Source organism: Prosopis cineraria, unplaced genomic scaffold, assembly GCF_029017545.1.
Source record: "Prosopis cineraria cultivar Desert tree isolate PC_DT_omini unplaced genomic scaffold, ASM2901754v1 PC1, whole genome shotgun sequence".
Taxonomy (NCBI): domain Eukaryota; kingdom Viridiplantae; phylum Streptophyta; class Magnoliopsida; order Fabales; family Fabaceae; genus Prosopis; species Prosopis cineraria.
This window is the reverse complement of record NW_026555332.1, coordinates 40,935,638-41,007,726: the sequence shown is the minus strand read 5'-3', so window position 1 is coordinate 41,007,726 and position 72,089 is coordinate 40,935,638. Positions and strand designations below refer to the sequence as shown.

Here is a 72,089-nt window from a genome sequence, read left to right as displayed (position 1 = left end):
TACTTGAAGAAAAGCCTGATACTGGAATTGGCCAAAAATTCATGAGGTCCAAGACAGTTCAATAGCCTCCTAAAACAGTGAGCTGCAATACTGCCCTGTGGCAGTCTGACCTCTGAACTCTGCCTCAGGAAAAACTAACCTAATACCAATTATTGCAGGATATTGATTTATGATGATACGGAATTCCAAATCCGGCGCAGCAAATGGGCAGCTACACAGAAATTAGCAGGTAAATTATCCCACAAAATGCGTGAAACATGACGTACTTCGGTTCGTCCTCTTTCAAGCTCGACACAGTCAATTGCAAATACATACAAGAATCAGAAGCAACAGCTTAGCGAAATTCCAATTAATTTCAGGATCCAGATTGTTGTCCGAACACAGTTTGAGTTACGTTGCTGATCCAATGCGTGATGCACCGTCGCACACAAACATGATAATATCGAATAACAGTTCAAGTGCAAAAGTACTATATTATTGATTCTAAAAAAGGTGAGAGCAGGCGTCGAACAATGAGTGCCCAATCTTGATAAACACGGAAATGGGCGAAAAGATGAAAAAAGGAGGAAAATAGAAGAAAAGGGCAAAGAGAAAAACAGAGAGTAGAGGTGCAAAGGAGGCACAGTGTTGTGGAGAAGTGTAATTGGAAATAAAAGCAGAAGGGGCTGCACACAAGAGTGCTTTTGCCAGTAGGCGAACACAGTGGGGGGCTTTGTGTTGTGTGGGTTAGGCTGGAGGTTTGAAAACCAGGAGAGACCACTGATCTCCGAGTGGAGACGTATCAGTGCATGTGTGGTGAGGTCAGACTCACAGCTTTTGTGGGCGGCAGCTGGACGATGATCCCTTCGCATACACGCGTTCAACACTCACGCGCCCACTTCTTTCCATGTATTATTACTTGTATTTATTAAATATTTAAACCAACAAATTAAAAATTAATAGCAACATCTATGCATCAATATACTATGAATATATGAAAATTCTAACAAGCCAAACTTTTTATTAATTCTAAATAGAGCATACCATTTTTAAATACATGCAACACATAAAACTCAATAACTACATAAATTTAAAATGAGAATTACATTATGTGTAAGATATTATTAATAGTGCAACGCCATATCTTGCCTAATTAGTATAAAACTACAATTTCTCCTCAAAATAGAAAATACCATTGTTGTTTGCCATAAAGTAAAGATTTTTTGCCTACTTGCAAAGAAAGGATTAATTGATACCATAGTGAGTCGGAAGGGGATGATAAAAGAAAATGCTTTATAATGATATTACATGAATTCAGGCCGTAAAAAAGATGTCACATGAATAGATAATTATTAATTAATAGTTCATAATTTATACATATCAGTAATTAACCTTAACACATCATTCAAATAATTACCAGCTATAAAGATTTGAAATTTTTTTACGAATAATTACTATTTTGCCACATGAAATACATTTATTTAGTCCTATTTATAAGGTAGATAGAGAATAAAATAATTAATTCTATTTATACAACACTTGTCAATTATTAATGCTTTTCTTTATATTTTTATCCTTATTAAATACTTTGAATAAAAATACTAATAATAGTAATAAGATTTAAGAACATTTATTAGAGTTTAAAATGAAAACTTGTTAAATTTTAAAACAAAATTAATAAATTTTATAACTTTCTCTGATTCTGATGAAATATGTTAAAAGTGATGTATAAATAAAATTAGAGAGAGTATAAGGGTTTATAAATTTTGAATGAAACAGCTCATTTTTAAACTTAAAATTAAAATTTGCAAAATTACATTATTTAAAAATACAACTCCATTCCTTATTTAATTGGTGCTATAAAACTATAATTTCTCCCCCGAAGTACAATTTCTTGCTATAAAGCGAAGATCAATGCTGATATGCCATAATAAGGTGGAAGATAATAGTAAAAAAAAATTGCCTGATATTACGCAAATAGATTAAGAAATGATTAATATTAACTAGTTACTTGCACATAATTTAAAATACTGTACGTTAGCTTTCTTTTAATATATTTTCACTGCTCTGTGTCGGCTTTAAATTCACCTTCACCTATCATGCTATTTATTAGTAACTATCAGCAATTTTTTGAGACCAGTTATTTATTTTATTTTTTGCCAACAGACTTCCCTTTTTTTGGGTATTTCAGGGCCGATTGACTTTTAAACCGGCTAATCCATGTAGTAACATGGAACAGGGAACAATTTTGTTGGTGACCTGGCGTTATTAAATGCCAACTAAACTGGTTGGGACCGAAAATTGGTGTGATATTAGCCATAACTGAAGTTCAAAGTTATCCCTGCCATGCTAGCTAGCTATCAGCCTATCAAAGCCAAAAGTCAGTTAAGTTAAAGTTTCAGGCTGATGCCAGCCAGCTTGTAAAAAATTTAGGATAGGCCATAATAAAATAGTTTTTTTTTTTAATAATGTCTGTGCCAATTCAAACCAATCTAAATAAATTTAAAAAAATTTGAGTTAAGTTTCAATTTAAATAAAAAATTACATTTTTAAAAAATATATAGAATATATTAAATACTAACTAATTCTTTATATTTTAATTTATTTTATACTAAAATACCATCTATTTAAATATATTATCACAAATATTTTTTAAAAAAAATAAAAAAAATTTATATTATCATATTTTTATTATTTTTAATTTATAAAATATCTTAAAATGATATTTAAAATGTACTTTAATATTGAATTTTTAATTTTAAGATCCACATATTTTTTAAAAAAAGATTGAGTCTTCTGTATCATTTCAATATCGCAAAAAATATATTTTGTATTTTCCTATAAAATAAAAATAAATAATTTTAAATTAAAAAATAAGTTAAATTAATTTAAAAAGTAAAAATGATAATTTGAATATTTAGACTGATTCAAATAAGTTCAAAATTCAAAAAGATTTGAGTAAAGCTTGATTATTCAAGCTTTTTTATGAGTTTAAAATAACTTAAATAAGTCAATCCAAATTGAATCTAACCCAAAAATGCCTACCGTGTCCTAATTAGGGCTGTAAATTGCTAAAGGATGGGTTACGTCACTATGTTGATTGGCACAGTTGATAATATAATAAATGCGAAAGGGACTCATTTAATCTGGTTTAATGTTGAATCAAGAGAGACCAAAATAACAAAAAATTGCATTGATAAAAATAGAGCTTTTAGATTTTTCATGAACACGCGCACAAGGAAATCTTCTGTAATCTTGAAAGTATGATCCATTCCATTCCTTTTTTGGTGGCGATACATTCAGTTATTTAACTCACTCGTTGAGCGGAGACTGGTTAGCAGTATGATGTTCTTTTTTCTTTTGTCATGACGTCGTCAATTGTTCTACGCAACAATTAGTTTTATGTTGCTAGAAAGACAGGCAAATGTTAAAAAAAAAACGAACATTTGCAAGTAAAGGAGACAGTCTTTGGATGCTCTCATTCATTTGTCTAATTATTTTTTTCTATACAGTAATGGATCACTAATATAGATAATTTGATATGACATGTTATTCAATAAGTATTTAATATGCTAAATTCTTTGTGGTCTTAATTTTACCTTTAAAATAATTAAAATATAGTAAATATGTCACTCACCTTAAATACTCCAATGTTAACCATTAAGTTTGTCACTAATGATATCATGTAGATCATAGATGCCACATAGGGGGACACTTAGATAGTGTAAATTTTTTTTAAAAAAAATATAGAGTTATGAAGTGATTTTCTATAAGAAAAAAATTACTGCTTTGGCCCCTCAATCTTTTAACTTTCACTTTTATCATATTTTTATTATGTATTTCTTACTTTCTAATCTTTATGCAAGTATGCATTCTTTACTCTGTAGTCCTTTCACTTATTCATGTATAGCCTTTTCACTTATAAGGTAAAGAGATGAGTGCTTTTTTATCTTATTTATAAGCTAGAATATTAAATTTTTATCACAAATTTTTTTATTTTATCATCTATTAAATGTTAGAGAGATAAAGTATGTGCATTTAATATGGCCAAAATTGAAAACTTATCAAAATTTTAAACAAAATTAATAAATTTTAAGGTTTTTTTTCCAATAAAACATGTTAAAATAATTTATAAATAAAATCAAAAAGTATTTTTATGAGTAATAGTAGATAAAAATATAAATATATTGTTAATTTCTATTAAATTTTATAGCATGAGTTTTTTATATACTTTGCAAAGCTTTTTTATTGATTTTTTAAGTCTTCAATGGTAGAGTAAATCCCCTCCGAAGAAATAGACCATGACCAAGCCGTGTCAAAGTCTACGATCTTCTTGGTGGTGTTGGTAAAAGTTGAAGCTAAAGAAGGCAACTAAGATTGTAGGTAGTATGGAGGTAAATCATGAGTTGCTTGGGTCGTGCTAAAGGATGCTACTCTTAAGAATTATTCCGACACACTAGTATGGCAGATCAACAATTCTCTAAAATTAAATAAGCATGTCCTACAAGAACGCAAGGGCACAGAATAGCAAACTCAAATGAAAAAGAAATACACAGTGGAGGAGGAAAGAGAGCCTCAAAAGCTCAAGAGGCAGGCACACCATTCTGTCTGTACCCATGGCTACACATAGGTCGAAGGTAAAGACATGAATGTTGGGTTCATAATAATTAAACACCATTAAGCCCCGATTACATGATCATAAAACAGCATAAACACATGCACACATTACTCTTAGAGCTGTTTGGAAACAAACACATAATGGATTTGATTAATGTAAATCCATTTAAGAATCTATTTAAAGGCCAAAAGATGTTTAAGGTTGAATCCAAATTTTAAATAGCTAAACATCAAGGTTTTTCAATAAGATCATGTAAATAAATATTTTTTTTTTGAAAAAATACTCCGATAAAAGAAATCCAGTGCCTCTTGAACTTGCACGTAAGAGGACAAATCGATTGTTTTCAATTGCGATTACCCTGAATTGGCCTATTTCATGCATGTAAGCCCACTTCTCCTTCAAGAAGCACATTTCACTAGCCGACTTATTCTTTAGTATTTATACACTAGGAGCACTCTTTATTTAGGCAATGTGGGACTTCTTTTGATACACACAAATATAATTATTACAACAATCCCCCACATATGTTAAAAGAATCTACTATCATCTGAGTTACTCACACGAAGGATAATTATGTTGAATTTAATGTCTTTCAACTTAAACCAAACATAGATTAATAAAACTTAGCATGCAAAAAAGTCAATGTAACTTTGTTATTGAACTAACAGATCTTGAGCGTGTACTAGAGGTCTTATTAATCAAATTATACCCCCACAGTCTTTATTACTAACGATAGTTTTGCACATTATCAATCATGCACGTGCTTGATTTTAACAAATGCTCCAGAAATTTCATTACAATCTCATAGGAGTGGCCCCACTTCACATTTATATATGTGTTTTTATCAAGTATATCTACAATAAATATACAATCCATAAGGATTATAAAAACATTAAGAGCCTCCACTTAGCCTCCGTTCAATGCATTATAGTACTTTCTCAAGCTATAAGAAAGATAAAAATTAAATGCTAACAGAACTAATAAGTGATTTGTTCTTACTCATTGAACCTTTTTGATGGGATCTCCAATCACAAAGGTTAGGTTGCAATCACCGTTAATTTCAAACAAGCTTAAGTCCCATTCTCCTCGATGTTTCAATAATAAATTTCTTCCCTAGGGGCTTAGTAAATAGATCCGCTAGATTTAACTTTAATCTTACACAATCAACTGAGATGACTCTATCTTTGAGCAGTTATCTTATAATATTATCTCTCAATTGAGTATCTCTACTTTTGTCATTAAAGGTCTTATTTTTTGCCATTGCTATCGTAGAATGGCTATCATGATGTAAAGACACTAACGGTGTGGGCTTTTCACCTATTGGAATACTTGTTAAGAAATTTTTCAACCACTAATGTAACTTTTCAATTTAAATTTTTAATAGTTAATTTAGGTTAATAAAAATTTTAAAAAATATTTAGAGGTAAGCAAATTAGTAGAAGATGATTATTAAATCTAATTTAGGATATAATTCTAAAATAAAAAATATATATATAATTAACTAATTAAAAAATTAATTAAATTATTATTATTATTATTAAAAAAATAAGAAAAGGTATGAGAAAGAGAAAGGAAAGAAAGAAGAAAAAGAGACCAGCTTTCGGCGCGTCCGCATGCAATGATCATACATATAAAATAATAATAATAAAAAAAAAGAGGAGGAGGAATGGAGCTTTCGGCGTAAGTGCGATGTACATAGATATATAAAAAGAAGGAAAGGAAAATGTTTTTATGTCCTCTTCCCTTTCATTTTCCTTCTCTTCTCACTTCTCTTCTGCGCACCAACAAAGTAAGCGACTGTGAGCAAGTTCATCGACGCAGCGTGTTTAAGTTTTAAAGGTGAGACTTTCTAATAAGATAATTAAGGTGAGATTTCAAACTTTTCAAGATTAAATAAGTGTTTTAAAAATTTTTCTTTCATCTAGCTCCTTTAGTTTCTGATTTTGTGATGGTTAAAAATTTAAAATTTGAAAGAAGGATGAATTTATGTTGAATAAATATAGTTTTTGAGGTTGTTAGTAGTATAATAAATGTTCTAGAATATAAATTTGTTGATGATCTTTGAATTTGTGGGTTTTATGGATCAAATTCTAAACTAGATCTGAAAATATATGTTGATTTATTGAGGTTTAGATGATTATTTAAGATGAGAAATGAATTATTATGGCTATAGGATTATGATTCTAAGCTAGAGACTCAATTTTTAATTTTTTGATATTTTAGGTGCGAATTTATGAAATAAAAAAAATTTTGATAATAGAAATTAGTTTAGAAGTTGATTTTTAAATTATTAATGTTTATTGATAATTAAAAGAGGAGTTAAAAATTTTACTTAATAATATTGACTCTAGATTTGTATTAAGATTGAGATTAGGAATTATGTTATATTTTTAATTCTATTATTAGAATTATTTTATTAGTTTCAAAAATTGAAACTAATATTTATAAATAATATGTTATTTGTAGATGTATTATTGGTGAAGATTGTGGTGGGAGAGAAATTGTAAGGAATAATTTATTAATAAAGCCACAAGGTAACCATGCTTTTAATTTGTGATTAGTGTTACTTCATGTTAATTGAGTGATTATTGAGAAAATTATGAATTTTGTAATATTGTATAATTGTGCAATATTATTAGGAATTTGTTTGATTATTGTGGGAGGTATTGGGAGACTTGCTATTGTTGTTGTATTTATATGTCACGTGGTACGCCCCTATTGGAGCTCAATAGGTGGCTTGTAAGGGCTCAGACTAATCTATCTTTGACCAGGTAATTTAGCACCGAGTGAGGGCTACGACTCAAGGTTAATGGAGGGATATAAGGATGGTTGTTTGTGTGTATTGTAATATTTCTTATATTTGTTGGAATTATATTATTTTTAATTCTCACTTAATAAGCACACACTTAACTGTTTGTACACACTATCATAAATTGGTATTGGTTACTGGAACTTTTGAGTCTCATTATGTGATTAACAATTTTCAGGAGAAGAGTCACGAGTGACACGTGGAGGAGTTCCAGAGGCTTAGTGGCATAGATCCACTGTCTCTTTTGGGTATTTAATTTATGATTTATAATGTGTTATATTGCCAATATTAAGGCTTTTTATTTATTGACAATTATATGAATATATAAATGTAATCATGCCTTTCAAACTATTTCTATTTTTGGTATACTTTGAATGACTATAATTTTAATATTTGGTTTACTTTGGATTGGTTAAATGGCATGATTATGAGGCCAAATAACTAGCTTGTTGAAAATTGACTAAATTGTTTATTTTACTTGTTGGGAGTATAAGGATGGATAAACGTGATTTAGTTTACTTGTTAGGAGTATAAGGATGGATAAATGTGATTTAGCCTAGTGGCATGTGAGAGGTAAAAATTTATCTGAAATGTTATATTATGTGAGTTGAAGCCAATTATAAAATATTTTATATTAAAATTATTGATATAAAAATATGTTGGGTGGCTGTAACCCAACTATAGTTGAGTTAAATTATTTAAAAAAAATTTGGTGTGCTACGACTAAGCCTCTGTTCCAGCTAGCTCCATGACAATAAACTCAAAATCCCTTGAGGATTTATATTGATTGTCTATTTTGTAGACTTTCAGGTTATTGCACTACTGCCAAAAGTAAATATATAATCATTAGTGAATTTTATCTCTTCTAAATCTGAGATTCAGTTAGCATTACTGTATCCTTCTAATACAGTGAGAAATCTACTATACAATATACCATAATTCATAGTACCTCTCAAATATCTTAAGATTCTCACCTGAGCTTCTTGATATTTACTGCCTGAATAGTGGGTATATATGCTCAATCTACCTATAGCATAAGCTGTACCAGGCTTGATAAAATTCATCAAATGCAACAGACTCTCAATAACCATTGCATACTCAGATTAAGTAACTGGGTCATCCTTGTGCTTTTTTAATTGTACACTCAAATCATAAGGAGTACTCAGAGGAGCATCTTCAAGATGTCCAAACTTTTTAAGAATTTTCTCAATATAATGTTCTTAGAAAAGAAAAATCTTATTTTCATTCCTTGTGATCTTTACACCTAAGATTACCTTAGCTTTACCCATATCTTTTATATCAAAATTTGAAAAAATAAAATTTTTTATTTTATTAACAACACACATACTAGAGCCAATGATTAGCATGTCATCCACATATAAGTATATAATCACACAATCATTATTTGCAAGTTTCATATAAACACATTTTTCTACTTCAACAGTCAAAAAACCACCATTTGTCAAAATTTGTTCAAGTTTTTCATGCCACTGTTTAGGTGCTTGTTTTAAGCCATACAAGGATTTGACAAGTTTATAAACTTTATTTTCTTACCCAAGAATCACACATCCCTCAAGCTATACCATATATATTTTTTCTTCCAAATTACCATTCTTATAGAAGAAATTCTAGTCACAGGAGAAAAGTATCAAAAAAAATCAATATTTTTCTTTTAAATAAAACCCTTGGCCACAAGTCTTACTTTATATTTATCGATTAAATTATTTAAAAAATATTATTTTTTAAAATCTATTTACACCCAAAAGCCTTAGCTCCTTGGGACAAATATGCTAAAACTAAAGTTTTATATTTTCCTTAAGGAATCAATTTCATTTTCAATTGTTTCTTTTCAAAATTTAGCATCAAGAGAAAAAACAGCTTCATAAAAATTTAAAGATTCATCTTGCACCAAATAAGTATAAAAATTATCTCTAAAACTTATTTCTTTTCTTCACCTTTTACTTCTCCTTAAAATCAAGTTCTCATTTAAATTTTGTTTAAACTCAAAAATTCTCAACAAGTTTAGAAACAGGCTCAATTTTTAAGAAAAAAATATGTTTAAAAAATTTAGCATCCTTAGTCTTAGCAATTCTATTTTAGTCTAAAAAATAGCTTTCAAAACTAAAAAGCGAGAAGCTGCACTTTGTTTAGCACATTCAATAAATATACATTCAGTTAGAACCAATTTTTTTCTTTTTAGAATCAGGCAATAAAACTTTTGCAAGACACTCTCACACTTTTAAATATTTTAAATTTGGGATCAATCCTTTCCATAATTCATAAGGTGTTTTATTTATTTTCTTATGAGGTATCCTATTTTGTTAAATACATGCAGACAAAATAGCTTCACCTTATAAGTTATCAAGCGTAGAAGAACTCACAAGCAAAGTATCTCATCATTTCTTTTATTGTTCTATTTTTCCTTTTTGTAACACTATTAAACTCAGGAGAATAAGGTGCTTTCTCATGAATAATACCTTCTTTTTTACAAAAATCATTCAACAAAATATATTACCCACCTCTATCAAATCTAACTCTTTTAATCTTTTTGTTTAACTGATTCTAAACTTTTGCTTTGTATAAAAGAAATTTTTCAAAAGTCTCATCTTTATTTGTTAATAAGTATACCTTAGTATATCTTGAAAAATCATCGATAAAAGTGATATAATATCTTTTATCACCTCTAGTCATGATTTGTTTTAAATCATCTAAATCAGTGTGAATTAAAGATAATAATTTAGATTCTCTTTGACTAGAAAAATGAGATTTCTTACTTTATTTGGTTTTTGCACACATTTCACATTTTTTCAAAATCATTGTTTTTAATTTCAAAAAGTGGTCTAAGTTATTGCATCCTATTTATATGACCTTTATAAGTATGACTTAGTCTAGCATGTCATAAATTAAAGGAATTAATCATACAAACAGGCATGTACTCAGAAGATGCAGTCTTATTTATTTCATTAACATTCAAAATAAAAAGTCCCTGATTACAATACCCTTTTCCCATAAATACATTATTCTTTATCATTACAATATTGTCAGATTCAAATGACACTTTAACCCCAGCTTTCGTTAACAGAGCAATTGAAATTAAGTTTGCTCTACTTCAACTCAGGGACATGCAAAACATTATTCAAAACCAGAGTCTTTCCTGATGTGAGCTTTAAGACCACTTTCTCTTTTCCTTGAACTTTGGTTGTTTAGGAATCAACAAGGTAAACACAGTATTCCCCTTCCTTTACAAGATCATGGGAGGTAAACATCTCTCAGTTAGCACATATGTATTTGGTAGCCCCAGAGTTTTCTACCTATTTCTTCACATCAGAAATCAAAAGAGCGTGAGATACGACTGCAGCAATGATGTCATCATCACTGTTAGCATCTCATTGTACCAAATTTACATTTGGCTTCTAAGGCTTATCACAGTTTGCTCTCTTCCTACACATTGTGATGCATAGTGTCTTGGTTTATCACAGACAAAACAGTCTCCTTTTTTCTTGAAAGAGGGTTAGAAGTACTGGGTTTGTAATCAGATTTCCTATTCCTTTTGTTATCTTCAGTTTTAGAGTCATACCTCTTGTTGTGAGGCTTTGTCTCCACCAAATTGGCTTTGGATGTCAGTTTTTCTCTAGTTCGAGCTACACGCATTGCCTTACTGTTGTTATACTTTTGTTAATCATCATGATGAGTGATATTAGGTCAATCAAGGACATTTGCTTTTGTTTTGTTTCAGCTACTATTTGTAATCATTTCACAATTCTGGCAGTATCTCAATCAAGACTCTAGCAATAAACTCATTTGGAAGGTTAATATTTTCAGCACGAGCTCCTCTAGCAGCTTGTAATATTTATTGATTTGCTTCTTCACATCCTTGTTCTCGATCATCTCCTATCTATAGTAGTTTCCCACAATGAACTTTTATTTGCCAACATCCTCAACAATATACTTTATCACCAGGGACTCCTATATCTTACAAGTTCCTTATAAGCACAATAGACATTGAATAGACCATTAGATAAAGTGCCAATGATAGTATGTCACAATACCTTATTTGCATGAGTCCATGCAACTCTTTGGGATTGGTCAGCGTTAACAATAGGCTCAGGTTGACCAAGAGCAGTAGCCATACCATGCATATCAGAAAATGGTAAAGACTCGTTCCCTGCCAATGCTTGAAATTCTTGCCATCAAAGACCTCTATCTTTAATATATTTGGGAATAGCCTCGCAAGGATGGCAATAGTAGCAAGGACAAAGTGATCTCCACTAAAACCACATGCACATCCTCGAGGATGACATTCTCACCTCACATCATCGTTGGATGCCATTTAGTTCGAGTAGTTTCTTAAGATTGTTGGTGGTATGGAGGTAATCGTGAGCTGCTTGAGTCATGCCGAAAGACATTGTTTTTAAGAACTATTCCAGTACACTGGTACAGTAGATTGGTAGTTCCTTAAGATAAATAAGCACATCCTATAAGAACATAAGGGCACAGAATACAAACACCAGCAAACTCAGATGAAAAAGAAGTACACAGTGGAGGAGGAAAGAAAGCCTCAAAGACTCAAGAGACAAGCACACCATTTTGTCTATACCCATGGCTATATATAGGCCGAAGGGTAAAGACAAACATTAGGCTCATAATCACCGAATTAAACACCATTAAGCCTCAATCACACGATCATAAAATAGCTTAAATGCATGCACACATTGCTCCTGAGCCATTTGGAATAAACACATAAGGATTTGATTAATGTAAATTCATTTAAGAATCTGTTCAAAGGCCAAAAACATTTAAGGTTGAAATCAAATTTCAAACAACTAAATGTCAAGGTTTTTCGATAAGCTCATGTAAATAAATAATTATTATTTTTTTTGCAAAATAATCTGTAAAGAAACCCCATGCCTCTTGAACTCGCTCGCAGGGGAGCAAATTAACTGTTATCAACTGCAATTACCCTGAGTTGACCTGTTTCGTATGGGCGAGCCCACTTCCCTTCCAAACTCATTTTACTAGCTCATTTCATTTTTTTAATATTTTTACACTAGGAGTGCTCTTTATTTAAGCGATGTGAGACTTCTTTTGACACACACACACACAATTACTACAACAAGATTTTTGCTAGTGGCTGCATCGTTAATACCAGAAGGATTTGCTCAGTACATCAAAAATTTGCTCAAGAATATATGATTTGCTTATATTGGATTTTGTTGATTGAGTTCATAAGTAATACGTTTCAATTTTATTGAATATAGATTATTTGATTTTCTAGCTTATGTTCGATTTTGTTGATTTGCTCATGGGTATAAATTTGTTGCAATTGTTTCGTGGGGAGATGGAGTGTTGAGTAAAGAGAGGGAAAAGAAAAATATATCATCAAGAATAAGAGAAAAACTAACTGACACATATGCGAGCATGTGAGCCGCACTATATTCATCTAATGAACATTAGTGGCCTTATAAATGTAAGGGTAAGGCCTTTTGACAAGTTCAAGAGAAATAAGACTCTACTTAATAATTTAAAGTAAATTTTTTAAAACGTTAAATATAATTTATCCATATGGAAACAGCACATCCAGCCACCTCTCTACCAAGTTTGACTTTCATTTTAAGACTTTTTTAGGAGGTTGTACATGTTAGTATTACTCTCATTCAAGTACAGTTAACTGCATTGTAATTTAGATGGGATCTAATTTTTAACAAGTACACTTAACTGCATAGTAATTGGATGGGATCTAATTTGTTAATGCCGGCATGATGGCACCTTCTACCAAATTTGACTTAATTATATACAGTGATGGAGCTAGAAAAATTGAGTAGTGGGGCAAAACTTTTACTCAATACAAATATTAATTTTTCTAAAAAATAATTTTAAATATTTATTAAATTAAATTAGAGGAAAAAAAATTCTTAAATAATTATTAGAGAATGAGGCATAAAGCATAAATTAAATGGTGTATTACATGAAACTGTCTACTCCCTCTATTAAAAAATGCAATGTATTTTAATTAAATCTCACCCTCAATAAAATAGTTAATTGTCTTCAAATGAACTCAATCTTTTTATATTTATCTCTATTTAATAGGGTATTTTATCTTAAAATAATAATAAAGTGATTCATTCAATATAGAGCATTTTGTTTAAAAAAATAATGGTTAAACATTGAAAAATTAAAAACGCCTTATATTTTTTAATATCTAATCTCTTAAAAAATACCTTATAATTTTTAGTAGAGGGGTAATATAATAAAATTTAACTCCTTTTGTGTGGCAGAGGAATTTTTTGTGAAATTTTTTTTATTTAAGCAAATAAAAATTATTTTTAAAATTACTATTCCTTCATTCTCAAACTCTATCATTATTTGAAATTATAACATCTAGGTTAGATTTGAGTCAAATAAATTGTTAGAAAGACAAGTGAAACTTTCAAGGAGATAAATGATTTGTTTTTCCTTCAATAGGGGGCAACTGAAAATTATTCTAAGGGCTGAGAAAGTTATTAGGTCATTTTATATAATTTTTTTTCTATTCCTGCGGAGGAATTTGCCCTCTCTAGCTACCAAGTGGATCCATCCAATACACCCATAGAGATGCACCTCACCCAAACAACGAAAAAGAAGAAAAATTATAATTAAATCCCACATAAAAATTAAAAAATGGGTCTATTTATAAGGTAGATTTCGAGCTTTGCAAATGCATATGTCGTAGCAAATAATATAATAAGTGTAAAATATTATTTTCTTGAGAATTTATTTAAAAATAATAATCAAACAAAAGACTAAGTGAATTCAATCAAGTTGAGTCAAAACATAATTAGGTGGAGATGATTTCGCAAGCTAAATTAACACTAAATAAAAATAAATTGATTTACAAATGTCAAGCACAAATTGGGATCAATTATTATTAATGCCCCTTGTATCTCATAATGCCAAAATTACCTCATCTCCTAAATTCTTTAATGAAAATAAATGCTAACTTAAGGGTTCTAAAAATATTTAAACAAGCTCTCTCAAGTCATAAACAAGTATTTAATTAAATTAATTTTTTAATCTTTTATTACAATCAATAAAACTCAATTTTAAATAACAACCTTAATATAGCTATGCAAAACTCGCAAGTATATATATATATATATATATATCTTATTAGCAAAAATATCAATTCAACATATAAATATTAAGTTCTTGCATTATTTTATTTAAGTTCTACACTCAACCTAACCCTCTCAAGTATCAATCAAGTGAACCCAACATTTAAATGATGATCAAACATTTAAAATCATTAAAAAAAGAGTAAAATAAACACATATATATCATTAATCATAAGAAACTTAGTGGTAATCCATATAAGAGTTCAAAATAATTCTAAAACAAAAAATTTTTAGCTACTCACAAATATCAAAAAGCTACAAATACACAAATATTCACAATCATGTTGGATTAAAAAGGAGAGAGATGGAGAAGAAGTAAAGGAACAAAAGAAATAAAGTTTCAAATATCTTCAAAGTTTTAACTCCTGAACCCAACTCATTCAAATCCTAGCATAACAAAGCTCCTAAAATGTCTTCAACTGTGTAAAGTGTGTTTTGGATTAAGCTCACAGCATATATGTATCCTACCCAAGTATTTTAGATAAATAAAATGGAGTGTTTTGCTTACAGCAGCAAAAGTCATAACTCTAGGAAGACTTTTGACAATTTCACACTGTTTTTACAGCTAATGAAAACTATCTTTTTTGTACTTAATTTCTTCATTCAAGCATCAACAAAAACTCAAAAATGTGTATAATTAAATTTTAAACCAAGAAATACGAAATTAGCCCAAACGTATCAAATCAAAGCCAAGTATGCAAATTCAAAGCAAACTACATATTTTTTTGATTTGAGCAATCAATTCTGCCAACCCACAGCGGGTTGGTGGGTCAGTAGGCCAACCAGCAAGTAAAAAAGTATTTTTTTTATAATTTTAAAATTATAAATTTACCCTTGTTACTGTTTTTTATGATAAAAAAATCATATATTTTCCCATAAAAATTAACTATCCAAATAACAATAAAAGTCTTTCCAATTAAGACATGTTAACATCACCACTTAAATATAAACTAATTTAATTTTGTGATCCTTTTGTTCTCTAGTCTTTTACATGACTGATCAGTATTTTATGTATATATATGAATTAATAGAGATGCTCTGTCTATCTCCTTTTCTCTTCATCCTATTTTGGCATTTTTACTACAAAATTGATGCCCCAATTTAAAATATTAATTTTTTTTAGAAAATAATGATGATTTAAACTCTAACTATTAGATTACTACTTATAATACATTTAGTTCATACCCCTAAATATTCTAATATCTCTATATTTTTTTTTCTCTTATGTTCAAATTAAGATGATAATATAATAGATAGTTAGCACTTCATAAATATGTTTCATTATTTAAATAAAAAGGGCAACTAAACTTTTTCATAAATATGTGTAATTTTTATTTACTAACTTGGGTAACTCTAGTTTGCAAACAAGATAATTTAAAGAAACTATTATATGAATGAAGCAGAGTGTAATAAAATATTTTATTTACTATTGTCTTGATCACATTTAGATTGTATTATATTACTACTTAAATATATGAGCAGTGTGTTTTATTATTTTCTGCCATAATTTAAACTTAAATTAAATAAATATAAAAGTATCAAGTACTCGTATTTATTGTGTTAGCACTTTATAAATATGTTTCATTTTTTAAATAAAAAGGGCAACTAAACTTTTTTCATAAATATGTGTAATTTTATTTGCTAACTTAGGTAACTCTAGTTTGCAAACAAGATAATTTAAGCTATTATATAAATGAAGTAGAATATAATAAAATATTTTATTCAAAATTGTCTTGATCACATTTAGATTATATTATATTATATTACTACTTAAATACATAAGTAGTGCATTTTATTATTTTTTGCCATAATTTAAATTTAAATTAAATAAATGTAAAAGGATCAAGTACTCATATCACAATTCCATGCATGCTTGTTTTGTATGCTTTATTTTAAGCTTAATCTTATTTATTTTACCTATTTTTTTAAAAAATATAAGCGGGCTAACCCATGGGTTAGCATGCTATAAGTTCAAGTTATGCGGTACAGGCCAAAACTAGCCCACATATAATTAAACCATTTTTTTACTCCAACCTGTAACTTTTTTACAAGTTGGCGGGTTGTGCCTGCAGGCCCAACCCATATTACTGACTCTAATTTCAATAAGCATTTATTACATATTTTTTAAAAAACCTCTCATAATTTATATTAATAAAAAATAATTAATGTATGCTTATATTGATTAACATAGGGTATTTTAGTCTATTTTTTTTATTTTCAGACATAATTATTATAGTTAACCACTATGTGATATTTTTTTTATATATAAAAATGGAGAGAGTAATTCAAAGGAACCATCTTGGGTGCTCATCACTATGGTGCTCATCAAGGTGATGCAATCTGGACCATTTAATATGGATGATCCAAATTTAAAGAATTAATTTAATACTTTATCTTATATTTTTTAAAAATAAGAATTTATAAAATTATAAAAAAAGTTTAATAAATATTTTTTGATTAATCTAGTTTATATTTAATCTAGATATTCTAATTTAATATTAAAATTTTTACATATTAACTATCTAGATATATTTTTTACAGTTCAGATTTAACATTTTTAGCTTATAATTTTAAAAAGTTATAATTAAAAGATTATACATTTTATTTTTTTGATATTTTATTCATCAAAATAAGAACTTTAAATGTGGATCTTGCAAATAAAAATTTAATATCAAATTTGGACTGTCCACAATATATATAGATAGTCAATTTAAAAAATTATAATATTAAATTAAATTACTCAAATTAAATCAGTACTATCCAAATTGATGATGAACATATTTATAAAAAGTTATAAATTTTTATCTTGATAAATATAAAATTTAAATTTAAATTCAAAAAAATTTGAACTATTCAAATTTCATATGATGGATGAGCACTTCAATGCTTAGCAAGTTTGAAAAAAAAAATGATACTGAACAACATAAACTGACCCATAATTTGAGTTTAACTTAAATAAGTTTAAAAAAGTCTCAGTTGCATTTAGCACTTTGAAAAAAAAAAATTTGATACTTCAGATTTATTCAAGCTTTTTAGAAAGTTAGATATGTTCAGCTCAGGGCTGAATAAGTTTGATCTATCAGAATTCCTGGCTACACTTACGTGGTCCCTCCTTATCGCTCGAGTCCCCTAACCCTTAGGCCCCACCTTCTACCATCCCACCCAATCCCCTTCATCCTGTTCCTTCCCAAGTTCCCGAATTCTTAATCGTATTTATTAATTCACTGTTATTGCCCCCTCGGCCCCTCCCCACTGCCAATTAACTCATTTCATCATCCCTTTGGCTATGCACTTACAGACACGTCCTTTCTAGAATTCGTTCGCATTAAATTAGTTCCTGAGTTAATTATCCGAATCCGATTTGCATTCCGATAAGCAACATACATTGGTTAGGGTCAAAAGCAATTCTAACCCGTTATTTCAGTCCAAATTGATCCCTATCATATATAAATTAATTTTTAAATGTTTTTAAAACTTTAATAAATACATTTATTATTAATTTAACCAGTATAAATTTAATTTAGTAATCCAATTTTATATTAAAAAATTTATAATTTTATAATTTAACTGTTTAGATAGATGTTGGATAATTTAGATATAATTTAAATAACCTAATTTAATATTAAAAAATTTATAAATTTTACAAATTAACCATTTAAATGTATTCTAAATAATTCAAATTTAATATTAATTTATATATTTTTTATTTTAATAAATATAATATTAACAAAATTTAAAAATTAATTTAAATGAATGGTAGGGATCAATTTGAATTGAAATGGAGGCTAGAATTGTTTCTAGCCCTGATAAATATTCGGTGCTCCAAAAGCAAATGCATCAAAATCTTCCAAAAAAAAGGAATTAATTATTAAATTAAGTAAATTATTTTTTATTCCATAATTTGATATCCTAAAACTAGATCCTATTTTGTTGCTAAAAAAAATATGAATGAAATAGATTGAAAAAATAAAAAAAATAAATCGCTTTTTCCTTTTATGATAAGGATGATAAAACTAAGTATTATATACTCTATCCATCTCAAATTATAAGACACTTTAAAAAAAATAGTGTTTTAGAATATAAGATACATTGAGAAAATTAAGGTTTTGTTATATAAGTTTATTTCAATATTATCTTTTCTCTCTCTATAATTAATTCCTGTCCCTTCTCTTTTTAATATATTAATTATGAGTATTTTAAAAATTTATATTTTATTTTGAAAAGATAAGGTTGTTAGGTGTATTTAATAAGATTCATTAGTATGTGATATTTTATTTAAAAATATTTTATATTTAATCATGACTCATAATCTCATGAATTAGATTATCCTTGTCCCTTATAAATATAGTTCATCTATCTCCCTTTACATTTTAATCATTTTATTTTTATCTTTTTTTATTACATTCTATTTTAGCAACCAAACAGACCTTTGAAATAAAGATTGTAGGATATGTTGATTAAACTTCCTCATTCAATTTTTTTTTTTTTTAGTTACAAACGGGAGGCCAAAGCTTGAGAGTTTAGATAAATCACATAAAAGTTAAGTTCCGAGCATATTGCTCAGTGCAAATATATGTAAAACAGACTCATGAAAGAGGATATCAGTATCCTCGCAATGAGCATTCCTAGCAAGGATGTCTGCACAAGCCAATGTAATCCTGTTGGTATATTGAAGTTTCACATCTTTCACAATAAAAAGACGATCCCTGACTTTCTCATTCAGTTGAATAAAGCGTTTCTTAGCACTTTGTTTTAGTTTTTAGTTTACATTGTCTTTTCTCAAGCGATTATATTTAAATAATCTATATTTTATCTATACAATTTAAAAATCACACATATTTGTTTTTACATTATTTTGTTCTCTTTTTCATTTGTTATTATGGTTATCTGATTGGACTATATTCAAGTATTAGTTGTCAGGCTCAATTGAAAATAAATCTCCCAAATGTACTCTCACCATTCACACAAACTAACACTTGAAACATCATGTTTAATAATCAAAGCTTCTTTCATTGGAATCATCAATGCATGTTGAATTTTTTTTTTTTTTGCTTTTTAATTTTGTTGTTTGTCATTATTAAAAATATTGACACTCTCTTGCAACAAGTCAACAACGATTATTTTTTGAAATATTTTGAGCGTTTGAACAATTAACTTCTGCTCTCTTCCTATATCGTTTTTCTCATCTGAGCCATAGGTTTCGTAACACAGATTATTAAATTGTACAACTCCTATAATATTTTCCCCCTCAAAATTTGTGCCTACAGCAAGCAATTCTCCTCGAGCGGGGCATTTTTAAATTTGAACAAATGACTAATATGTTAAAGACATTTTTTGGGTTTAGGGGAAAAAAGTAAAATTGACATTTGATAAAAACTATATAAGTCCCTTTGGTAAAAAATTTGTTTGATAGGGTACAAATTATTATTTCCAATAATTTCCCGTAATAGTTGTCGATATACGTACACATATCAAACGACAATTGTAGACCATATGCTTTACACGCCTGCGAGAATTTCATTTAATGCTTCCTAATAATTTACAGAGAGGACCATTTTGTCGATTACCAATGATTATTCAGTTGAAAGGTATACTATATATTTGATATATATTATTATTATTATTAATTCGCGATTCAAAATTCAAAATGCAATCCAAATACAGTATGCTAATTCACTACAGTTTTCAAAACAAAGCTACTTTCACACTGATCGCGTTGAGGAAGGAGAAGGACAAGCAGAAGCAAACAGAGGCATAGAGATAGAGATTAGAGAGTGAAATAGTGACGCATTTCTTCAGTGATTATGACAGTACGGCGCCAAATGCGACCGGTCCCGGATAAAGAAAATAACAACACTCCAAACCTATAATATAATTATACAAGTCATTCACTTTTTTATATTTGACATTTTATCTTAATAAAATAATTATTTATTTTTAAATAAACTCTATCTTTTTATATATGCTCCTGTTAAATACTCTATAATAAATATAAAGTTACTATTAATGAAAGCATTTTTAAAAATAAGGCAATGATTATATTTTGAAAGCGTAAAAATACTTTATATTTTTGAACATCTAACTTTTTAAAAAATATTTTATATTTTTAAACGGAGGGAATAGATCAAAGAAATTATGTTGGGATTTTTTTTTCCCAATTTGAATACCGACCTTCAATTTAAGTTAATGGTTTGTTTTGCTTGAGAAAAAAAAAAGGTTTGTATTTCACTTTTTATTTGGTGTTAAATGGTAAAAGGGACATGATTTTCTATTTTCTAATACAGGAATTCTTTTGGCTCACCATGAGGATAACAAGTAAGCTTCTTGTAACTAAATTTACTCTTCATACACCACTTGTAATTTAAAGAGAAAATATCTTTTAAGAACTTCTAAAACAAGATATTATCATGAAAAGAAAATTATTACAATTTAAAATAGTATGTGAAGACTAATAGATTGAATTGTAACTAAATTTTTATAGAATACCGAATACTTGTTCTATAATTGTAGTTTATATTTTGACAATTTGTTCTTTAAATATTAAAAAGTTGTGATTCAAATTTTCACAAGTTCTTCTTCAAATGGACTTTAAATATTAACTATTTGTTCAAAAAATTGACAAGTTATAGTTTCAATCTAGATATACAAATCATAATTTGAACTGTGAAAGTTATTTTTTGAATGTCTATTCAAAAACCAAGTAATTAATTATACAACAACTAGTCAAAATTCAAACTTATGACTTATTAATATTTTAGAAATAGATAGTCAATATTCAAAGACAGTTTAGACAGTCAGCTTTACCAAAAGTTAAACCACAACATCTTAACATTTAAAAAATAATTTATCGAAAGTTAAACTATAAATAATTATCAAAATCCAAATTGCAACTTCTTGTTACGTTGAAGCTTCAATGGCCTGATTGCTAATACGAATGACCTTGCCATTGAGGGTCAAGTCATTTTTGGAGCTTGGGCAACAACAATAGGGGTGGATTTTTTTTTTTGGGAAAATGACAATTAAAAATTCTCTAAGAATATTAATTTTAATTAAAAATTATAACATTTTGAAATCTCAATTAAAAACTATAGTCTTTAATTGAGATAAAAAAATATAATTTGTGAAGTGAGATTCACTAATGTCACTTAAAAATTAACTAACCTAACTTAAAAAAATTGCTAATGTATATTGTGAAAATATGAAATCTCACTTAAAAATTAATTGTTTAATAAAAAATACTATTTGAAAATTTACTAATCCGACTTAAAAAAATTTCTAACGTATATTGTAAAAATATGAAACTTCACTTGAGAATTAATTGTTTAACAAAAAACCCTAATTTGAACAAGTTATTTTTTGTTAAAATAATTGATTTTTAAGTGGAGTTTCATTTTTTCATAATATACGTTAGAAAACTTTTCAAGCCTAGTTAGTAAATTTTCAAGTGACGCTTTTTATTAAACATTCGATTCCCAAGTGAAATTTCATATTTTTATAACATATGTTAGAAATTTTTTCAAGTCACGTTAGTGAATTCTCAAATAGTGCTTTTTGTTAAATAATTAATTGCCAAGTGTGATTTCATATTTTCACAATATACGTTAGCGATTTTTTCAAATTGTGTTAGTAAATTTTCAAGTAGCATTAATAAATCTCACCTTACAAAATATATTTTTTATCCCAATTAAGGATCATATATGGGATTAATATTCTTAGAGAGTCTTTAATTGTTATTTTTTCTTTTTTTTTCCGGTTTAAATAAGGGAAGGGTGTTTTGATAATTGACCAAGAAAATTTAATTATAATTTAACCCCCTATCTAAAACTAAAGTGTAAGAAGACTCGGGAGTTGTTACACTAGGCCCAAAAAAAAAAAAACAAAGAAAGAAAGAAAGAAAGAAAGAAAGAAAGAACAATTCTTTGTTTTGTTGCTGGAGAAACACACGTTGCCGGGTGCATGCATTGTGACTAATGGAAATTTGGAATGTCATGTGGAAGTAACGACTCTTTGCCTCTTATTATTCATTCATCGGTCCGCATGTCTCCGTCACGTCTTTAATGCAACGATTACTTCCTTCTGCGTCGCCACAACGGATCTAGGGTGCTACTTCCTTAGCACATTTCCTCTGCTTAGCTTTTCTTTTAATATTTCCATAGAAAAGAGGCTTACTCCGCCTCCATGTATCTGTCCTTAAATAACAGAATGTGTGACAATGCCAGGCTTTTAATTTAATCCACAAATGGGAATTGTGACCATTGAACTACAGATAAGCCAGGCCGTTGTATCATTCAGATCTATGATTCCAGTCGTTCAAAGTTTTGTAATTGAATTTTAATATTACAAACGATTTTCTAGCAAGAAACTTAGAACAGCTTCACCCTTATTCTGATTATTTCTATCCAACAAAACATGCTCCCATGATTTCTTGCTATAGTTTTCCCATATGCTAAGATGCGGTCTCGTTACGGCAAAAACAAATTGAATTAATAGTCATTAAAATACATACAAGCGTGGTGAATCATGCTCACTTGGAGCACAAAGTACATAACGAAAAATTTGCGAAAAAAATAATTTGAATTGAGTGATAAATGCTGGGGGAATCATAGGTCCTCTTTGAAAAAAAAAAATAAATTGTACTTGGTTGACTAGAATTTGTGAGTAATTGGTGTTTATAATAAGAGTTAAAGTGTATTTTTATCTTATATTTTCTTTCAAAAAATACTTGGATATTTAAATTAACAAGTGAAATATTTTTTTCAAAATATTTTTTAGGAGAGCAAAAATTTTCTGCCGTGAGCTAGCATTCATCAAGGCAAGGGTAAGGACAAAAATATATTTTAGCACTTATAATAATGATTGATTGATGCTCCAATGACACTTAAACACGATGCACGTTTCTTGAATTGTGGCCCCGTTAAGGCCTCTTTGCTGGACCGTTCATGTCTTTCTGGGCTTAAAACATTTATTTACGTTACATAGATTAGAATATAGAAAAATGGTTAAATTGTCAATCATGGAGGCTGTCTAAGCTTTACCCCAAAGCTTGAAATGGGACTTGTATGGTACATATCCATACCATAAGAACTCACACCAGATCCGGATGCCCCCACAAAGTGGTTTTGATTATCTCTAGTTATCATGTTAGACGTAGCCCGAGTGCCTCCTCATTTGGTTCTGGCTTGTATTCATGCGTTTGTGTTTTTCCGTTTACTAACTCTTTTGTATGCATTCAGAAAAAGATATAACATCCATGGATCAATCATCATCAGGTGTCATTTCTTCCTGCCAATCTATAGATTTTTTTTTTTTAAAAAAACCAAATCATTTGATCACCATAACTTCGTTTTAGTTAAAACTCCTTATACTTTTTGATTTGATTCAAACTAACCTAGAGCAAATTAGTTCTTATAATTTTCACTTGGTCTCTAATATTCTGAAAAACAGTTTTTTGAAAAAAAAATTGGAAAATCACTTTAATTCTTTTAATTTTATGTTCCAAAATGTAGGGACAAGTATTTTAAATGTGAGGCCTTCCTTTAACCAGAAAAATATCAGTCAATACCCTTTATTTTTTATTGATAGCAATGTAATTTATTAATTTTATGTTCTCAACAAATAATATAACCAGGAAGATAAAAGAATGTAGGATAACGGTGACGATGCTATAGTAGTTTAGAAAAGAAGTTGGTAGTAACAAAAAGCTTGTTTGACAACTGGTTTTGAGAACAGCTTTATGTTCTAAAAAAGAAAATTTAAAAATTGTTTGATAATGTGTTTTTATAAAATATTTTTAAAGGAAAAAAATCAAATATTATTTTCAAAAATAAAAAACAAAAAACATCTTCTAAATATTTTCAGATTATTGTTCTAAAAAATAATGGATAATATAAAAATATATATTTATTATTTTTTATTTTCAAAACATGTTTTATAAAATATTAATTTTTAAAATAATAAAATAAAAATAGTTTCGGACAACTCCAAAGGTTCTTTTCAGCTTTTTGCGTGCGAAGCAAAATAATATGAAGTGACATGAGTCATGACCAATGAACCGCCCAATATCTTGTCAGTCCTCACCCGGTAAACAATTGGGCCATGCATAAAGGAAACTCAAACAAGCTTGGGCGGCATAAATCTGTCTGTTTGATACCCAATAGAAAAGCCCAATTTGATCTCTCGAATTTTGATTGGAAGTCACGGCGGGGCTTAATCCATGACATTTGAAGCGTCAATTTAGACGACAATAAAGGAGCCAGAAAATGCTCGAGATTGACTTAATTAGATAAATTATATATAAAAAAAGTTAGATCTCCTGCGTCCGTGCATTATATTACACGTAGCCATGTAAACGCCCACATATAGCATGTCACTTGATGATGATATTTAAATTTGGGAGAATTAATCTATAAGTCTTTATAATTTTTCTCAACTTCAAATTAAGTCTTTATTATTTATTTCATTTTAATCAAACTCTTATAATTTAATCTATTAAATATGTTAATCTTTGAGGGTTTAAATTAATAATAAATTATTTATTTTTTTAAAAAAATACTTTTAAATTTTATTGAAAATTTAATTAATATTTTCAGTCAAAGTAAAAAAATTAATTTAATATGCTGTTTATATTTTTATTAATTTTTTATGAAAATTATATAAGTAGAAAAAATATATAAAAGACAACCTGATTATGTGAGTAATTTTAAAGTTATATAATTATTTAATAAAAATATAAAAGTTATTTATTTTATTTTTTAAAGAAAAATTCAAGGATTTTGGTTTTCAAGTGTTAAATAATTTAATTAATCAAGTTCTATGGACTCAATTAAAATAAAATAATTTACAAAGAGCTAATCTAAAATTTAAAAAAAATTATAATGACCTACAAATATACTTTCTCTTTCAATTTTAAAGGCAATGGTGCGCCTATAAATCGGCATCATGCAAAACCCACAACACAAACACTCTCTAAGTGGGAGAGTTTGTTATGCCCTTGGACTATAGTAAATATTTGATTTGACTCACTTAAATTTTTAAAATCATGACAGAAAAGGACCAACATCGATATATACATATATATACAATTTATTGTAGCTTTTATTATTTATAATTCATAAAAAATGACTCAATTATAAAGCCCAATACAATACATTGGAATATATATATTATAGGGTAATATTTATATATTTATTTTATATACTTAATATACTATCATTCAATTAATTCATAACATATGAATTTTAATTGCTAATAACACTAATAACAAGAATTTATTATAGAATAAGTAATTTATAATAGATACACTTGTTTTGATTTAATTGAAAACAAGGATTTTAAGCATATAAAAATAAATTTATAAATTTTTCCCTATATTATATAGGCAATGTCAATCATATATGGTCCTTTTTGTTAAAAAAAATGGATTGAAAAAATAAAATAAAATTGAGATGATCAAAATGAGGAGAAGAATAGGTGAATAAGACTTAGAAGAAGCAAAGATAATTTAGTTTATGAGTACTTGAAAGTTGGAAGTAATAATTTATAAAATTTTTAAAAGGTGTGATAATTTTAACATTTGTAATAAATAATATTAAGTTTTGTCATGCTTATTGTAAGAATATGAGTGATTTATTTATTTTTTGTTTTATTTTTTCAATCAATTTTATTTCCCTCTTTTTTGGCAACCGATTATATAATAACTTTTTGGCAAATTTTCCTTTTATTTTCTCGCCAATAATTTAACAAACTAGATTTATTCTCCGTGTAATGCACGGGATGTTTCATTATTTAAGAGATAAAAACAAATTTAAATATGAAACTTCACAATTATTCCAGAGTACTTATATTTTATTATTTTATGTTAATTAAAAATTAAATGATAATTTATTCTGCTTTAAAACTTGTTATGCCTATACATATTAAAAATATAAATAATAAATTATTTTATTTTATTTTAAAATATGTTGTCTGAGGTAAACTAAAACTTAAAGAACAATTTCTAATTGCAAGCATAATAGGCATACATCTCTTCAATTTTTATAACCTGGAGGAACTTTCTTTAGAATGGATAGTCATTGCATTTTACTCAAAATATAATTTTTTTTTTAAGATGTGTCATCCTCACGTAAATTAAAAATTAAAAAATCATTTAGTTAAATACTGATTTTTTATACTTCATGCAAATTAAATTTATAATTTCATTGCATGCCCAACCCCTATTATTTTTCACCTAAATCTTATATGCATCGTCATTTTCCATTGAGTCTTCCATGATATTTCAAAATATAATTTTTTTATACTTTGCCTAAATTAAATTTATAATTTCATTGCAAATCTCACATCTATCATTTTTTACTCACTCTCACCTATACCATGATTTTTTTACTACAGGGTCCACACATTTTTTTTTTTGTTACAGGTTTCACACCTATTTTTTTCCCCATGATAGATCCCACTAACTCCTTTCAAAACTTATAATTTTAAAAAATAATTTGTAGATATTTAGGAGGAAGATGAGCTAAGACCCGAGATGCACCCTCTGCAACATTTCCTCTGCTACTGAAAGCATCAATCATATCCCTCAAGGAATGCCCCTTCTCTGCAAATGTCTGGAGAAAGGTTCTGCCCAGTGATATTTACAAAGATTTTTCCAAGGCCATTATTGATAGTTGGGTGCTTAGCCTCATTAATTCTCCACGATTGGATACCTCGTTGGGGTAACTGTTGTCTACTGGAACCTTTGGGAAACAAGAAACCTTCGCATTTTCACTGATGCTGAGTTTACGGTGGACTCTCTTCTTACATAGATAAGAGCCACTGTCAACAATACACTCAAAGCCTTTTTTACTTTCAAGTCCTTGACGTAATTTGTCTACCGTTCTTTCCTGGTTTGTGTACAGTTTTTGTGTATTCAGTGAAATTCCCTTTTACTCCAAAAAATAATAACTTGTAGAATTCAACAGTACTTTACAATATACGCGATGATATGATTTTTCAATCCGTGTCTAGCGCTCATATTGTCAAATGTTAATGATACGGAATAATGCCTTTAAAAGAAAAAGCGAAGAAATTATATGGAGAGAGGCCTAGAAGAGCCGAAGAGGCAGGCGAGGGACGCGACGAGAACATCCGCGGCACAAACAAACAAAGGGGACTGTAGCCAAATGTGAAACACCGACACGTTGGATCGCACGGCAATCGAATCCACACAGCCCCTAGTTCATGATCATAACATCTTACTAGTTTGTTACATGACCTAAAGGAAAAATTCTTTATTCTCCTCACATCCCTAGGCGGAAAAGGAAGAAAAGAACTTTAGTAGGAAGTGGGGCTTATCGATCCCACTTTAGGCTTCGCTTCTTCAACTACGGAGTTATCCCTGATACGCACAGAGGCCGAGAGATGGTGAGAGTAATTCCCATGGCGTCTTCGATTCGACCTTCTCTCTCGTCCTTCAGATTAATCGGTGGTCATCGTTTCTTCCCTTCCCTCTCTTCCCATGGCCCTTCTCGGCGTCTCTCCTTCTCTCACCTTGGCAACGGTAAGCTCTCTCACTCCCCCTCCTCTGACCCTTTTCAGATTTCACAGTGTCCTTTTTTGCTTGAGTTTCGTTATCTTGGCCGAGTATTAAATCACATTGCGATTGAAGTTTCATTTGGTCCGTACATCTTTGTTACCAAACGACTAATTTGCAGTTTGATGCGTTTTCTGGCTACTTATGGTATGGGTGAACTCGGAGACCTGGCAAGTTTTATTACAAGTTGGCAGTTTCACGTTAAGAATAATTGGTGGCTCTTTCTTTTAAATCTAGCACAGAGCTTTCATGGGAGTTTATTATTGTGAGCTATGGGAAGAAATAGAGTTGGATATTTATACGGCTATGATTAGATTTATGTCAAGGCTATTCTTCAATCATGAGTGAAATTATTTGCCTGCATGATTATTGCGTAGGACTGATCTCCCGTACACGCATCACTTCCTTGTTTTTCAATTGCAAGTAGTCGACTAGACTTAATTGTCCCCAACCATTTCATTGTCTTCTTTTTCCGATTACTGGCCTTGATTTGTGCCGAAGTGTCAGATATTGTTCTTTCATAGGTGTAGGAATTGGCGCTACTGTTCACTGGCTCGCTGAAGTCCGGAAAGCTTTGTTTAATTGCATTTTGGTATTTCAAATTAAACTATTTTGAGGCTTCAGATGTTTTGAAATACACTCATCTGACAAGTGGCAGTCTTTTGTAAAACTGTCGTGGACCAGGCAATTCATGTTTCCTTTTTTTTTTTTTTTTGTATAAAAAAAAAGGTTGTATCTTCCTTTTTTTCTAAGTACATCCATTTTAATTGTGTATTTTTCTTCAGTGCCAATGACCTGCATATTGAGGAGAGTAGAATCTTATGTTGCAGCTTTGAAAACTTTGCTCTGAGACAGTACTTTATATTACATTGATATTGATAATAGATTATATTCTACACTTTAATTAATTGAGTGAACTGAAATTGTTGTGGGTTGCCCAGCTAATCCTCAGTCCCATAGTTTTGGCCTGAAAGCACCCAGGCTTTTGAGACGAGATGGCAACTGCATGGGACTGATAGCAACTGGGATTGTGTGCCAGGCAAGCACAGCTGCTTCTCCAGAAAATGTACTTGAGTGGGTCAAGCAAGACAAGCGTAGAATGCTTCATGTCGTTTATCGTGTTGGTGACTTGGACAGAACCATAAAGTATGTTCAAATGATATACAAACTCCTTATCTCTAGAATCTAATCTAGTCTTCAATAGAACCGAATTGTGGAATAAGTTTTTGACAGAGAAAATGCTTCGTATTCCAGATTTTATACAGAATGCCTGGGAATGAAGCTACTGAGGAAGCGTGACATACCAGAGGAGAGATATACCAATGCTTTTCTTGGATATGGTCCTGAAGATTCACACTTTGTTATTGAACTGACATACAGTGAGTGTCTGACTAAGTTCTTGATCTCCTCTTAAGATGCAAAGGCCAGAACTTCTTAACAACCTGTCATATTGCAGCTCGCACTTTTTGATGTCAATTATATAAGCCCGTGCAGTAGAAACCTTCCAGTTTATATTCATCTCATTTACAAATATTTCAGATTATGGAGTTGACAAGTATGATATTGGAACTGGATTTGGTCATTTTGGTATTGCTGTTGAGGATGTAAGTTTGCTGAACTTTTGCACCCATTACTATCCTTTATGAAACATCTTTGCATTATCTTACTGTTTTCTTTTCTGGCAGTTCCGGAGTTCCCTTTATTCTTTACTCTTAAATATGCATTTTACCTAGTCTATAACTCACTTTTTTTTCTTTCTGCTCTTTCGGAGGATGTGGCATGGGATTGGAGGCCCAGTTTTGTTCATTGACTCGTTAAAATTTCTTCTCTATTGATGCTTTGAATTAACATCTTCAATGGAAATTATACTAGGTTGCAAAAACAGTGGAGCTCGTACGGGCCAAGGGTGGCAAAATAACTAGAGAGCCTGGTCCTGTCAAGGGAGGCAAGACAGTAATTGCATTTATTGAAGATCCTGATGGTTATAAATTCGAACTTTTAGAAAGAGGACCCACACCCGAGCCTTTGTGCCAAGTAATGCTTCGAGTGGGTGATCTTCAACGATCCATTGAATTTTATGAGAAGGTGCGGGTCAATGCTATTTTGATGGTTGCTTATGGTCTTACTGTTTATATTACCTTGTGTTAAGTAATTTTGGTGGTTGTTGCCATTTAGGCTTTTGGAATGGAGCTTCTTCGGACACGAGATAACCCGGAGTATAAGGTACAATGTTCTTTTATGCATGTTGAATGGCAGCTCCCCTCACAATAAAGTGCTTAGTACTCAGCAGATTAGATCTTATTATTCAGGGTAATATCAGGATTTTTCCCACACTACAGTAACTAATAACATATCACCTGCACAGAAAAAGTAGGCTTGAGGGGAAGAGATAGGTCATTGTTTGAATAAATCAAAAGAAGGAAATGACTTGACCTGCTGAGATATGATTTTTCCTTGAAGGAAATTGTCCTGCAATTGCACTGTTATGTATCAATATTTATGCATTTTATTTTCTTTTTAATTATGCTTGACTATGTCTTTTTTATTTATTGATTCTCACAAAATATGCTACTTTACCCTTTGGCTAATTATTTGGTCCACATACAGATAATATTGAATCAAAACCTAAAGTGGAATGGAAGACTGATCTTAATTCTTGTTTATCCAAATGCCAAATTCTCTCTTGCATTTAACTATACAAACGTCTTACATTAGAGAAGGCGGCAATCAATTTAACATAGTCAAATTGTTCGGTGAACATCTGGTTGTTTTTGAATTATTATTAGAGGTAGTTATGGATATCATTTTTATGTAAATCCTCTGGAATTACAGCTGGACTTTACTTCTGTTATGTTCTGATTTATATCTGATTTGAATATTTTTGTATGCTGAACTGCGGTTTCAGATCTTGAGATGTATTCACAATTCTGAGGTCCCATCTTGATTGTTTTTATGACTCCAGAAAAGTTCATTGTCACCTTACTTAGTACTCTGGGCATGTAGTTTCCCTTTCTTTAATGTTGATCCTTTGATTACCCTTTTCTTTTGATAGTACACCATAGCCATGCTTGGTTATGGTCCTGAAGATAAAAGTGCTGTTATGGAGTTGACTTACAACTATGGAGTCACTGAATATGGCAAAGGAAATGCTTATGCTCAGGTAGACAGAAGTTCATCTATCTCAATTCTTTATATCCTTTTAAAACTTCTGCTGAGGTTTCTATTGCTTGCTTGTGATATTTAGATTTTGTTTCTGTCTTAACTGAAGCAGATGTAGTTTTGATGCAGGGTTTTCTTTGAAAAATCAACTACATTGTGCTTCTTCATCAAAGTTTCTTAACACCTGTTAGACAATCCTTTCTCTTGTTTAATTCTTTTCTTCGATGCTTACCCTTTGCAGATTGCAATAGGCACCGATGATGTCTACAAAACTGCAGAAGCCATTAAACTTGCTGGAGGAAAGATTACGCGGGAACCTGGACCATTACCTGGGATCAACACAAAAATTACAGCATGCTTGGATCCTGATGGTTGGAAGGCGGTATGCTTCTGGAATTTTGTGGATCTATGGAATTTTTCACTTGAAAAATTTATTATGATAGAGTTGATAGTATCATGGTACACACACTTGCCAAAGGGGTAGTACTTGAAGATTTATGAAAAATATCTTGATATTGATATAGGTATTGTGACATGATTTAAAAAAAGGTTATTATACAATTTGAACTTTGAACCATAGGTTCAAAGAGGATTTGAACTTTAAACTTTTTAAAGGTACATTATGAACCCTAAACAATTAATGTTGGGGCAATTTTGCTCTTACCGTTAAATTTTAACAAACATCCATCAAAATGGGACCTAATGTGTGATTTTCACCAAATGAGGGGGGGAAAGAGAGAGAGAGGGAGGGATAGTGGAATTTGGTGAAAATCGCACATTAGGCCCCAATTTTTAAAAAACTAATAGACGTTTGTTGAAATTTAATAGTGGGGGCGAAATTGCCCCAACTTTAATTATTTAGGGTTCAAAATGTATCTTTTAACAATTTAGAGTCTAAATCGCTCCTGAACTTAAAGTTCAGGGTTCAAATTGTATATTAACCCTTTAAAAAAGGGGGTTTTGCGACATGAATTCTGTCTTTCATCATTTTTGTTCTGTCATGGAATGACTTTACCGGGGGTATTGTGGTGGTTATGACAACTAGGATACATGCTATATCGGTCAAGATTATTCTTGGAAGATCAATGCTGTCTTGCTATATTATACCTGTGATCATTGGCCTGGGTGCCACTAAATGAAAAGTCTGCCTTCTGTCTTCTGGTGTATGTGGGAGCCAGGGGTCTTTTTTATATAACAACGCCAAGTAAATTGTCGTTAGCTCCCTCTGAAAACGATTTAGAAGCAAGTGCAAATATTTTTTTGTTGACGAATCTAAGGCTTCAACTTTACTGTTGATAAATGGTCAGCCCGCATGTATGCACCTTTAGATGCAATTAGACAACCAATATGCACATTATTCTCAAACCCTGTTGTCATCTTTACCAAAGTTGTAGAATTCATTCAAGTGACTAAGGTCATCAGAGCCTGCAGAATGACCCCATAGATACTGAACCGTCCACATGCTGATACAGTTCTCATAGTACTGTAATTTCTCTCGCCTTCGAAGTTGGAGATGTAAATGTAAGGCTTCAGAGTTGGTACTCTAAAAAAAATAAAAATGGTAATTTGCTGCGTTTGAGTGGCGTGTGGCTCCATGCTTACTACTTTAGAAACTGGTGAAACTTTATCTTCTCAATGTATCTGTCCATCTTCCTGCATTTGGTCCCTGAAACAACACTTGCTCCCTGGCTCCTCAAACGGCATGCATTTTTGCACCATCTGTTCATTTTTGTGGTAGAAATGTTAACAATCTTTCATTTGTTTTGCGAAAACATAACTTTAAGCTCCTATACTTTGTTCGAGTTTTGTTATTGGTCTTTGTAATTTTTTTTTTAATTTTTGGTCTCTATACTTTTATTTTTCAATGTTTTAGGTCTTTTCATGAACAAAGTATATGAATCTTAGAGGGATTTAAAACAATGAAAACAAAAAATACAGGGACTAAAAACACCGGAAAAAAAGTACAGGAACCAATAGAAAATGCAGGCAAAGTACATGAACCTAAAGTTATGGTCTTCCATTTATTGTTTAATATAAATATTAGCCTGTGAGTTGTGACTTGGTTTTTACCTCCACTTGACAGGTGTTTGTAGATAATGTCGATTTTCTCAAGGAATTGGAGTAGTGTGTGTTTAAAACCGCTATTGCAGCAATCCTGGGAAGCTGAAGTCAAATCACTCGCGAAGACCGTTTCTTTATTGAAGCTGTCGCCGTGATCAAGAGAATGTATCATACTCAATTCCGATTTTGTAGATAATATGATTTATTGTTGTCCCAAAAAAAAAAAAAAAGAAGCGAAGGAGGAGGAACTGTTGACTAGGGTAATAAAGCTTGATATGATGAAGCAAGTTTGAGACGCAATTCTCTGTACCGCATTCATAATTTCAGCTGTTTTCGTTTTCATTGGTTCGCAGTTTTGTATTTATAACTATGCGCAGTTTACACATTCATAAAATAGGTTATATTTGCTCAAAAAAATATGTTATTAATGAAAGTGCGTGCTTGTAAAAAAAGATGAAATTACGTGTAGTTGTAATGCCAAAAAGTTGTTGACATAAAATCCTGATTGGATTGTGGTTGTTCAGAAGATTTTGCTCGACGCCAATGAAATTTTTGACATGCTTGCTAAGCAGGTGCCTTCCCGTGTTGCTGGATTTTTATTTACACTGTTGCATAATAATTTCCATTGTTATTAAAAAAACCAAAAATTTTATAATTAACATCAAAGCCCGGCACGCACCTGTTTAGGAATAGGAATCCCAATGATGAGGAGGAAAAAATTATTTTGCTAGCGATTTTGTCTTAATGTCCACACAGCAAGAGTGGGGTTTGGACTTTGGAATGGTGGTGAGAGGCCTGGGAGTTAAAACTTAAACCATCATAAAATAAAAAAAAAAAATCTTACATACGTTTAGTATAATGTATCATTGATAAATTGGTGAAAAAAAAACTATATATCCTTTATACATTACTATAATAAGACTTTTTATCGCACACAAACAATTTTTTCCCCTTTTTAAGAAAAGGCTTGGCGATAAACAAATTATATGAAAATAATTTACATGTTAAATAATTTTATCTATTGCATGAAATCTGTGAAATAAACCACACTCTTCATATAAATCACTCCTCATATAAATAATGTGCATTCTTATAAATTATATTATAATTAATAAATAATTAATGGTGGAATTAATATGATTATTGATTTATTGAATAAGAAGTTTATTCTCTGGCCAAAGAAAGGGAAGCAGCAGCTTATTCCCTCGAATGTTTGGCTCTAAAAATAGAAACATAAATTTTGTCCTAAAAAATGTCCGCCGATTAATTTATTCAAATACTTTAATCTTTTAATTTAATAAAGTTAAAATGAATAATAAATACTAATACTGATTTAATAAAGTTAAAAATTCTGTCATCTTTTGTTGCTCAATTGACTTCTTTTTTGCTCAATTGACTATTTGAGTATTCGCACATGAGAATTTCAATAAGGGTTAAATGTTATTTTTATTCTTCAATTGCATGTGAATGGTCAATAAAGATTTTAAATTTAATTTAAAATCAATTTTATTCCTTAACTTACAAATTTATTGCTGCCTTGTCCCCGGTGTTAACTCTCCAAATTTTGCTGTTACGTGAGCTTCACATATAAATTTTTTTAGTAGTTTCCACCATTTTTTATGATATAAAAATACCTCTCTCCCTCTCTCCTCTCTCTCTCCCATTCGTTCCCTCTTGCTCCCCGGCATCTCCTTCCCTCCTCTCTCTCCCTTCTCCTAACTTTTTCTCTCTGTCTGCCATCTCCCCCTTTCCTCACACAAATACGGATCATATGCAGTGGAAACGTGCAGTGGATGGGAAGTAGAAAATCCTGATCATGAATTTTTATTTGATGACCAATAAAAAATAAGTGTATAAAAAAATTCCTCATTTGCACACACACAATCACGTTTTATCAAAAATAAAATTTTTAAAAAGATATAATACTTTTAATAAGTCTATTAATCACTAATTCAATAATTTAGATAATATAAATTCAATCTAGATAGTTTAGTTAATATTAATTTTTTATAAATTAACTATCTAAATATATTTTGAATAGTTCAGATTTGATTTTGGTTCATATTTAAAATTTTTAACTTATAATTTTTTCAAAAAAATATTTTTTGAAAAGTGCTGGAAATATTATCTTTATTTTTAATATTGTATTTATCAAAATAAAAAATTATAAAGATTATAAAAATTTTAATATTAACTATAAAATATCAAAATACATCTTAATAGTCAATTTATAAAAAAATTAATATTAAACTGGATTATTTAAATAAAATTTGTATTGTCTAAATTAGTAATTAATAAATTTATTAAAAATATTATATTTTTTATAAATTTTTTAAATAAAACGTGATTGTATGTTTGTAAATGAGAAACATTTTTATACATCCATTTTTTTACTAGCCATTAGATAAACATTCTTTGTCAGGATTTTTTTACTTGCCATCCACTGCATGGTTTTCCACTGCATATGATCCGTATCCTTCCTCACACACCCATCATCCTCTCTTCTCGCGCGCTCATGTGGAATGAAGAGAACCTCATCCATCAACAACCTTCAAAGCAGAGAAGAAAATTTTCCAAAGCCATCCCTGACTTAGCTATTAAGCATCAAACCTAAAAAATATCATCTCTCTCTTTCCTCATTGCGTCTCCTTCACCCCCCCCCACTCTCTCTCACCCACGCACACTTGCACTTTTTCCCCTTGATCATACATGCATTCACGCGGGTGGCTTCTTGAGAGCATGCTAAGGACATCGGAGCAGTCGTAACGAGAGAATAGGTAATAAAGGAGCGTAAATCAGCACAGAACTTGCTATTCTCAGAATGTAAGTTAGGACTCAATGACCTCCTAAACCATGTGTACGAGCTGATCTGCGATGTGATATTGTTGGACAGACCACATGGTAATTGGCCTGACGCGCCAGGAAGGATGGCGGCGATGTTCACGGCGGGCGTGCTGGGTAGAAGCAAGAAGGTCAGGAATTCGAAGACACAAGTGTTTGTGCATGACTTTAGTGGAGAGGTGGAGAAGTTGTATGGGAATGAGTTTCTGTGTAAGCAGAATCTGGTGGGTGAAAGTGAGACTTTGGGGCATTACATATCGGAAAAGATGGATGAGAGCAATGTTCAGTATTATAAGAATCAGTCTTCATCGTCATCAATGGCTTCTTCTTCTTCTTAATCTTTCAAGTGTTCGTCGTCAAGACTGCTATAAAGCTACTACTCAGTTTAGTCCTCGTAGTTATAAACAAGTCACTATGGGTATTTATGAAACACCATCTCTGTTTCTAACATAAAAAACAGGGGAGAACAAGACCCAAGTTGATGAAGAACAACATGTCGATGGCCAACGACATCCCACGTGATGACAACAACACCCTGTTCCATGAACGAACGCCATCCTGTTAGAGTTGGATATAATTGTCACAATTAGGGGAGTGAAAGATAAGAACGCCAACCTGAGTGCAAGCATATCACTCGATAAAGGCAATGAAGGCATGGAGTTTGGTTCTAGGAGAAAGAAACCTGCCAAGAGCATTTTGTCATCCTCAATCCTTGATCTGTGCCCTAAGTAGTGGAACAGCAATGAGTCCCGTGGCTTGCATGCATGCTTGATGAGCTTCCAAAGGAATTAAGGAGAGAGGAGTGGAACCTCTTTCTGCCATGCATGCACACTTGATGAGTGAGTCCCCTGCCTTGCATGCACGTAGACGACTCCTTGAATTCGCTATGACATTAATTTATGCCCCATGAGCCGAACTATAGGAAGATAGAGGAGGAGGAGTAGTTGCAGTGATGATAGAGGAGGAGTTGGCGAAGAAGAAGAAGAAGAAGAAGAAGAGACAGTGCAAGAATCATAATTTGCCTTGGTCACCTCCGCCACATCGTATGCGTACTTCTGGAAGTTGAACAACGCATAAACCGCACAAATATCAGACGATGTAAGTTACAGATCTGGAGGAAGGAGACGGTGCTGAGACTGGTGTCAGTGAATGAGCTTTCGTGCAAGGAATTTCACCAGAGGGGGGGAGGGGGAGGAGACGGAGGGAGGGAGGGAGGGAGAGAGAGAGAGAGAAAAATATTAAAAAATAATTGATGGGATCCTTACATATTTAATAATAAAAAATATTAAAAAATTTAAATATAGACTCCACGGAGTGATAAAATGAACAGCAGAATGATAGGGTAATAAAATAAAAAATTTTAAAAGTTGAAAAATAAAATTAATCTTTAATTAAAACTTTTACATACAGTTTAAGTGATTGTCCTTAACCCTTTTAATAAAGACCATCTGATTTGACTTATTTAAATTCAAAGATCATATATTTTTTAAAATTATATTGCGAGAATATTAATTTAATATTAAATTTTTAATAAAAATAAAAAAATTATTTTTTATTTAAATTAAAATTAAATTTTTATATTTTATTTATTAATTATCCTAATTTATTTATTAATTTTTTTATAAAATGTTATTAACTATTTTACTTATTTTTATTTTAAGTGTTTAAATTATTTTAAGATAACTTATTTATTTATATATTATATATTGTTCATTTACTTATAGATTATTTTCATTATCCAACTTTACTTATTTATTGTTAGATTTTTATTTAATTTTATTTTAAATAAATAAATAAATGAAATAAGTAATTGATAATATTTAGTATGTAAATAAATATATAAAATAAAGCAATTAATTATTGAAGTAGAGCAATTTTAATATTAATTTTGAGGATGAATAATTTTCTCTTTTTTCAAAAATTTAATATTAAATTAATACTAATTAAATTTTAAAAATTTTAAAAATTTAAATTTAAATAAATGTGGCTAGCACCTTTATTAAAATTCTCTCCTAATTTACAGTGTCAGCGGCTTTTTTCTATTTCCGTCAAAACCCTAAAATTTTCTCCTCAGGCTCTCATACAGAGTTGCTTCCAGGAGGAAAGAGGAAGAGGGAGCTAATGGAGAATCATGCGAAGGGCAAAGACGAAAATGAAAGCCGAAACCCGGCCAAAAATAATAACAAAAAGCGTAATGTGAAGGGCGAAGATGAAAATCAAAGCCATAACGCAGCGAAAACCAGCAGCAAAAAGCGTAAGGAAGTCTTTCCCTATGGCAATTACAGGAATTACTATGGCTATCGAGTAATCTTCTTTCCTTAATCTTCGCTTCCTTCTACTTCATGCGAGTTTCTTTTTGCTAGAAGCTTTGGAAAATTGGAGTTCCAAAGTTTAGCACCATTGTCCATCGTCATCCACTTATTTATTTTCGCGTTTATATGTAATGATTACACAATAATTTTCAACTATTAAAACTGGTTCAAGTCGAACGCTTCCTATCGTTTTGTTTGGTTGCTTGGAATATGGGTTATCTCTTCGAAGCGCTGATCTCTCACTTGAGCACTGGACATGTCAAAACTTAAAATATATATATATATATATATAACATCACGCGGGCTGCATACATGCATGTCCTTTAAATTCTTATTGATGTTTCTGGAGAAAATGCAGCCGTTATTGTTCTATATTCCAAATAATTTTGGTATTCCTAAGTCAAATTTACTCAGTCAAAATTGCGACTTTTGTTTTATTTCGTGGCTCATCATACTTCATCAACGTTTTATTGCATCATTTTGAGCCGATTTTGGTACATCCCTGCCTATACAGAGGGAAAAAAAAAATGAACAGCTGTAAAGAAAGGAAGTAGGCTCATACACTTCCATCCTTGTGTCACTCGGTCTTAGACTATACTATCTCTAGTCACATTTGTACTATGCCTTGATAATAGGAGTGCCCGTTGGATTTTAGGTTACCTTCTTTTTGTGTTCATGGTATATTGATTTTGATGCTTACTACTATTAATGTTTCAGATAGGTCAAGGCCTAGATGAAGATCCCCGGTTGAAAGTCTTCAGGAAGGAATGGTTTGAGGGCAAAGATTGCCTTGATATTGGCTGCAACAATGGAAGAATAACCATCCAAATCGGTAATAATTTCCTACTTTTTTTAGTGCTTGAGATTTGGCACATTAAAATCCATGTCCTTGCTTGGAATGCAGTTACTTGTTATGTTAATCATCAACAAGATTATTATTGAAATTGAAACAATTTTGGAATCTTTTTGCAGTTCCCCCACAAAGGTTCGAAAGGTTGATTAGCTTAATGTTTAAGTAGGCCTGTTTGATGTAGTGACTACACCTAGGTGACATAACTGAAGCAGGACTTTTATTTTAATGTAATTTATGACTGGTTTTCATTCATTTTATTATGTTTTTTGCTTATACATATGTTTATAAAGCAATAAAGCAAAAATAACTTGGATGTATCTCCTGGGTTATTTGTATTATCCACAATTCCGCGTTATTTTTTTACTGACTAACTTGATACCAAACTTTTAGGTAAATCCAATCAACCCTTGTCTGTACTCCTTAAAAGATATATTTGTGCACTATAATGTTAAATTGAAGTCTAGACCACATGATCATGTCACTATTGGCATGAAAAGCACAGTTGTTTTTGTTATTGATTGTCATGATAACAGCCAGCGCCAGAGGAATTTAATCATTAAAAAACAGATAAAATTGGTGGTTTATTATATGTTTGTTAAAACCATTATTGAGGTAAAACATGCTTTCTGCTCAATGGTTATTATCTTTTTGCTTATAAGGCACAGTTTTTATTTTTACTTTCAGTAACTGCTGTAATTGGCCCCTGTCAACTTGAATTTTATATGACCATGATGGCGATTTGAATTAGTGACACTTTAAATTTTACTTGCTAGATTTTTAGCTGGAATAAGGATATAATAGTTTCAAGGAAAAATAATTTGCAATTATTGGATTGTGAGGATAATATTAACTGATGCAGTAATGTTGGTGAAAGTGGACGCTGCTTTGCCTTTGTTTTAATGTAGGCATGGAATGTGATTGTTTTTTCAAATTTGAGCTGTTAAAACTTACGTTTGCATGAACTCTTCATTTCTGATGCAATATTGTCATGTACTAAATATTATCTTTTTCCCCTCAGCAAAGAAGTTTCTCTGCCGAAGCATTCTTGGAATTGACATTGATTCTAGTAAGATTCTTATCAATCTTTATGTTTGTTCCTTAATTCTGTACTTTAAGTTTGAAATGAACTTTGATTGTGAGTTTGTTACATGGTTGTCACATACATTCAAAATGAGAACATCAAATGCAGAAGCTAATTCTTTATAATTTATATCTATTTGTGGCACCGGACTCATTTGGCCAACTCAAGCTTTTGGTGGCACATCCTTGTAGTCCTGCTTTTTGAGCACGAACATGAAAATGATTTGCATTGCTCTTTTCGTCAAGTAGCTTTTGAGCCTCAAAAGCTTGAACTTATTCTAACAAATATGAAAAATAAACTGGCAATTTTAGATTCCAGTTTGGATGCTTGATAGGAACTTAATGAAGTAATATACATTAATTTGATTCATAAATTTATCAAGAGGTAGCTTGAAGTTCTTAGTGTTCGCACAATCAAATCAGATAGCATCAAAAAGTGTTTAGTTTATGTTATTTTGCTTTTCCAATCTGCCAGATCTGGTTCAGGATGCATACTGGAATCTGAGAAAAGCAGTCAAATTGGAATCTTCTGGAAAGAAACCTGCAAACGCTTCAAAGCTAAGAGTTGAGTACCATCCTGATGGTAATTTAGAACAGAGTGTTGCTGTTTCATCTAGTGAAGAGCCAAAAGAGGTTTCAAGAGAACCTTCATCTATGGATAACAGAAATCTGGAGGACAGAAATCTGTTTGATGTTGTCTCATTCCAAAGAGATAACATTGTTAAGAGTCATCATTCATCAGAAAAGTGCTATGATACAATTCTTTGGTGAGTTGCTGTTTTTACTGTTTTGCATTGCATGATAAAACAAAGTTTTCTTTGCTAGAGAAAACTTTGGGAGATTGAGATAAAATTGTCATTATCAAGTTTTAATATACTAATTCCTTTTCAAAATTCCTTTGCCTCAATTATAGAGGATGGACCAAGGTACGTAAAACCGGACCGGTCATTAAACCGGTCATGGCACTGGGTCACGGGTTAGTGGTTCAATCGGGGTTGAACCGGGGTTGAACCGGTGGCAAACCGGTCATGATTAAAATAATACAATTTAAATAAAAAGACATTAATTATAAAAATATTCAACCAAATCCAACCACTCAAAAGTCTAACAATAATAAAATACTATATTTTTGGACTTAGCATGCTCTATCTCTAATTTTTCATTTTTTGACTTCAATTTCACTTTTTTTTGTTATCTTTTTTCCGAACTCAGAGCTCTGAAAAATTAAAAATGAAAAAAAAATAAAAAACGACGTCATTTTGGGGTAAAAGTCTGAAAAAATATTAACTCGGTTAACCCAGTTAACCTACCGGGTTATCCGGGTTATACCGGGTTGAACCCCGGGTTGATCGGGTTACACCGGTTTACTCCCTCACCGGGTTAAGAGCAAACCCAGACCGGACAGGGGACCGGTTCACCGGTTTCCGGGTTGACCCGGCCGGTCCGGTTTTCAATACCATGGGATGGACATAAATGCTGGCATTTTTTTTTCGTTTTCTTTATCTCTATTTTTTTTTATTAGTTCTACAAGATAGTTGCTATTCTAATGTACTACTTTAGTATTGTAATATTGTCTGCTTCTTAATGCCCAGATTGTATTGTGCCTGTATATTTTAATGGATGGACTTCCCTTATCATGTACTAAGAAACTTTATTTATTTTCAATCATTACAAAGTGGCTAAAAATGGGTAAGTTGACTTACACCTCCTGCAACGCAGCATGAGTGTAACAAAATGGATACAGCTCAATTGGGGGGATGATGGCTTGCTCACTTTATTTGCAAGGATTTGGAAAATGCTTCGACCAGTAAGTGTTGTCTCCTCCAGTCAAATTATTTTTTTCACTTTTTCACCTTTGCATTTTATCAATTGAAATTGAAGTTTGTGTTTCTGGTTGTTTTTCTCATTTATATAAGAGGCAGGTCTGGTTTTGTGACTGATTGTTTTCTCATCCTTTAGTTCAGATTGCAGTGTTGCATATGATAATAAATACTTCTTATTGTGATCAGGGTGGTGTGCTTGTATTGGAACCTCAACCATGGAAATCGTATGAAAGTAATCGTCTTGTCTCAGAGGTAATAATTTGCTTGCTTACTTGCCCTTGTCTATGTTTTTGTTTTCACTCTGAAGGGCTATGAAAGCCTCTATAATTACTACAGGCTCCCTAACTTAATGATTCTAGGTTTCCTTAAATGTATCAATGGTTTTGCTTCATACTTTTTTTGGTTGTCTCGGGGTTTGTTTGATCTAAACTGTTATATGAATGGTATACTTCTCTTGCATTCATTCAGATTTTCTAGCACAGCAAAGCTCAATTTTGGTGTATGGATGGGATGATCTTATCTGTGTGATGGAACCAAGGCTGTAATTGCATTATTTGTGAATAAAAGCTGAGTTTAACCTCAAACCAGTGCAAGGAATGAATGCTTAATCTCAGGAAATACTACAAAATCAGTCGCAGAAAATGCAGAAACAAAAAACTCAGTCACTTGTTTCAGTCGTTTGGCATTTGGGAGGCTAGAGACTCTGCTACACCATACTGAATTCTTCCTTACTCTCAAACCTCCCTTTTAAATCTCTCTCACACTAATTCTCTCTCTGTCTTCCAGCTCACACCTCACAGCCTTTACACAGCACATATGTCAGATGCAAGCTTGGCTCATTAGTTAGGGGCCCGTCACTGTGTGTGTTTTTGTTAAGAACTAAAGAAAGCAAATAAATCTATTAAATAAATTAGAGTAAGAATCTCACTCTAAAAATATTTAATAGCCAAAGTAGGAAAATCTCCAGGAAAAATCGTATTTTATTTTCTCAATGTCTAGCTATGATAGAAGCTAGTCCATTTATAATGCAGAAATTACAGCAAAATAATAAATAAATAGTAAGAAAATATCCCAACATATCTGGGATAATAACTGACTCAAACAGAAATTGACTCAACAAACTAAACATGATCAAAAGTTGATCCACTTATTTAGCCAACTACTGAAAATGAATTAATTAAATAAAAAGCAACTTAATTCTGCTCTAACTTCCTCCCCTTTCTTCTCTTATACGTCAATAGTGGATATTGACATTGACGCAGCATGCTATCAGTACCCCCCTCCTGAAAAATAGACTTGTCCTCAAGTCGAAAAGTGGGAAATTGAATGGCTATTAAATCATAGTCTTCCCAGCTTGCATCTTCAAGAGGACGGTCATCCCATTGAATTAAAATTTCCAGAATACCTCCTGGTGTCCAGCGGTGATTCAGTACCTTTGAGGGCGTAAGGAGGAGCTCCAGATTTGCAGAAAGAGGTAAAGGTGCTGGTGGTGAAGATGGTTGCTGCCCATGAGCAGGCCGAAGTAGGGAGACATGAAAAATAGGGTGCACCTTAGACTCAAGAGGCAAGTCAAGCTCATAAGCAACTGTTCCAATACGCCTCACAACTGTATAAGGTCCAAAAAATCGGGGGGACAATTTTTCGTTCTTACGTTTAGCTAAGGACTTTTGGCGATAAGGTTGAAGACGTAGAAAAACTGCATCCCCTGGTTGAAATTGAAGGTCCCGCCTATGCTGATCTGCTTGTGCTTTCATCCTATCTTGTGCTTTCTTTTAAGTTATCACGTAGTACTTTAAGCATGGCATCACGTAGCTCCAGTTGCTCCTCTAAATCTGCAACTAATGTTTCTCCCTTAACATAAGGGCACAAAGGAGGAGGATCACGCCCATAAACCAGTTTAAATGGAGTAGTGTTTGCTGAGGAGTGAAAGCTGGTATTAAATGAGAATTCAGCCCAGCAGAGAAATTTACTCCATAATTTAGGTTGCTCATGAGCAAAGCATCGTAAATAGGTCTCCAAACAACGATTTACTACCTCGGTTTGGCCATCGGATTGTGGGTGATAAGCTGTACTCATGTTTAAGCGTGTCTGGCTCAAGCGAAAAAGTTCTTGCCAAAAAGCACTTAGAAAAATGGTGTCACGATCTGAAACGATTGACCGAGGAATACCATGCAACTGTACAATCTCTTGACAAAATAAACCAGCCACAGTTTTTGCAGAATAAGGATGTGACAAAGCAATGAAATGGCTGTATTTACTGAGCCGATCAACCACCACCAAGATAACATCAAAACCTCTAGACTTTGGGAGCCCTGTGATAAAGTCAAGAGAAATGTCCTCCCAAATGCGCTTCGGAATAGGGAGTGGGTTAAGGAGTCCAACAGGAGCAAGAGTTTCATATTTATGTTGTTGACAAATTAAACATCTTTGTACAAAATGTTTAACATCTGTTTTCATACCTCGCCAATGCACACTTAATCCTAATCGCTTCAAGGTCTTTAGGAACCCTCCATGACCACCTGTTGGAGTCGCATGTGCTTCTTCCAAAAATTTAGCTCGTAATTGAGCATCATTTAGAATCACAAGTCGTCCCTTGAAATATAATATGCCTTCCACCAAGCTGTGATCTGGGTGAGATTGTGGATTTGTTTGTAATGCATCCACAATAGCTTTGGTTTCAGGGTCTGTCATTAATGCTGTAGGGAGTTGCTGTAAGGCATCTGCTAAAGGGATGACAATCTGGAAAAAATCAGCATGTTGAGGCCTTCGTGATAGTGAATCAGCTGCTGTATTGTCCTTTCTTGCTTTGTATATGATGGTAAAATTGAAAGGAAGAAGCTTGAGCATCATTCGCTGCTGGGAATTGGTGAGGGTGTTCTGTTCCAAGAGGTACTTAAGGCTGCAGTGATCAGTTTGGACATAGAAATGACAACCAAGTAGGTAGTGGCGCCATTTTTGAATTGCAAGCACTAGAGCCAATATCTCCCTGTCATATGTGGACTTATACCTGTTGGAAAAAGAGAATCCCTTGCTGAAATAAGATATTGGATGTCCTTCTTGAACTAGGACAGCACCAATACCCTCCATTGAAGCATCACATTGAATGGTGAAAGGAAGATGAAAGTTTGGCAATTGCAACACCGGTGTGGTGGTCATTACTAATTTTAATGCCTCAAAAGCTTTTTGTGCCTGTTCAGACCAATAAAAAGAATTTTTCTTGGTTAGTTCAGTCAAGGGTCTAGCGATAATACCATAGTTTTTGACAAAACGCCTGTAATAACCAGTGAGCCTTAGGAACCCACGGAGCTCTTTTACAGATTTGGGAGCAGGCCATTGCACTATTGCAGTTATTTTCTCAGAATCCACTTCAACCCCTTGGGCAGAAACCATATGGCCCAAGTAGCTAATTTGAGTCTGGCCTAACGAGCATTTTTTTGCATTGGCAAAGAAGGATTGCTTCTGTAGAATCTGAAATACTGTGGTCAAATGTTGTAAATGCTGTTGGGGGGAAGCACTGTACACTAAGATGTCATCAAAAAATACCAACACGAATTTCCGTAAATAAGGCCTGAATAAGTCATTCATAATAGATTGGAAGGTAGCTGGTGCGTTAGTTAAACCAAATGGCATAACTAAAAATTCATAGTGGCCTGAGTGAGTGTGAAAAGCTGTTTTGTGTACATCCTCCGGTAGAACCCGGATTTGATGATATCCAGATCGTAAATCAAATTTTGAGAAGTAGACAGCCCCATGCAATTCATCTAAGAGTTCATTAATATTGGGAATAGGGTACTTATCTAGTATGGTGATTTGATTAAGACGCCTGTAGTCAATGCAAAGGCGCCACGAACCATGCTTTTTGCCAACGAGTAGCACAGGACTGGCAAAAGGACTGGTGCTAGGTCGTATGAATCCACTTTGTAGCAAGCTCTCAATTTGAGCTTCAATCTCATCCTTCTGGTAATGAGGGTAACGATATGGCTGTAGATTAGGAGGTGTAGCATTTGGGAATAGCTTGATGGCATGGTAATGATCTCGGGGTGGTGGCAGGCACCCTGGCTCAGAAAAGACATCAGCAAAATCATGAAAAATTCTGTCAATATTCAAGTGTCCTGATGTGTTCTTCTCATTTGATTCCTGAGTAAGAAGCATGCTATGGAGATGGACCGAAACATCATTGTTAGTAGGTAGGCCTTGCAGCTTATATTTCTTCCCATTTAGCCAAAAAATCATAAACATTTTGTTCCAATTAGCTTGCACAGTGTTCAGTGACGCCAACCATTTAATATGTACCAAATCAGAACCACCTAAGGAGAACGGGTAGAAATCTTGCTGAATAGTTAAATCAAAAATTGTTACCTCAACCTTTAGGCAAACTTGATGGCATTTCACTCTACTACCATTACCAATTTGAACTCCAAAAGTTGGAACCGTCCGCACGGGGAGCTGCAATTCGGATACCACTGTGTCTGAGATGAAATTGTGCGTGGAGCCGCTATCAACTAAAATCAGGACAGTGCGACCCTTGAGCGTGCCTTGAAGTTTCATTGTGGTTGCCGAATGCTGTCCTAGAATCGCATTAAATGAGATTTCGGCCCCCTCTGGTTCCATTTTTGTCTCGGCTCCTTCGTGTAGGGGAGTTAGAATTTCTTCACCTTCTTCAGAAATTTCCAGCAAAGAAAAAGAAGCATTGCAGCGATGCCCAGGTCGGAAAATAGCCCCACACCGGAAGCACAGACCCTTATCTCGCCGGTTTTGATGTTCCGCATCTTCGGGAGAGATTCTCGCGGCTGTTGAGGAGTTTTTAGGAGTGGTCGAGGCCGAAGGAGCTGGTCGGGAGGGATACGCAGACGAAGCTAGTGAGAGGGAGTCTCTGGAATCGCGGAAATCACGTGCAAATTGGGACTGATTTGGGCGATTTTGGGAGTATGAAGAATTGGGCCTGGGCCCACGTGAATTTTGAGTTTTTTTTTTCAAATTCCAGGGCCAAACTTGCAGCTTTAAACACTGTTCTAGGTTTTTGAATGCGTACATCAGCTTTTAATTCTTCCTTAAGGCCACCCAGAAAAATACCTAAGAGGCAGTGCTCTGGCCAGTTGCGAACTCGTGCTACCCGCCTAGCAAATTCTTGACGGTATTCCTGTACCGATCCAGTTCGCTTGATGGTCGCAAGGTGCTCGTCCGGATTTTGATATTCAGGAGGCCCATAGTGCTCTTGTAATGTCTTGACCAACTCATCCTAGTACAACAAGGTACGTTCTGAATTTACCCATGAGAATAAATCCAAAGCATCTCCTTCTAGACTTATTGAAGCAACATCAACTTTCGAATCTTCCGGTGTTTGATAATATCGAAAAAATTTTTCAGCCTTTAAAATCCATCCTCGGGGATCTCCTCCGCTAAATTTTGGAAATTCAATTTTTGTATAGGGTGGACGTGGGCGCCTTCGGTCATGATCATCTTCACTATCATCTTCCCAGTGTGAGCGCCTATAGTGACTCCATGGTTCGCTTGCCTCTACTTGTTGCAGAAGCCTCAAGGGCCTCTATCTTCTCTTTCAACAAATCAAGTGTCTCTAATTTGGAGGCGATTGCTGATAATGGATCTCTTGAAAATGGATTGACTACAGATTCATTGCGTGAGGGGCTATTGGAGGAAGTGGCGTTGGGATCGATGGTTTCGTTACCGGAGCGTGTGGTCACCATGTTGATCGAACCAGGCTCGGATACCAAATTGTTAAGAACTAAAGAAAGCAAATAAATCTATTAAATAAATTAGAGTAAGAATCTCACTCTAAAAATATTTAATAGCCAAAGTAGGAAAATCTCCAGGAGAAATCGTATTTTATTTTCTCAATGTCTAGCTATGATAGAAGCTAGTCCATTTATAATGCAGAAATTACAGCAAAATAATAAATAAATAGTAAGAAAATATCCCAACATATCTGGGATAATAACTGACTCAAACAGAAATTGACTCAACAAACTAAACATGATCAAAAGTTGATCCACTTATTTAGCCAACTACTGAAAATGAATTAATTAAATAAAAAGCAACTTAATTCTGCTCTAACTTCCTCCCCTTTCTTCTCTTATACGTCAATAGTGGATATTGACGTTGACGCAGCATGCTATCAGTTTTCATCTTCACTTCTATTCACGCTTGTTTCTTGTTTGGACTGTCACTAGAGCCTGGAAAAGGATTGCAGAACTTCTATTTCCATTATCAATGCCTATATATTGTTTTTAATTATGCTGTTAATTGTATTTGTTCTTATGTGCCACTAACTCCTTATCTTTTCATCTAATATGTAGACTACTTCTATCAACTACCGTAACATTATGTTTCGTCCAGAACAGTTTCAGGAAATACTATTGGACAAGGTTTGGATGAATTGTTACTTCGTGGTGCTTTTTGTTTTTAAAGTTGGTTTAATAAATAACTAGTTCTCTTGTTGTTGAGCTTAATTAATAGAGTAAATTAGTGTCTCCTCCATGTGGTTTGGTCTATTTTCTTTGCCATCCTGTTCCTGTGGTTCAATAAGTAGGAATGACAGAGGGTGGATGTCTGGTCAATTTTTCTATCCATCTATCAAACTATTATTGAATCCAAAATATACATTTCCAGAATGATCTGGTATCCAAAGCACTTGAAATTTCCAAAGCGTTGGGTAATGGCTTTTGGACATGACAAACCCAATGCTCGATGTAAAAATGAACACAAGAAGAACGAGGGAAGGGAAACTCCCAAATGCAGGGAGATAAGGGAATACTTTCACTCTGAAGAAATTACCTTGAGCATGGTTTAGATGTCCCTTGTGCCTTAGAACAACTTATCATGCAGGATTATGTGAAACTTTCATGCCCTACGTTGTGAATTCCGAATTTGAAGTACAAATGCAAACTAAAATTTTTAAAATAAGCTAAGAAGACCTATGCGACAACAGAGGATGCCGTCATCTCACCAGTTCTCATTAATTCCAGACCTTCCTAGTTTCAGTTCACAAGCTAAGGGCCTTAGCTTATGTTTGAAGTGTCTGTTCTTCATGAATTCTGAACACGGATAATTGGTGGATCTTTGCCTTAGATGTTAGCGCTGTTATTTTTAGTCAAGTTTAAATGATTAACAAAATCAAGAAAAAATGTAACTAATGGGTGAACGTTCCCCTGAGGAAGTTGTAGAATTTCAGGGAAACCTGAAGAATATTGATGAATAGCGAGGCCTTGTTTGCAAAATGGAAAGAAATGGAGATTTAGCTGGTGATCCAATGAGATGGTGAGAGAAGGCGAGAAAGTGTCAGGAAAAGAATTTCAAGTGTACTGGGAAACCGAGACTGGATGAGGGAGCTTCTTTCTGTTAAGTATGATGATGAGACATTGCAACCTGCTTTTTTCGGAATGATTTACTTGAATGGTTTAGCATGCTTGTGACAGTCACTTGCATTTTGTAGACATGGAGAAAAGAATGAGGGATTTTATATGATAAAGCAAGCTGGGTAACACTTGAGGTGGCAAGCCAAGACAGGCCAAACCACGGAGAGAGGAAACTTGTATTTTCCCCCTCCAATTAATTATTATTTTACTAAAATTTTTGATGTTTGGACTTGTTTTCAGATTGGATTCAGAACCGCAGAAGATATTACTTCTGAATTGTCAGGGACCAAGACTGGTTTCAATAGACCAATTTTGGTGTTTAAGAAATGAGCCGTACAGATAGTCAGGTATCTATTTCATGAATTTTTGCGGAACCATTCTTCTTCCTTTGAGTAATTCAGTCAGTTTGTTTTTTTCTGCTGGCCTGAAGTATATTTTATATTTTGAGAGCTGTATTTGTGGTTACTTGCAGATATCTTTTTTTTTTTTTTTTTGTTTTGGCAAAGGAGAAACATCAAGAGGGAGCTGCTGCTGCACAGCTCATGGGAGGACATGTTTGTGACCTGTTCAGGGTGAGAATGAGAAATATTTTTAAACACAACGAGGACGTTTGCCGCATTGCTTGCTTGGAATTGACGATCGTGATCTTTCATTTGTATGACAGCAATGGTAGCAAATTGAGTTGGAAGGCGACCTTCTTAATATTGAAGTACATAGTTTATCGATTTGAATATCTGCATAATGTAAAGCGAAACCAGCAGAGTTTTTAAGTACTGAATACGTTTTACTCTAGTTCTGTCATTACGAATTCTGCACAAATCATGCGATCCTCCAGCTGTATTTATTTGGTTATCCTGGGGGGGTTTGATTTATGGCCCACACTACTCTTTTCACGTGTAAAATTTCTGTTGAGAACTCGTGTGATGCTGAGTTTTAAAAAATAATGTTCAAAAAATGGAATAACGTGGGCTTGATGGGTTACACTCTTCCAAAACCAACGGGAAAGTAGGAGTTGCTCTTTTCAATCTGGTCAGATTTATGGTTGTGGGGCAGTCTTGATCCGGCTCTCAATCGAACTTTTATGGCGTTAATTCCTAAAGCGAGTGTGAACCCCAATATATTAAGGAATTTCACCCCGTCAGCCTTTATTTTGTTGTCTGAAAAATAATAAGTAAAGTGATTGCCAATAGTCTCAAGTCTCTTTTACTTGACGTTGTGATGCCTTATCAGACTAGTTTTATTCAAGGCAGAAATATTATTGACAATAAAATTATAGCCCATGAAGTTATACACTTTATGAGGAAGAAAAATAGTAATATAGTTGGATGGCTATCAAAGTTGACTTGGAGCAGGTTTTTGACAAAATGAGGTGGGAATTTATCAAGGAGACACTGAAGGATGTTGGACTTTATTTATGAAATTCATAATGCCCTGCCTTACCACCTCTTCAATGTAGGTTTTGTGGAATAGGAAATCCTCCTCTTCATTTTCTCCAATGAGGGGTATTAGACAAAGGGGACCCACTATCACCATATATAATTGTCTCATGTATGGAATGTTTGTCTCCAGCTGTTATAGCCAAGGTCAAAAAGAAAAATTGGCATACGATCAAAATGGAGAGTAAAGGCATTCCATTGTTTCACTTATTTTTTATAGACGATATTTTTTGCAGACAATTTGGTTTTATTTGGTGACACATCCACTTCTTAGATTGACATTGTCAAGAGAGTGTTACAGTCTTAAGCCATTCTTCTGGGCAGACTGTTAGCAGATCTAAAACCCAGGTTTATTTCTCTAAAAAGTTCCCATGTGTACTAGTACTGATATTTACCAGAACGTGGGTTTCCAAAAATCAAAGTCCCTTGGTCGCTACCTTGGTGTGCCATCACCAATACTTATAGGTACATTATTGACAGGCTGCATAAAAAATTGGCTGGTTGGAAATAAATCTATTTCCTTAGCCGAACACATTATGCTAGCCAACTATGTCCTATCATCTGTTCCTTTATATGCCATGAAGAACACTACACTTCCTATTGGATGTCGTAGAACAACTGAAAAGCTCTTTTGAAAGTTTATATGGGGGTATTCTGAGGATCGTCATGGCATTAGCTTGATAAATTGGAAGGATCGTTGTCAGCCAATCAAGCATGGTGGTTGTGGTCTTATTAACCTAGAAGCCCAGAATAAGGCTTTCTGGTCTAAGCTTGTTCATAAACTTGTTTCTGAACCTAAACTGTTTTGGGTGCGTGTTCTCAAAAGGCAAATATCATATTCAGGACACAACCACCCAAGACATAAGTAAGAAACATTATTTGATGGCTCTCTTGCTTCCCTCCAAGCTCCCTTCTCACCAACCTCGTCGTGCACAAACGGAAGAAGAGAACGATCAACTTGCAAGAAGTTCAAAAAAGATCAAAAATGTTCTAAGCAAAGATGCGACTCCTCTACCGGGTGACTGGCCAATGCTGGGTACAAAAATTCATTCTCAACCTCCAAGCAGGCAAACTTTCACGGATAAGCTCAAAGGAACCATCAGGGACTACCCCTTGGATGGTGACACTGAAGAAGAGGAAGACGACATCAACTCAGATGATGATCAAAATGAGGCAACTGGTTCGGACCCAAATGTACCACATGTTACGACTTTTGAGAACGAGAAGAAGAACTTCCCAACTTTTATCTTCTCAGAAAACTTTAAGAAGCGGCTTTATAAGACATGGAAAAAGGCAGTCATTGTGCAACTCCTGGATAGGAATATTGGCTTCAAAGCTTTAGAGTCAAGGTTGCAAATGATGTGGGCAAAAAAAGGCGTTATCAAACTAATAAATATTGGTTATGGCTTCTTTGTCGTCAAACTTTCAAATAAAGAAGACTACTTCAATGCCCTCACAGGTGGCCCTGGATGATTTATGATCATTATCTTACCGTTCGACCATGGGAGCCGAAATTCAAACCTCAAAGTGCTACCATCGACAAGGTTGCTTGCTGGGTCAGAGTGCCAAAAGTTTTCCTTGAATATTATGACAATGAGGCTCTCACGCTTATAGGTAACAGGATTGGACAGACTATAAAGGTTGATCTTCACACTTCATGCCAACTCAGGGGTCACTTTGCAAGGATTTGCATCTTGATTGATCTAAGCAAGCAGTTAATGTCTGGGTTTCAACTGGATGGGGAAGATTATTACTTAGAATATGAAGGTCTACATATGCTATGTACTAACTGTGGCTTCTATGGTCATAGAGCAGAAATCTGCCTTTCAAAAAACCAAAGCTCCTTGCAAGAAGATAAAGCAGAACAACCAAATGCCCCTGCTGAAGCAAACGTCGAGAGCCAACAAGCAAACACGGTGGAGCAGCCCAAAAAATGGTCCATCGTTCAAAAGCCTCGCCGGCAACGGAAGGGGAAAGAGAAAACAGCTGAGCACAACTCCCATGCAGTATCAGGTTCACGTTTCGAAGCATTAGCTGAAGAAGGAGAGACACTAGAGAAAGGAACAGATAGAGCCGTACAGTTCATGGCCATGCACGTAGCTGAAAACTCTGAAAAGGTGGGCTACCCGAGAAGTCAAAAGCAAAAGAAAAATAGGAAAGCAAATATGATTAATGCAAAGAGTACGGAGGAGGTTATCAATTGGGATGATATAGCTGCCCATAACGCCTCAATTAATAGAAAGTGTCTAACTTAAACGAGCAAAGAGAAGCTGGAATGCAGGAATATACCCAAAAGCACCGCGTCGAGAAACGTATAAGAGATATGCTGGGAGAGCAAATAAAAAGCAATGAAATTCTAATGCTTACTTGGGAAACCGATGTCAGAATGTCTACCGAGGAAACACCACAGTGTAGAGACCACTCAAATCTTTCCCTAGAAGCAATGGACGAAGGCCCTCTTGATGATAACCTGAAGGAAAATTCGAAGGAAGATTTAGATCCTGGAGATCCACTTGGACCTTGCCCAATGTCCCAGGAAAGCCCAAATCCAAGTGGTCAGTCTTTGGACTCAGTTGTGCCTGAAACCCAGTTCCCCTCTGGGCTTTAATCGTGCTCTTATTTCCATCACAATTATCTTGATGATCAGCCTAGTTTACTGGAATGTACGAGGTGCTTGTGGAAAGGGCCTCCTACGCAACCTCAAACTTATCCTCAATGGGCCTAAACCCACCTTAATTGCTCTGGCAGATACTCGCTGTGACCAAGAAGCTCGTCTCCTCTGTCTTTAGCGTCTCGGCTTTGACTCTCTGATTTTAAGTAACAGTGTAGGTAGGTCTGGTGGTTTGGTTATTGCTTGGAATAGCAACCTTCTACAAATCACGCCCTTATAAATTGATCGCCAATTCATTCATTTTTCTTGTGCAACCAAAGACCACACTCCAATCTTCATCACCTCTGTTTATGCTCTTCCTCATTCAAATTTTCGAGAAATTCTCTGGGGAAAATTGCTCACCTTTGCTTCCTCCATTAAAGACCCATGGATTGTTCTTGGAGATTTTAATGATATTGCATCTAGCTCTGAAAGAATTGGAGGCGCTGGTGTTTCTCACTCTCGCCTTTACTGGTTCCAGAATAAAATGGATGCTTGTGCCTTAATTGATTTAGGCAGTTCAAGTCCAAAATTTACTTGGAAAGGACCATGTATATCCGGATATTCCAGGCTCTACGAAAGACTCGATCGAGCTCTAGCAAACAGCAGTTTCCTCTCTGAATTCCCATATTGTATGGTAAGAGTCTTGCCTAGAACTGATTTTTCCGATCATAACCCCATTCACATTTAGACGAGTAGAAGGTTTGCATCTATACAAACTCTAAACCCTTTCATTTTGAAGCTATGTGACTTTCTCACAATTCCTTTGACACTCTACTTAGAGAACATTGGTTTGCCCAAAACTGCCTCCCCTGGAATCTTGAAAACTTTTAAAATTCTCTCCTTGACTGGAATAAAAATGTTTTTGGTATGGTAGAGCAAAAGAAAAAACACATCTTGGCAAGGATAATGGTATTCAAAAATCTGACTCCTTTCTATACTCTAATTTTTTAATAAATTTAGAATTGGAGTTGTAACTGAGTTACAAGAAATCCTTAAAATGGAAGAAACCAAGTGGTTCCAAAAAGCTAATACAGATTGGATTACCAAAGGTGATCGCAATACCCGATACTATCATCTCAAAATAAATTTACGAAAAGGAAGAACCGGGTCTCTACTCTTAAAGATAGTTCAGGGAACTGGGTTGAGGACGAAGCTAGCTTATAACAATTGGTTTCAAATTACTTCAAAGGTATTTACCAATTAACTGACACCAACTCAGTTTGGCTCTCCACCAAAACCTCTTTTCCACAAAGAGATTCTGAGTTACTGGGAAACCTTGCTCTGCCTCCCACTCTTGAGGAAGTTAAAAATGCCCTCTTCTTCATGGGTCCCTACAAAGCCCCCGGTTATGATGGATTCTCACCAATTTTCTTCCAATCTAACTGGGATGTAGTCGGCTCATCAATCTACTCCTTTATTTCTGCTGTGTTTGATGGTAATATCTCTCTAGCTGAGGCAAATAAAACTCTGATCTCTTTAATCCCAAAAAGAGATAATCCTTCCCTTGTGAGCCATTTTAGACTAATCTCCCTTTGCACTGTGCATTACAAATGTATCACGAAGATCCTGAATCAACGATTGAAGAGGGTTATGAATGATCTCATATCACCATTTCAATCTAGCTTTATCCCTGGACGGCATATCCAAGATAACATCATCATTGGCCAAGAAATACTACACATCATGAAAAAGACAAAAAAGAAGAAGGGTTTCTTTGCGATGAAGGTTGATTTGGAAAGCATTTGATCGCATTAGATAGGACTTCCTGCAGTAAACTCTCAAAGAAGCTGGGATGGACTCAAAGCTTATACAATTAATCTCCCATTGTATTTCTACTGTCTCATATAATGTCCTTTGGAATGGTCTACTCACTGAATATTTCCCTCCGGAACGTGGTCTTCGCCAAGGGGATCCTATCTCCCCCTCACTTTTTGTTCTGTGTATGGAAAAATTGTCTCACCTTATTTGTGATGCTGTCCAAGATGGAAGTTGGAAACCAATAAACATTACTTCTACCGGTCCTGCAGTGTCCTACCTCATGTTTGCAGACGACATTCTACTTTTTGGGGAAGCTTCAGAAGAACAAGCCTCCACAATGATGCGCTGTTTGCACACCTTTTGTGACGCATCTGGTGAGAAAATTAATCATGCAAAATCCTCTCTCTTCTTCTCAAAGAATGTCACAGCTTCATTAAAAGGGAGGATCAAAGGTATTACAGGTATGCAAATCTCTAGTGACATAGGTCACTACCTCGGCTTTCCCATTAACTCCCACAAAAAATCCACTGAACAATTTTCCTATATTGTTGAGAGAGTTAAAAGTAAACTTGCTGCCTGGAAAGCAAATTGCCTATCAACTGCTGGTAGAATCACTCTTGCAAAATCTGTTCTTAGTGCTATTCCACTCTACCCTATGCAAGTGTCCAGAGTTCCTGTTGCTGTTTGTAATGAAATTGAGAAAATTCAGAGAAAATTTATCTGGGCAAACCTAATAGTCATGGCTTTCACCCAATTAACTGGGAGAGAGTTACACTCCCTAAAGATTATGGTGGTCTCGGTTTTAAGCGGCTTACTTCTGTAAATACAGCTTGTGGTGTTAAATTAGCCTGGAACCTAATTCATGGGACTTCTAGCCTCTGGACAAATGTTCTCCAGCAAAAATATATGCTCATGAATGAAGAAAACCTTTTAGAAGCAAAATCTGGAGATTCTAGATTATGGCATTTTATTTGCCAACAGAAAGATTTACTTAATAAGGGCACTAAATGGCAGATCCGTAATGGCCAACATGTCTCTTTCTTTGATGATTTTTGGTTGATACCAGATACAAAATTGAAAGATCTTAGTGTTAGGCCCTTATCCCCCTTCGAAGAACAAAGCAAGGTTGCAGACTGGGTAGCCTTCGGCTCTTGGGATTTTATCATATTAGCTTCTATTTTCCCAAATGATGTTATTCTCAAACTTATATTTGTTCTCCCACCCTCCCCTCAAGCCGGGAATGATATTATGACTTGGAATGCTACACCTAATGGTCTATTCACCCTCAAAAGTGCTTATTTTCTCATTGAAAACAATCCTCCAATTTTTTCTCACCTACCTACAAGCTTATTTGGAAGTGGAAAGGTGTTGAGAGGATTCGCCTCTTTATTTGGATAGTTTTCCAGAACAAACTTCCTACCAACTTATGGCGAAGCTCTTGGTCCCATGGTTCTTCTTTTTGTAACTGGTGCAACTTGGCACATGAAGATGCTCTTCACATCCTACGTGACTGTCCTTATGCAAAATGCCTTTGGTCTCAATTGGTGGATAACAAGCTCCACTCAACCTTCTTCTCTTACCCTCTTAAAGATTGGGTCAACCTAAATCTTAAGAGTGACTTTGGTTATCTCCCCGACTTGGAATGGAGTACCTTCTGGGGAGTCTCTATTTGGCACCTTTGGAAATGGAGGAATAATTTTATCTTCAAATCTGACTTTATAAAACCCAAAGATCCGGTTTCATACTTGCTTGCTGTCTAGAAATCCTTTTCCTATCATCATTTTCAATACAGTGAAGTTAAAGACTCACAAACATCTACTTGGCTCCCTCCTCCTCTGGGTTTCTTTAAACTCAATGTTGATGGTGCTGTCTCCCTGTCTAATTCAAATGCAGGATGTGGAGGAGTCCTTCGTGATCACTTAGGTACTTGGGTTGCTGGATTCACCTTCCATTTGGGCCATTGTACCCCTCTTGAGGCTGAAGCTTGGGGCTGTCTTAAAGGCCTCCAAATTGCTAGGGATATGGGCTTCAAAAACATTATTTTAGAATCTGATTGCAAAATTCTATTGACTATCTTGAGCTCTTATCCTGATGCCTCCTCCAATTACAGCCTTGTCTTTTTAGAGATTGTCAAGATGCTGAAATCTAATTGGCAGATCAAGTTGAACCATATTTCAAGGCTTCAAAACAAAGTTGCTGATAGTTTAGCAAAAGAGGCACTTAAAGTCTCTTCCTTCTTCGACAATGTTCCTTTATTTCTAAAGGACCTTGTGCTTAATGATTGTATGGAATTCAATCCCCCCTTTTTTAGTTAATTAAGTCCCTTGGGCTTTGCCCTCCTTTCTACCAAAAAAATAAGTAAGAAACATTGATCTTACTTCTGGAAGAATATTTCAAAAATTTGGCTAGGCACTATGACGCATATCAAATGGAATTCGGGCAATGGAGACCATATTAAGTTCTGATCGGACTACTGGGTAGGGGATTTTGGACCCTTAAGATTCCTCTCCTACGCTGAAATAAAAAAGATCATCTTATAAAGCCAATTTAGGATTTCATCGACGCTCAGGGTCAATGGAGATGGGGTCTCTTTGAACATTTGTTGCCATGCTATTCTTGACCAGATTGCTAGCATCTCTGTTAATCCAGATGATGCAGAACTGCCTGCATGTTCTTGGAATCTTACTGGTAATGTCAAATCAGCTTATACTGTAATTCAACTTGCTGAGTGAAATCCAATTGATAACACCCGATCTAAACTGTGGAAGCTACCTATAGCTTAGAGGGTCCTTGCTTTTGTTTGGCTAATGCTCAAGGGTAAACTCCTTACTAATTTAGAAAGATATAGAAGAAAGATGACCTTGGATCAACATTGCTTTTTGTGAAATTCTAATGTTGAAAATATTAATCATGCTCTTAGAGATTGCCTTTTTGCTACATTTGTCCAGAAAAAATACTTTGAATTGATGTGTGTACTGATTTTTTTGGTAAAGATTTACAATCTTGATTCATAGAGTGCCTGCACAATCCTCATCTTGATACTTCATGAAAGATTGGGTTAAGTATCACCTATTGGAAGCTTTGGAATATAAGGAACTGGCACATTTTCACTGATAAAAACTTTGCTCTCGCTAGCATCCTCTCCCAAATTGGCACATAGTTAATCATACTCCAAGATGTTTTTCTACTTTTAACCTCTGATGTAATGTTTGACCTGACTTCGATGGTGCTAATCAATGCGATAAGATTTAAACTATCTAAATTTTAACCAGGAGGATTCAAAAATTTAAAGTATTATTTTATTTTATATTTATTAAAATAAAAATTATAAAATAATTTTAATAATTTTTTATTTTTAACATGATCTAGATTTAATTTGGAGGGTTCAATTTAATATTAAAACTTTTATCATTGCTAAATGCTATATACTCCTTCTGTTAAAAAATATAAGGTATTTTTTTAGGGGTAGTTAGATGTTCAAAAATATAAAGCATTAAGTCTTTTAATATGCAATCATTGTTTTTTTAAAAAATTGCCCATATTAAATAAATTATTTTATATTTATTTCAGGGTGAAACACAAACACCCTATTAAATAAGAGTAAATATGAAAAAATAAAATTAATTTTAAAACAAGTAACTAATTTATTGGGAGTGAGATTCAGTTAAAATTGCCTTACATATTTTAACAAAAGGAGTATTAACTATTCAGATGTACTTTGTAAAGTCTAAATTAACATTAAATTAAATCTGAATTATGTAAAGTACATTTGGATGGCCAGTATATAGAAATTATAAATATTTTAATATTCAATTAAACCCTCTAAACTAAATCTAGACCAGATTAAAAATTAAAAAATTATTAAAATTATTTTATAAATTTTATACAATTTTATTTTAATAAATATAAAATAAAAATATATAATAATATTTTAAATTTGTTTGGATAGTCTAGATCTCATCACAATGATAAAAGTCATGGTGCTCATCATTATGATAAGCACCGAAAATGAGCCCCGTAATGTTTTGTCTATGATCTCTTGTACAGTTTTTATCTATGAGTTAATGAAATTTCCCATTGCACTCAAAAAAAAAAAAATTATTTGCTCAATCGACTGGTATTGTTGGCCGGGTGTTAAAACTCGCGAGTTAATTTCTACGTAAAAATTGTATTCATTTATATATTTGGATATGAAATTTTTAGTCCTTCTAATTTGTTTTTGATTTAGTATTTCAAGGTTAATATTTATCCATTTGGTCATTGATATTTTTTAAATCATTATACTAGTCATTTAAGTTTAAAATATAAATTTACTCTCAAATTAATTTTAATATATAGACTATTTGATACATGGGACTGAAAGCTAAGGGCTAAGACTTGAACTAAGGAAACTCAAGTTTTCATGTTTGATCTAAATCATTAACCAATCTAAATTCAATCCCAATCTCACCTTATATGAAATTGTTCAGTACCACCCACCCTTAAGTTTACAAAGTGCCCATTTAAATTTCAGTTAAGTAAAATAGATTATAAAAATAATTGATTAAGTAATTAATTTTAATCATAATTAATTATATCATAACACAATCTGTTTGGATATTGTTTTTTTAAAATTAATTTTAATAGAATTAAAGATATTTAGATAATTTATTCAAAATTAATTTTAACTGTATAAATTACCATACAGGACATTGCTTTTTAAAATTAAATTATTAATAAATTTGTATATAATATTATTAAATTTGTTAAATTTATTTACAAAGTAAAATATATTATTTAAATTATATATCTGATTAATTATAAAAATTTAAATTATATTAATATTAACAGTTTTAATTTACATAAATGAATAATTCAATATATCTTAGTTCAAATAAATTTAATAAAAGAGAAATGCTTAATTCTTAAATACCAAACATCAATTTTATAATAATTAATGAAGATGATGATATACAAGTTGACCTCTAATGATCTCAAGAATATGAGCAATATCTGATGAAGTTGTTAAGCATGACCTAAAAATTTTGGCAACATAAAAAATGTAGGAATGTAATAAATGATGCAAAATCTCTCTATATAAACATTTACAATAATCTTTTTAATGACCTTTAATTTTAAATTAAATTAATTTTTCTTCATCAATTAATATTTTATTTAAATTAATTTTATAGCAAGTGCTGAATGGAGGACAATGGTTAACCAAAATTTATGCTAGCAACTTTTTTGAGAAACCAAAATTTAAATTTTATTTAAAAAAAATAAAAGAAAAGGTAGTTTATTTTAATTTTATTAAATTTTGTGCTTTTTTTATATTTTTTTTCTTAGACCTTTCTTTTAATTTTCCTATATTTACTAGATAATTTGAACACACAAGCTTAGTCTTGGAGCTTTGAGAAAAAATTAATTTTTCAGCAAAAATTGATTCTCTGAATAAACAAGTGTTTGGATAGTTTTGGCAAAAATTGATTTGTCATCTCAAATAATCAATTAAAACGCTATCCAAACACAAAATCACTCTTAGGATTGAAAATATTCAAATGAAATTGCCCTTACCCTCTCTCTCTCTCTCTCTCTCTCTGCCCCCTTCCCTTCCTAATAGCATGTCTCTCTCATCCCTTCCTGTCCTAGACGATGTCTGTCTCATCCTTTTTTTGTGCATCTTTGAGCTCGACATAGTGAGTCACTAGTTCAATAGTTCTTGTTCGAGCTCGGCATTGATGTGTTCAAGTTTGCATTTGTTAAATTTGGGTTCATCTTCCTCTCTCACCATTGACGTTGATGGCGAGTTACAAGTTCAAGTTCAAGTTCACCATTGATGGGTTCAAGTTATTTTTCTTACAGATTTAGGTTCAACTTGTAAATTGATGGGTTTGAGTTTTAGATCTGATTCAAGTCATCCTTCGAGACTTAACTTCTAGATCTTCAAGTTCTTTTTTTTTTTTTTTGCCAAAATCTGGTTCAAGTTCTAGATCTCGTTCAACCCACTATCGGTTCATCTTTATCACTCCATCATCGTCTCAGATCTCATTCAATTTCTATAGACTCAGGTTGTGTATTTTCTTTTTATTAATGATAGGGGGCATTATAATATTTTGACAATTTTTGATTTATTATAAAATAAAATTAATACTAGTATTCTATTTAAATATTATTTCATATCAGAGATATTTTTAAAGCTTTAATCTCAATCCTAATCTTAATCTCTCAAAATTTATACTTGCGTATCAAACAAGGCCATAAAATATATTAATAAATTGACATACACCTGAATATAAATAAATTAGCTCTTAAATCAATTTATTTTTTTATTAACCCAATTCTCCATGCTACATGTTGTAATTTTTACAAACCTGTTTTTATCCATTTAAACTACACTTTTTTTTTTTGGTTAATCTATATAGTTCTTATCAATATTTCATTATTTTCGTCAGCAGATTTAGCTTATTACTTTTTTAAAACAATAACTAAAACAGGTTTTAGGGAACAAATAGATACATAAAGTATATTAATCGCGTATATATAACGAAATATGAATAAATTGCTCGTAAATCAATTTATTTTGTCATTAATCCAGTTCTCCACTCTCATTTTATTTTATTTTTCAGCTCATCTTTTTTTTTCCTATTTAAATTACACTCCTTTTGTTAATCTATATTGTTGTCATTAATATTTTATTATTTTTATCAACATTTTAACTTATTTCTTTTTTAAAATAGTAACTGAAATAGGCTTTAGGGAACAAATTAATAAAAACTAAACTAAAAACTAAAATCTAAATTGATAATTGACACAAACTTTGAAAACTAAATTTTATCCCTGCATGTTTTGCTAGAGGCTGTCACTAACTAACATCGTCATCTTTTACTTACAAAATTATTTTTCTGCAAATTTGCTTATTAAAAAATTACTTTCCACTATTTAATACCCAATAATTTTATAAATAATATTGCTAAAAAAAATAAAAATAAAATCCAAACTCACCTCACGGTTACCTTGGCAACTAGACATGACCATGAATGACTCGAGTGAAGAGCCACTGCCTCTAACTGACATATCTGCATGACACATACTCAGCGAGAAGGAAATTTTAGTACAGATTAATTGGCTAATTAAAACCTCTCACAAGAACATAGAATACAGGTTTCGAGCGAATCTCCTGAAAGCTTACTTGATATACTGTACAGAAATAAATTGAGCTTGACTCACCCATGATTAGTTTCAGTCTAATTTCATTTGAGCTTTGCCCCTCTATGTACCAAAAAAAACAGAGAGCGCGCCACTGCCTTTTAATGACATTTTTATACGCAAAACATAAATCATGCATATTAAATATAAGCCATTCGACATCCACCATTTGCAGCCTCGACGCAGAGACTACAACTGTTTCTACTCTGAACACTTAAAAATCCCGTGTAGGTCATAACGAAAGTCATAAATTATCGACCCAAAAAAACATATCATACACGAGCCAAGAAAACGCGCGCGCCTAGTGGCTATAAAAGATCCATCTCCTGCGCTTGCAATCGATTCAGTGACATTGTTTTGTCTCACTCAATCGGTCCGGACTCTCGGGATCAGAGCAAACACCTCTAAAACATAGTATTAGCAAATATTTAACTCTGAACTTTATGCATGTCAAAATTGTAATCACAACACTAATACAACTATCAGCTACATGGACCATCTGACTCAAGCATATTTTTCCACCAGAATCTTGGAAATGTGAGATAGATTGGACTGCAAGATATTCAGAGTCTCAGACATCTCTAGGCTTTTATCTCGAGTATATTCTACAGAATGACTAAAAAGGAAAAGAATTGGCCTATGACGCCACAGTATTGAAATTGAGGAAGAAAATGCCATGGACCAAACAACTCCCAAGAGTCTACGTGTTTCTATCTTCATCACAAAATCAATCCTCTCCACTCCATCTCATTTGATCAGTCCGCTGCATGACAAAAGTGCTAAAATATGAAATACAAATAAAAAATAAAAAATTATGGTTACCTGAATTAGTACCCGTAGGAATGGAACAAAGGTAACAAAATATACGAGTCATCTTGCTTACCTATGAGCTGCAGTCGTCATCCATCCAACAGGAGCGTCGATAGAATGGTGGATCAGGATACCCAAGTTACCGGCCTTCAAATGTATTCTCATTAGAACCAGCACCGTGAACCAAAAATGAGCCAAGATCCTGTCCATGAAGGGGCAGCCTCCTAACAGAAATGTTGAATAACAATCAAAAGATCCATTCATCAAAAGGCCTATTGCATATAGCGACAAACACACATTGAAAGCATCTCTTTTAAAATTTATTACAAAGCCTATCTAGATCCACGGCCAAATGACAGCATGGAGCCAATCTGTTATTCTCTTGCACAATTTGTCACAAAAGAAAACCCAATAGTTCGTACTTTTAAGGTCCAAAACATCAACATTTCTTACAACATTCAAAAGATTATTAAGAGCTATGAAATCACTGGTTTCACAGATGATTAAATTCATCAAAAATATCTGCTTTCATAATCCCTAATTAAAGGTTTCAGAATAATCCAATATCAGGAAAAAGAACTTTGCGGAGCTCCCAGGCACCAAACTCTTTGAAAATCTGAATGCCAAATTATGAGAACAGATGAATAGATTAACTCATCCCTCCAGTTAAAATATTTTAAAACTTCAAGCTGCTGCAACCCAATCCACATGACTACAGATTGAGCTAGCAAGTGGCAGGTAAACTTGGGTCTATACAAATAAGGTGCTATCATCAAGTAGCCATTTCATAAGTATATGACCACTAATAACTATAGAATTCATGTTAGTCTATTCAAAAAGTCAGATCATGGATAGATGCTAACTGATAGAAATGCTAGGATCGTTATATCTTTAATTCATTCTCACCCAATTGCCGTTTAAACAAATCTATTCATCAGAAGTGAGAATATAGAGAGGCAAGCACCTGTTGATAGGGGAACCTATTCAGTCATAATTCATCCCTCAGATAAATATTGGTTTGAATAGAAATTCCTTCAAAAGTAAAAAGTATGAACTGATAATTGAGCAGCCCATTTCCAATCAATTTAATCAATGAAACATGAAATGTGCAGCACCATATTCAAACCTTGAACTAGACTGACAAAACCAGTTTGCACTCGTTAATCCCCCAAATGTCAGTACAAGTTAACCTGGCTGAGTGCCAATATTTGCGCTACCTACAAGTAGAGAAGTGCTGCTTGAGCATCCTGGTTGCACCAAAGAGAATTACAGAAAATAAAATAAAGTTCACAAAATCAATGGTAAATTAAAGGAGAAACCTCTTATCCTTACAAATACCTCTGAAAATAATTAAATGTAATCTTTATCAAAGAATTTTCCTTGAAATTGAAAAAATTTAAAAGAAATGTAAAGTTTCAAAAGATGAGATAAGGTTCCTGATAATTGAGTCAGCTCATTGTTCAAGTAAGAGACCAGCCCATAATCATTTGTAAGTGTGAAATGGAGCCCCCAAAAACTATCTTCAATATATATAAAGTTATGATGACCTGATATAGGCTACTATGTATCTGAGGTGAACTGGTTACTAACAAGAAATTGTTACTTACCATTGTAAGAGGAAAATGACGTGATGAGGAAGGAAGCAGTCAAAGATATAATTGGTACACATGAAACTCTTCCAGTTTATGCTTCCCCCAATCTAAGAATTTTATTATTGATCTTCATAACATGATATATGGGAAGCAACAAGTTTCTTATTTAGTAAAGAAAAGAACATGATGATTATGTAAACATACATAGAAATTCAAAAGCTGTAATAAAATAGATCTCTATAAAAGAAACTGAAGATACACCTGCAATTCATAATATTGTCAACCAATTTAAACCAAACTGTATCGCCACTTGTCACATGGCACAAAGAAACTTATCAAGTGACAAAAGGGGGGAAATGGCTTTCACACATTATCATTACAAGGAAACGTGAATACACAAGATTGCTGTGTGCCACATTTGACATCTATGTACAGCACAGGAGCCAGGCCTGGGTAGTCTGTATTTTATTATACCAATCGTTTGTAGTCACCTTGGAAAAGAAGTAGCACAAGATGGCAGCAAATTTGAGAGTCTCCATCAATAACTTACTGGGATATTCTCTATTGAATACACAGGAAAGATGCAAGTGAACCACCACATATGCAGAGAATTTTCTTGAACAGATTCACAGCTGCAAATACAGCATAATATAATGGGTCAAGCATAAGACTGATAATAATAATCACTACACCACAAGAACCAAGACGTCAAAAAACAGGAAAATACCATATTGGTATTTCATTTGGTGCGATGCAGAGATGAAATCCAGCTGCTAGAAGGGCCAATTTTACTAACATGTTCCTGTCCAGAATTAGCAGCTTCAGAAGGCATGATGGGCTTCAAGAAGTCCCTCTTGGAGGTACCAGAAAGTGAATATGAAGTAGAGGGCATGTTCTCCTCTCCAAAAATCTACAGGATTAAATGCTTGATAAACATTGATACACTAAATTTGCAACAGAATAGTTCACAAGATTAAGATTTCAGTGTTGCATCAATCATAACAAGAAAGAAGAGGTTATGACTCTTAGCAAGACAACTTACATTCTTCTTAAAAGGATGTTCAGAACTTAAATTTTTGCCAATTGGTGATTTAAACTGCAATTTAACACCGGAACTGGTAGCATTGCCTGATCTAATGCGATCTGATACATCAACTGAAAGAGCATTAACAGCTGCCCAATTAGATAATAATAAACAACATACTGCCTTTCACACATAAAACATTTGAGTATTAATGGACATCGTTGGTGAAATGGGACCTCCTATATCTTTTCCAACATTATCTGAGTTATATTGAATTCAAAGGAAAAGTGTAAATTAAGAGATGTGTCGTCATAAACTAATTTAGTAAAGCTGACTTGCAAAATTTAATGATGCCACCTCCATCATGAAGTTATTTTTTCATCTAATACAAGAGCATTTATCAAAACTGTGAATGACAACACTACTTCAATACGCACAAAGAATAGTAAACTAAAAACTAACCATGATGGTTGTCAACATCCATTGGCGTCACACGACTGTTGCTTGCTCCAGTAACAGGCTGAAATATGACAAAATTCAGTATTCTCACAAACATAGTAATATTTAAAATGCAAATTATAAGCATGTCTCCACGCTGCTCTAGAAGGGGATGCATAAAAGGGAATGAAGAATGGCTCAACAGTGAGGTATTCTTACGGGTATGCGTGGCTGAGATTTGTTCTTTTGTGCCTGCTGATACTTCAAGATGGTCCAATCAAATACATAGTCAAATTCATATCCTGTCGTACACCAAATCGGGACAACAAAAGTGATAAATTATCCTGATAGTCAAATTCATAACCTAACATACACCAAAACCGGGCAACAAAAGTGATATATTGTCCTGAAGCAAAGAGAGGAGAATAAAGGAAGTAATGCATGCTGCGTAACCACAATAGAGGTACGAAATTATGAAATGAAGGGTGCATGTGTCAATAAAATTGAAAAAGACCCATATTAAATTTTCAATTTGTTGCATTTCTTCATGCATTGAGCATGATTAAATATTGATCAAATTTAGTGCAGAACAAATACATCTATACACAATAAAAAGACTGCAAATTTATGCTGAGATATATAGCTTCTACACATATCAGGAAAGCTTAGTGGATTCTACAAGCTGTGTCTTCTGACAAATTCATTTCAGAGTAGTCAATTCATTTCCCATCGATCTCCTAACAAGAAATCTACACAAGATACAGCTGTACAGTTATAATAGTTATCCATAACCAAAGACTACTACTCTAATGTTTACAAGCACAACTCTGTAAATTATATGGTTGCATTCAATTCAATGATGAGCAGAATAGGTACCTTCTCGAGTGAATAGTTCCCGAAATACACGCTTCAAGAACCCATAATCAGGCCGCTGGTCAAAAGTCAGAGAGTGGCAGTAGTGAAAGTATGAAGCAAACTCTACAGGATGAGACTTGCAGAGGACCTTTGGAAAAAAAGAATCAAAATAAGTGTCGTGATTAAGAATTCAACACGGCAGCAAAACAAAAACAAAAACAAAAGAAAAAAAGAGGAAATAAAGCAAGAAATTCACCTCAATTGGAGTTGACAATTTCTTTTCACATATTTTATCATACTTCTGCTTCTTTGTTGCAGCCTTCAGACCTTGCCAAGGAAGACTAAACACAAAATTTTTTTGCCATTTATATGCGATCACGCTTCATTATGTCATCTCAATTTATAATAGATTATTTGGGGGTAGGGGGTAACTTGCAGTAGTAGCTGGAGAGTGATGGCATACCTTCCTCTCAGGAAGTACAGAAGAACATAACCCAGTGACTCCAAATCATCCCGTCGGCTTTGTTCTGCAAGTATTAAAGCACGTGAGGAAATTACTTTCTACTCTGTCTCTCTCTCTCTCTCTCTCTGCATTTTTGGGGATGCGAGGGGTCAATAACTTCCACTGACTTACCAATCCCTAGATGAGTATTGCAACTTGCATAACGTGCAGTCCCCGTTAAATTTTTGTTCTCCCTGAGGTACAATTATTATCATAAGTTAAAAAACATTATTATTTTCTGGAGGAACAAGAGGAGAAAAAATAGAAAGAAAGAGGAAATATCTGAAGCAAGGAATACAAAGACGTTTTGAACTTTTTCTTCTGGCGAGGCAGGAGCAGCAAAAAATAAAGAGCGTACATCAATGGAATAAATTAAAATACCTATAAGGGATGTGGCGATTGGTTGTGGAGTCCCGATACCTCTTTGCAAGACCAAAATCAATTATGTAAACCTGCCAAATAGAACAGAACAACAACATATTGCTCCATAAAACAGACCATCAAATCTAACTGACGAAAACAGATATCACAAGATAATTACCTGGTTAGCCTTCCGACCAAGTCCCATAAGAAAGTTATCGGGTTTTATATCCCGATGTAAAAATCCCTTGGAATGCACATATTCTATTCTAGTTATCTGAAAAAAAAAAGAAAGAAAAAGCAACAGCTATTAACAAAAAAGTACAATCACGATGAAAGAACATGATAAGATTTCCGTTACAATTTTCCTATTGCGATGCAATAAACCAATGACAATTTGCTGGACCAATGTTAGAGAAAGACGGACTGACGGAGAAAGTTTTGCTTTTGGGAGGAGGGAACCTTGTGTTAATCTGACACAAGAGGAAGTCCATAACGAAAGCTGAATATTTGGAACCGACATCAAATTCAGTGACACAAGTGCACTGACCATTAGTCAGAACAATTGCATGTATGTGCTGTGATGAACAAGTGCGTGAGCCCATCTCTAGGCGAAAAGGCCAGCTAGCTTACCATTTGATCAGCCAGCATTAAGACTGTCTTCAATGAAAACTTCCTTCCACAATACACAAACAAATCCTCAAGACTCGGTCCCAGTAAATCAAGAACAAGCACATTCTCCTCCCCATCCAGGCCAGACCATTTTATGCTAGGAATGCCACCTGAATCAAAAATAGCGAAGAGACAAGCATCCCGAATTTAAAAATTTACTGTGTCACAACTTCCATGTGACTAATTTCTCGCTCAAAAAGACCAAGATAAAGAGACTAAATTTTAGCACTGCAAAACACATACTTCCTCCTTGAAGAATATTGTACAGTTTTGCCTCGTAAAGCAACTGCGGATGCTTTGTTTTACTGTTCTCCTGCAATATCCAAAAGGACACAAGTTAGGGAAGAACTCAGCAATTTAGAGTGCCACGAATCATTGATTAAAAGTGATGACAACAAGCCAAAAAACACATAATAATTCGCATATGAGTTCATGCAAAATAAAATGCTAAAACCTGCTAATTCAATTCACCGAGATCCTGTAATAATTATAGAGCTAAGCAACCAGACAACCCATGCGTCGACAAGAGCAAAAGAGAGAGACTTACGATCTTGACAGCGACGATCTCGAAAGTGTCAATATGCGTAGCTGCAGAAAAAAGAAAAGAAAACGCGAAATTGGGGCAGATCGATCAGTTTATAGTGAAGCAAGTGGATTTAAAAATAAAAAAATAAAGAGTGATCGTTCGCAAGTCGAGAGAAGAAGAGAGAGAAAGATGACCCAGATAAATTTCACCGAAGGATCCGCTTCCGATCTTGCGGCCAAGCTTATACTTGCAGCCTACAATCCGCTCCATGACGAACGTTGAGGAGAGAGACAAAAAAAACTAGCCGAGCATAAAAGAGGAGCTAGGGTTCCACAACTCTGCGATCTGAATCTAAAAAGGGTATACGAGATTGCAAGGGGATCTGTGTCTTTGGACCAAGAGAAACCAAAACCAGAGAGATAGATTCCCAAGGGCACGATGGCACGGACCGAAGAGGCGACGGCAATTTTGTCGTCTGAGTTGGTTCGCATCACTGGCACTTGCGGACAATGAGGAGGGGCATATTTGTAACTCTGACCACCAATGAACCGCTTGTTTGGCAACCTATTGCTTTTTGTTTTCCAGAACAAAAAATATAAAAACATTTATTTGATATCATATTTTTTAAAAATATTTTAAAAAACAAAAAAATAAAATATTGTTTTAGAAAATAAAAAAACAGAAACATATTTTAAGTGTTTTGAGATTATTTTTTAAAAAAATGAATAGAATAAAAAAATAATTATTTTTATTATTTTTAATTTTCAAAACATGTTTTACAAAATATCAATTTTAAGAATAATAAAGCAAAAATAATTTCAAACAAGCCCTTGTTCTCCAGTTCCAAATCCAGTCTACATGATATTGAAGTTAATATTAATTAATATTTTATATATATAAAAAAACCTTACCCTCATTTTATTTCATTTATAATTATAATCAGGGTTAAAGTGGATTTTTACTCTAAACTTTTTTCCTAAGAGTATTGGATACCATGCACTGATAAATAAGGTAATTTTATTTTTAGACTATTTTTTTAAAGAGCAAAAAATCCCATCAATGTTTTGCTGACATGACATTGCGTGGGATCCACATACAGTAATAGGTAAGATTTTAATCATATCTTATGATGCTAATTTGTTTTGAATTCTTTTTCTAGGTGCACTAGGCACTTTAAAATCTTTTTTAAGAATACTAGACACTCTAAAATCTTATTAAAATAAAATTTAATAAATATTTGTTAAAATATTAAAATTTTAATATTTAATAATTTAAATATTATTATTTATAAATATTTATTTAAAATTTATAAATTATTGTTAAATATTAACTGTTTAAACTAATTTTTTATAAATTTATGAATGACTTGTAATATTTTTATATATCGATCATGTTTTAAATATTGATTGAGTTTCTTAAATTTTTTAAGTCATTTTTTATAATTTTTATTTTAGCTAATACACCCAATTCAATATTTTAATATTTTTTTATAATTTTGTATTAAACATGAAGGGAATGAACCTCTAAATTAACAAAATAATTTTTTTCTCCTCATATCTGTATTATTCTCTTGTTGAGTAATATTTTTTATAGCAGATTAATGAAATAGGTAATATATTTCAAATAAATATTTTTATTCCCATATTATTGGTCTTGATATGTCATGTATATTTCTAATTTTACCCCTAAAACTACAGTGCATAGATAGTATTGAATTTGAATGGTGTAATATTTTGAAATAATATGGTTAGTTAACCAAAAAATTATAAAAAATGACATAAAAATTAAAGAAATTTAACTAATATTAAAAATATATGCAAGTTTCCACCCATATGAAAGACGTAACAATATGGGCATTGTCTTAAAAAATATTTATAAATTATTTATAAAATAGTTAAAAAATAATTTATAAATTTTAGATGAATATTTATAAATAATAATATTTAAATTATTAAATATGTAAATATTTAATATTTAGGTAATATTTATTAAATTTTATTTTAACAAAACTTTATGATATCTAGCACTCCTAGAAAAAGACCTAAGGATACTTAGAGCTCTTGAAAAAAGAATTTAAGGGCAAATTAACACTAAAAAAGGATTAGTCTTACCTATCATTGTGTATGGGTTTTATGCACATGACACGTCAGTAAAAAAACAGTAAAGTTAATGGTCAATTGACAAAAATAATTTTTTGCTTCTCATAATTTAAGGAAAAAATTGCTCTACTTACTAGTGTGCCTAGTGCTCATTGAAAAAAGTACAAAGGTGAAAATATACCTTAGCCCTTATAATTATGTTATAATTATAATTTATATTTATCCCCTCACCTCCTCTTATTTTGTTCCTCTCTAATTTTAGAATAAACTGGCCCACTAGTCAGTAAAAATCTTGTATCCAAAAAATATGAATTAAATTTTTGAAACTTTGATAGTATGGTCAGTTTACATTAATATACAAGGAGTTTATATAAAATTTTTATTATTAAAAATTTAAAATTTATAAAAGGTTTATTATTGATAGACAACATGAGTCATATTTGCAAAAATATAATAAATTATTCATGATGTAAAATATAATAAATGTTAGGCTATTTTATGAGTAAAATGTTCTTATTAATTTTTTTATATTCTTAAATTATCATTACTT

The 72,089-nt window shown here is 32.7% G+C and overlaps 4 protein-coding genes across 22 annotated transcripts in view; 2 read left to right on the top strand and 2 right to left on the bottom strand.

Annotated features, from left to right (window-relative positions):
- The window catches only part of LOC129313307 (protein phosphatase 2C and cyclic nucleotide-binding/kinase domain-containing protein), a 9,134-nt gene extending 8,350 nt beyond the window's left edge, over positions 1–784 (bottom strand). For 2 of the 5 annotated variants that reach the window (XM_054956279.1, XM_054956288.1), the window contains exon 1: positions 1–782. This exon is cut by the window's left edge and continues 1,045 nt beyond it. The gene's annotated coding sequence lies outside the window, so the exon portion shown is untranslated. The other 3 variants (XM_054956266.1, XM_054956274.1, XR_008593891.1) reach the window with 2 other exon arrangements.
- Positions 785–27,641: 26,857 nt separating this feature from the next.
- Positions 27,642–33,689, top strand: LOC129319949 (probable lactoylglutathione lyase, chloroplastic). Its single transcript, XM_054965063.1, has 9 exons — positions 27,642–28,094; positions 29,069–29,273; positions 29,382–29,506; positions 29,667–29,731; positions 30,000–30,212; positions 30,303–30,350; positions 31,180–31,287; positions 31,528–31,668; positions 33,370–33,689. Exons 1-9 carry the CDS (start codon positions 27,956–27,958, stop codon positions 33,409–33,411), a joined length of 1,086 nt encoding a protein of 361 aa, XP_054821038.1. The 5' UTR covers positions 27,642–27,955; the 3' UTR covers positions 33,412–33,689.
- A 4,537-nt stretch (positions 33,690–38,226) lies between these two features.
- LOC129307357 (probable RNA methyltransferase At5g51130) lies at positions 38,227–50,546 on the top strand. 7 transcript variants are annotated; one of them, XR_008592348.1, is made up of 10 exons: positions 38,227–38,492; positions 39,218–39,332; positions 40,372–40,419; positions 40,909–41,200; positions 42,153–42,240; positions 42,443–42,508; positions 48,571–48,639; positions 49,870–49,976; positions 50,102–50,201; positions 50,294–50,546. XR_008592348.1 is itself a non-coding variant. In XM_054948295.1 (9 exons), exons 1-8 carry the CDS (start codon positions 38,310–38,312, stop codon positions 49,957–49,959), a joined length of 951 nt encoding a protein of 316 aa, XP_054804270.1. In that variant the 5' UTR covers positions 38,227–38,309; the 3' UTR covers positions 49,960–49,976; positions 50,102–50,546. The 7 variants fall into 7 exon arrangements, 2 of the variants coding, with proteins under 2 accessions (XP_054804270.1, XP_054804292.1); XR_008592353.1 differs by having other exon boundaries at positions 49,446–49,976; positions 50,102–50,546; XR_008592352.1 differs by having other exon boundaries at positions 48,571–49,611; positions 49,707–49,976; positions 50,102–50,546.
- A 12,527-nt stretch (positions 50,547–63,073) lies between these two features.
- Positions 63,074–69,938, bottom strand: LOC129312527 (casein kinase 1-like protein 3). 9 transcript variants are annotated; one of them, XR_008593619.1, is made up of 18 exons: positions 69,635–69,938; positions 69,462–69,502; positions 69,158–69,227; positions 68,876–69,024; positions 68,424–68,519; positions 68,264–68,334; positions 68,015–68,076; positions 67,844–67,907; positions 67,637–67,721; positions 67,402–67,528; positions 66,745–66,827; positions 66,550–66,607; positions 66,106–66,218; positions 65,791–65,973; positions 65,555–65,695; positions 64,598–64,718; positions 63,545–63,695; positions 63,074–63,424 (listed from the first exon to the last, which is right to left on the bottom strand). XR_008593619.1 is itself a non-coding variant. In XM_054955206.1 (15 exons), the coding sequence occupies exons 1-14, from the start codon at positions 69,708–69,710 to the stop codon at positions 65,803–65,805; spliced, it is 1,254 nt and encodes a 417-aa protein (XP_054811181.1). In that variant the 5' UTR covers positions 69,711–69,938; the 3' UTR covers positions 65,304–65,695; positions 65,791–65,802. The 9 variants fall into 9 exon arrangements, 2 of the variants coding, with proteins under 2 accessions (XP_054811181.1, XP_054811153.1); XR_008593611.1 differs by having other exon boundaries at positions 63,545–64,503; positions 64,598–64,688; XR_008593613.1 differs by having other exon boundaries at positions 63,545–64,435; positions 64,598–64,688.
- Between the last annotated feature and the right edge of the window lie 2,151 nt (positions 69,939–72,089).

Bases quoted from the DNA above. Each gene is read 5' to 3' on its own strand.
- LOC129319949 (XM_054965063.1), top strand. From the start codon at position 27,956: ATGGTGAGAGTAATTCCCATGGCGTCTTCGATTCGACCTTCTCTCTCG. The intron at 28,095-29,068 runs GTAAGCTCTCTC...TGGGTTGCCCAG, and splicing joins CTTCTCTCACCTTGGCAACG to CTAATCCTCAGTCCCATAGT. The intron at 29,507-29,666 runs GTGAGTGTCTGA...CAAATATTTCAG, and splicing joins TGTTATTGAACTGACATACA to ATTATGGAGTTGACAAGTAT.
- LOC129307357 (XM_054948295.1), top strand. From the start codon at position 38,310: ATGGAGAATCATGCGAAGGGCAAAGACGAAAATGAAAGCCGAAACCCG. The intron at 42,241-42,442 runs GTAAGTGTTGTC...TATTGTGATCAG, and splicing joins TTTGGAAAATGCTTCGACCA to GGTGGTGTGCTTGTATTGGA. The intron at 48,640-49,869 runs GTTTGGATGAAT...ACTTGTTTTCAG, and splicing joins AGGAAATACTATTGGACAAG to ATTGGATTCAGAACCGCAGA.
- LOC129312527 (XM_054955178.1), bottom strand. From the start codon at position 69,710: ATGGAGCGGATTGTAGGCTGCAAGTATAAGCTTGGCCGCAAGATCGGA. The intron at 69,025-69,157 runs GTATGTGTTTTG...TTTTTGATTCAG, and splicing joins CAATATTCTTCAAGGAGGAA to GTGGCATTCCTAGCATAAAA. The intron at 67,529-67,636 runs GTGAATTTCTTG...TTTTTTCCAAAG, and splicing joins AATTGTCAACTCCAATTGAG to GTCCTCTGCAAGTCTCATCC.